The sequence below is a fragment of the Callorhinchus milii genome, unplaced genomic scaffold (genome assembly GCF_018977255.1).
Source record: "Callorhinchus milii isolate IMCB2004 unplaced genomic scaffold, IMCB_Cmil_1.0 Scaffold15, whole genome shotgun sequence".
In the NCBI taxonomy this organism is placed as follows: domain Eukaryota; kingdom Metazoa; phylum Chordata; class Chondrichthyes; order Chimaeriformes; family Callorhinchidae; genus Callorhinchus; species Callorhinchus milii.
The window spans coordinates 13660927-13732002 of NW_024704756.1; the positions used below are offsets into that span (position 1 = coordinate 13660927).

General features: G+C 42.7%; 7 protein-coding genes and 1 long non-coding RNA gene across 10 annotated transcripts in view; 3 read left to right on the forward strand and 5 right to left on the reverse strand.

Moving 5' to 3' along the window:
• Window positions 1-530: 530 nt before the first annotated feature.
• Window positions 531-3175, forward strand: zgc:110222 (endothelium and lymphocyte associated ASCH domain 2). Of its 2 annotated transcripts, none has more exon segments than NM_001292534.1 (4): window positions 531-578; window positions 1202-1296; window positions 2064-2380; window positions 2708-3145. In NM_001292534.1, coding segments are annotated over 2 exon segments (462 nt in total). In that variant the 5' UTR covers window positions 531-578; window positions 1202-1296; window positions 2064-2127; the 3' UTR covers window positions 2917-3145.
• Window positions 3176-7587: 4412 nt separating this feature from the next.
• Window positions 7588-11802, reverse strand: LOC103179463 (heat shock transcription factor, Y-linked-like). The gene is made up of 3 exons (XM_042340823.1): window positions 11224-11802; window positions 8129-8421; window positions 7588-8080 (listed from the first exon to the last, which is right to left on the reverse strand). The coding sequence occupies exons 1-3, from the start codon at window positions 11800-11802 to the stop codon at window positions 7588-7590; spliced, it is 1365 nt and encodes a 454-aa protein (XP_042196757.1).
• Window positions 11803-14994: 3192 nt separating this feature from the next.
• tmem185 (transmembrane protein 185) lies at window positions 14995-25036 on the reverse strand. Its single transcript, XM_042340786.1, has 7 exons — window positions 24967-25036; window positions 22352-22528; window positions 21042-21249; window positions 20374-20457; window positions 19628-19804; window positions 19332-19455; window positions 14995-18584 (listed from the first exon to the last, which is right to left on the reverse strand). Exons 1-7 carry the CDS (start codon window positions 25002-25004, stop codon window positions 18340-18342), a joined length of 1053 nt encoding a protein of 350 aa, XP_042196720.1. The 5' UTR covers window positions 25005-25036; the 3' UTR covers window positions 14995-18339.
• A 3883-nt stretch (window positions 25037-28919) lies between these two features.
• On the reverse strand, window positions 28920-34764 carry LOC103172619 (ankyrin repeat domain-containing protein 46). The gene is made up of 3 exons (XM_007885360.2): window positions 34368-34764; window positions 32173-32331; window positions 28920-31604 (listed from the first exon to the last, which is right to left on the reverse strand). The coding sequence occupies exons 1-3, from the start codon at window positions 34676-34678 to the stop codon at window positions 31388-31390; spliced, it is 687 nt and encodes a 228-aa protein (XP_007883551.1). The 5' UTR covers window positions 34679-34764; the 3' UTR covers window positions 28920-31387.
• A 5153-nt stretch (window positions 34765-39917) lies between these two features.
• On the reverse strand, window positions 39918-43168 carry LOC103178373. Its single transcript, XR_487837.1, has 2 exons — window positions 43059-43168; window positions 39918-40078 (listed from the first exon to the last, which is right to left on the reverse strand). It is a non-coding gene; the product is annotated as an uncharacterized LOC103178373 (long non-coding RNA).
• A 3022-nt stretch (window positions 43169-46190) lies between these two features.
• Window positions 46191-52443, forward strand: LOC103178378 (membrane-associated progesterone receptor component 1). The gene is made up of 3 exons (XM_007893078.2): window positions 46191-46543; window positions 50872-51027; window positions 51252-52443. Exons 1-3 carry the CDS (start codon window positions 46246-46248, stop codon window positions 51350-51352), a joined length of 555 nt encoding a protein of 184 aa, XP_007891269.1. The 5' UTR covers window positions 46191-46245; the 3' UTR covers window positions 51353-52443.
• Window positions 52444-53882: 1439 nt separating this feature from the next.
• On the reverse strand, window positions 53883-60753 carry LOC103178385 (A-kinase anchor protein 17A-like). The gene is given in 5 exon segments (XM_042340875.1): window positions 53883-56492; window positions 58058-58131; window positions 58134-58294; window positions 59401-59546; window positions 59995-60753. Coding segments are annotated over 5 exon segments (2118 nt in total). The 3' UTR covers window positions 53883-55514.
• A 6164-nt stretch (window positions 60754-66917) lies between these two features.
• slc25a43 (solute carrier family 25 member 43) overlaps window positions 66918-71076 on the forward strand; it is a 7021-nt gene continuing 2862 nt past the window's right edge. Inside the window, exons 1-4 of one of the 2 annotated variants that reach the window (XM_007893113.2) lie at window positions 66918-67271; window positions 69228-69469; window positions 70017-70189; window positions 70969-71076. The exon at window positions 70969-71076 is cut by the window's right edge and continues 27 nt beyond it. In XM_007893113.2, coding sequence (XP_007891304.2) covers window positions 67000-67271; window positions 69228-69469; window positions 70017-70189; window positions 70969-71076 — 795 coding nt within the window. In that variant the 5' untranslated portion in view covers window positions 66918-66999. The remainder of the gene's footprint in view (window positions 67272-69227; window positions 69470-70016; window positions 70190-70968) is intronic. The other variant, XM_007893120.2, reaches the window with a different exon arrangement.

Genomic DNA, 71076 nt, shown 5'->3' on the forward strand with positions numbered 1-71076 from the left:
GGGAGGACATCCCAAAGCGCTTCACAGAACACACTGTAAAGTGAATTGACTGTATATCTGTGGGCGAACGCGGCAGCCAATTGCGCACAGCAATGTCCCACAAAAAGTCTTGGATTGAATATGACCAGTTTATTATTATTTTTGGTTTTGGAGGGATTAAGTCAATGCTAAACAAAAGTTTCATCCCAAAGCTTTCAGAAACGGTTCATTGTGTGGCGTTCTGTCAGATTTATTAAGTGGTATTAAGCTCCTTTATTCTAATTTACACCTTGCAGTTTTAATATGAAACCAACAATAATAATAATATAATAATAATAATAATCCTTGCATTTGACATAGCGCCTCATCACGTGGTCGAGACGTCTCAAAGCGCTTCACAAAATATACCGTCACGTGTAGTGACTGCGTGTTTTGCGGGCCAAGACGGGAGGCACAAGATACAAGGCAGGAAACTCCAACATGGTCGATTTATTATGTCTGTGAAAGCTTAACTCTCAATGCAAGCTGGATTGGTTTGGGCTTGTACTTCCTGTTTAGGTTTCTGGGCTGGAGGTACCTGTTCGCTGGAGGAATGAGCAGTGAGTGTCCTAATCCACTAAGTGTTCATATCAACCAAACGTGCGCTCGGGGCTGCTCGTCTGCTTGGCCGTCTCGTGCCGATTTGGCCATTCCACGCAGCCACAGTCATGTTCCGCAGAGGGGTTTCGTGCAAGAAGCCTTTTTGAACGACACGCCGTAGTGGTTGGCAAACTTGGCTAAGAATAAGGTTATTCCAACTGCAGCCTGTACACACTTGTGCACAGTTCTCTTTGGCTAAGGCAACAACGTAAAGTGCAAGTATGCAGCTGCAGGTTATGATCCTTCGTTAGAATCCTGACCGATTGGCCTGGAGAAGCCTCTTCTGTCACATTTGAGGAGACTCAAGTAAGCAACAGCCCACATTATTACAAGGGGTCACAACCAAAACGTTAACATGCCCCAGTCTTTCAGATGATTGATCTGCTGTACATTTCCTGCATTTTCTCATTTTAATTCAGTTTAAAAATCGGCTTTGCAAATTTCCTGCATTTTCTCATTTTAATTCAGTTTAAAAATCTGCTTTGCAATTTGGTTGTTTCACTTTCTGCTGACCGCAAATGACTCCCAAATGCATTTGATTGTGTATTTTTTTATACAGTAAGTCTTTCTTCCTGCCTTACAGATACTGTACTTGATGACTAGCTCAAGTTGAGCATCACACCACGTGGGAAGAGGTGATTCTGTGTTCGACTCAGTGTTCGAGGCAATGCCCTGAAGGTTTGTGTCCTGATGAAATAAGAAAGTTGGAAAATCAAGCTCTCCTGCTTGAGCTATAACAGAAGGTCAATAATGAAAGTCTAAAAATATCCTCAAAGAAAATGAGAGGGAGAGGATAACCAAGATATTTGTGTTTCCAAAGAGAATACCAGACAGGTCTGTGCTGGTGCATGGCATTGTTGATAGTCCTGACGCATCTGTCTTCAGCGTCAGTAAGGAGATGTCAATGCCGTGAATCCCGAGAGCCAAATCTCCTAAGGTGGCCAGAATGGCCCTAGCTTAACAAGTCCTAGCCATCAGTACCCCAGATAAAATTTGTTTTCATTTCATGGCTGTCTGTGGGACATCGCTGTGCACAAATTGGCTGCTGCGTTCACCTGCAAATACACAGTAACTATACTCTACAGTAAATTCTGTAAAGTACTTTTGAGATGTTTCGGTGACACAATAAGGCACTATATCAAACAATAATAGTAATATGCAGTAGTGAGCTGGGTGTCCACAATTTATTTAATAGACTTTAATGTTCCCACTGCTTCCTTTCAGCTGTCACACTTTCTCCTTTACTCGAGAGTAGGATAGTTTGGACCTTCCAGGACTGTGCCAGCCCTGCTTCAATGCCATTGTACACATCAGAAGGAAATCAGCATCGTAGTTCTGCCACCGCGTGGGCGCTCTCCCTTCCTCCGACCATCTTTTAATATGTTTCATACGTTTACCAAAAAAAAAACACGTCCCTTGGCATCTTGTGTCTCTCTCTCTTCCAGATCGGGAATCGGAAATCGGTACGTCTATCGCTGACGCCCCATTAAGGGCATAACAAAATATCTGATGAAAGTCGGCTGCCTATCTTTCAGACAGCCTTATGCTGGTCTGATATTAAATGGCCTGAAGACGGTGGAGACTCGGTGGAGACCTCTCCTGACTGACTATCAGAATTGCAGCCTGGCCATTCATGTCGCACAAAGGGATTGGGAGGATCTCCAGTGGAGGGACGTCCTGACTCACTCACTGGGAATGAACGAACCCCAGGTACAGGCCTTACTGGAGGAAGGGGAGAAGTTTGGCAGAGGAGTGATTGTGGGTGAGTCGCAGGTTCCGAATAGGAATTTTACCTCAATTCAAGGCCGCTCTGTGGAAACGAATCTGTGCCATGCTCAGAAGGTCACTTGTTCACGTAGCCGTTCTCCCAGTTTTGTGAAGCACTTTATTTTCTCACTGTGTGAAAGACATTTTAGGCTGCAAGTCTGTACCACATTTCACCATGTTGGTAACTGGGCGCAAATCCATGTTTCACTATTCTATTCGTGTTGTAAGAACTATAACCTGAATGCAGAGTATCAAACTAATATCATCGTAGCAAATCTGTGTACTGACCTAATTAAAAAATCCAACCCTCTTTCCACTGCAGGTTTAGTGGATGTTGGAGACACATGGCAATGCCCTGAAAGTTTGTGTCCGGATGAAATGAGAAAGTTGGAAAATCAAGCTCTCCTGCGTGACCTAGAACAGAAATACCTCACCACCATGTCCAATCCTAGGTGGCTGCTTGAGCCAATTCAAGCTAGGGGACACAAAGATGTATGGATGGTAGATATCCCCGAAGAGCTGATTCCTTGAAGACCAGTTACAGAAGAGATGAACTCTTCCAATATTCAGAACTATTGGGAACACAGCAAAAGAAGAACATGCAAGCAACAGCATGCATCAAAAATAATACTTTAATTATTTTAGCAGTTTTGCTTGATGTGTATTCTTACTGTTTTAGTAGATGTATGCAACATAATAAAGTACCATTAGCTAGGTAGGGACTTTGCAAAAGTGCTCTCATGTTATTGAAATTAAATGCACAAAAAAATCTGTAGTTCAAGTGCAGTTATTTTCAAAAAGAATAATTGTTCGATTTCATTCAATGCTATAGTAATACAATCCATTTTAGAAAACTGTTATGTTTTAATACTCACTGATGTAGTCCACGATGAGCATTCTGAATAATATGCTGTTGCGGCAAGCCAAAAATTGGGCTCAGAGAATGGAAGCAAGGTTCAAAGTTTCAGAACAACTTGATATTTAGCAATGAATCATAGTTGTGGTGGCTGCCTGGTCTCGTTGATGTACCAGGTCAGCTAACACTGAGCCTGTGTATTAGTGAATTATCCTCAGTACGTCATTTTCAAAAACTGAGATCGAGAACTAAATGGAAATACTGAAGTATAGTAATTTCCATTTCCTGGTATCTATTAATTTCCAAAGACTTAACAATATTGCAAAATAAAGAGGAAAAAATATTAAATAACAAAGTAAATACACCACTCTCTGGACATAATTTAATCATAATCTTTGCATTTGATATAGTGCATTACCACATCAGGAAGGTGAAATGTCTAATACCGATGACTGTATGGCCAGCCCATCCACAGAGGTAAAATGTAAAGGTTCTAAGTGGCATAGTGAAATACTTACGAGTTAAAATGCTATGCTTTGCCATCTGAAACCTGGATTAGAATGCAGCTCAGATTGATGGGCTGATTCTCTTTTTCTGTTGAGATTCAGAGTGATGTGTGTTTGGAGGCATCTCTTTTCCATTACACTGGGTATGTCAACACCACAATAATTTGGTCGTACGGTATTCACAGGGATGGCTGATATGAGAAATAATGTCACGTTGGTGGAGTAAGGGAGCCTTTCTGAGTGTGGATGAGTTTTAAGGAGCCAAGCCTGGCCTCCTGCTTGTCCCTGGTCTCCTCCACCATCAACGGCCGCACTTTCATTCTCTACATCTGAAGCTTTGGAACGCTTGCCCCCAATCCCTCTGCCTTGCCCCCTCCTTCCTCTCTATTAGATCATGACCTTCCTTTTTGACCATGTATACAGTCGCCTCCTAACTCCCTCCAACTCGCCATCAGGCTCCGCCACTGTTAAGCGCTCCGAGATGCTGCCCCTTAGGGAAGGGCGCTAAATTAAATGCAAGTTGTTGCTGTTGTTGCATTACCCCGCACCTTCGTTTGAGACTATCCAATGATCACCAAAGCGCGGGAAAGCGTTCCGTACACCAGCGCTTGAGGCCGGTGTAATACTGTACAATCTTTCTTTTACTGCCAGTGACAAGCACGGTACTGTACTCGTTACTTCGCATCCCGGGCCTGGTGAACTTGCATTTGTACGATTGACTCATTGGCGCACGCAGCTGTTTTGGCTTATAAATAAAACATTTGTTAACTCCCAAAACTGCCAGCACAAGTCAGGCACAGTGGATTGCATTTGCATTGCACCAGACAGCAGAGGTGACCCCAAGTGGGCAAAACCACAATGGGAACCGATGGAATTCTTTTCACATACTGTCCCCAACAAAAGGTGTGAAAACTGTTGCCATTTAATAATGTGTGTGTGTGTTTTTTTCTCTCTCCTCCCACTGTTTAAATAACACTTAAGGATTGAAACAAAATACACAGTCACTATGGTTTTACAAACGTTCCCTGTGACCAGGGAAAACCAGTCAAAAATAAAAATCTAACTTTTGCCACAAAGGGTGCCAGCAGTTGTATAAAACCATCCCAGCAATGGTATAAAACCGTGGGCATCTCAATCACCAAAACGTTTCTGCCAAAATTAAATGGCCTTACCGAAAATGGCATACAAGTTCCTCGGTAGATACTGTTCCAAATCGCTGCAAATTAAACACCTTTTTTTTTAAAAAAAATCCTTTGTTGCAGAAGTGACATGGTTAAGCTTCACTGAAATCACTGAAAGCAAAGTGCAGGTAAAAAGAAATCTAAAGGATGTCTATTAATTAAGCGACTTGGTGTAGAATTGTGTTACCTTCACTGTCCTTTCACCTCTTCGGACCTGAGTTGGGATTGAACCCAGAGTTAGCTTTGTCTGCTGGTTGTAAGGGGAGCCTAAATCAAATTAATTTGGGTATCAACCCATTTCCTATTGACCATTGGCTCCCAGGACTGATTGCTCACAGGTGGGAAGTTGTCTGTGGGAGTGCGTGTCTAAAGTGTCCAATTTCGCACCATCAGATAAATCAGGTAAATACGGTTCTCCTACAAGAGCAACGTGAAGTTTAGTAATGAAAAATGCATTAAGATATTCTACCCTGGACTTTCATTAATGAAGGATTGCAGTTCATTCAATACTGCAGAATGAAAAGCAGAAATGGCAAAGAATTCGAATGCATTTGTTGATATGTGAGAAAAAACACAAAGGCACACACACACACACACACAAAGCAAGGTAGCATAATTAATCAGATGAATTAATTTGCTCCATAAAAGTACAAGGAAGCAACTGTTACACCAAAGCAATTATTGTGACAAAATATGCCAATCGTACAACATATACGTTTTTATCAGAGGTTGACAAACATTCATCGTAATCTATATTCCACACGAGCAGCAATTAAGTACAATACTGTAAATAGACACCAAAATCAGTACCTGAATTATCAGATCAGCAATATCTTTGAAACATATAAACAGGCTATCTAACAAATGCATTCAAAAACTGAAAACTGGGCTCTTGGTAAACACTTTTTTTTTAAAAAAAACGACAACATTATGCATTTTTTTCTCTTTCACAGATTTCCAATGTTCGCTTTCGTTGCAGATCAACTGACAAATATACAGTACTGAACGCCCTCACCAAGACCAAGAAATGAAATGAATCGCTTGCATTTTATAACTCATTTCGGTTTTATTGAAACTTTTGATAATGCTTTGCACGGTGGAGTTTGATGTCAATTTCTAACCTCTGATATTGATTTCACTTCCAACACCATTGTTTCTTTCGTTAACATAATTCACTACAGAGTTCTACAGAATACAAAGTGGACATGGAGTGAGGAAGGAGAGGGGGAAAAAAAAGGCACTGCATTCGTATCCCCCACCCCCATCCCACCCCCGCCTTGTACCACAATTTTTTTCAAAAAAATAATAATTAAAAGATAAGTTAATTCTGTGAACTGCCACGTAATCCTCAATCTCCTTGTTTAAGATGCTTCCACTCACTGCATTGATGTTCGTGAGAGTTCCCTACCCCATAGTTTCTGCTGCAAAACTGCTCGCTTCAGTTCTTTATCAGTAAATGTTTTGCAGATAAGTTTCTCTGCAGCAACGCTGTGGGTGGGTGGGGAATCCGGCACCGGGACGCTGAATTTCAACCCTAATTCTGAGTGTGATCAGGTTTAGCAACTGCTTCAAGCAATCCTTCGGCAAAATAGTTTTACAGCATAAACATGAGAATGAAAGAACACTGATGGACACCAGTCTGCAGTCACACAAACATCCCAATTACTCTACAGAAGAGAAGGGAGGCAGCAACAGTTGGACATTCTGTAAACATAACAATAAAAAAAAAGGTTGATTTTTGCTACTGGATCACATAATCGCATTTAGTAACCATTATTCTCACACATACTCTTTATTACACAGGCTGCACAGCACGGAATCAGGTCATATTTATAAATGATACACAGAAATAAAAGTGGAAGAGAACCACAGATCTCACACCACGTTTGCCTTCGTTTTGTTTGCATGATTGCAACATTTCGAATCTTTTTTTTTGAGTCAGAGTGTTTCTGGCTTCAATAATGTTCTTAACAATTCCTTAATAATCTTCCTTGGAGCAATCTAGGGATTATGTGGCAGTTCTAGAAATCTAACCTCTCCTTTAAAGATTGGTGAGTCAAGTGAAGTTCTGTAAAGATACTATTTTCAACTGAAACTTAAACCACGAGTGACTTTTTTTTAAAATCACTGCTCTATTTTATGCAGAGTCAACTGTCAAATCACTCCAGTAGCTTTTTCTGTCTTAGTATTTTATTGTTTGTTATTCTTACAGCTTGCAGACCCTACCAGAGGGACAACAGGTTGCAACAGATATACAAATCAGGAATTACAGTTTTAACATCATTTTTAACTGTTTCATAAAAAAAAATCTAAACCATAAGTTGTAGGTTATCTCAGTCTAAGAGCAGCCTTATTCTACTGTGTCAATTTTAATAATTTAAACAGTAATGCTTCTTTACAGTTATCATACTTCTATTTCACGACGCACCCATTTTGGTAGGAAAATAATCAAGACTTTGTTTTTAAATGACGAGTGACAACATTTAACGAAACGGTTTAAAAGCTAAACCTAGAGTGACAGCCAAAGGAAGGAAGAGAACAGAGAGAAAAAAAAATCACAGGCAAGTACACCAATATTGATAAGAACTTTTGTTCAGGAGTTTATTTTAACACGTTCTTTAGATAGCATTTCTGGATAAGATGTCGGGATTAATTCCTCTTATCTGTGTGGCCCTGTTATGTAATCACTGTTTCTGGGGCCACTTCTGGTGGAGGGTCCATTGCCTCCTTGACAGTTACAGTTGGGGCAGTGGTGATGGTGTGGAGGCCGGTGATGGTGCACTGAAGAACCTGAAGACATGGAAATAGCAGAGGCCGCCGCCATCATAGGCATGGAGAACCAGGGATTGCAAAAGGGCAACAAGCTGGCCAGGTGTGCTTGGGCTGCAGCTGTTGCCAGATCAGGGTACATCCCTTGAAAACCTGGCATTCCCATCATTGGTCCAAAACCAGCAGCCATGGGGGGCATGAGATGGTACACTGAGGTCGCCGAGGTGGTGCTGCTGGTCTCCACGCCATGATTACCGGCCCGCATCAGGCCCCCGTGTTGCGACGGGTGGAACTGGGTCATTTGGTTCACTTTAGCACTTTGCTCTGTCGCTATGTGGTCGGATGGTCGCACCGCCAGAGCAGGAGGAGCCGCGTTGCTGTTGCTGTTGCTGCTGCTGTTGCTGTTGCTATTGCTATTGCTATTGCTGGACCCATTCGTGTTCCCAGAATTGCTGACTCGTTGATTGCTGAGATTGTTTTCAAATACATATTTCTGCTCGTTCTCCCTCGAAGGTGGCATGAGGTTGTTCTGTGGCACAGATAGCGTCTGTATGAGCTGTCGTGGGGCTCCCTGTGTCCCCCCACTGACAGGGAAGTCGCAACTGGAATCCCCTTCTGCGCAGTTAAGACTGGGAATCGCACTTTTAATTCCAACTCTTCGCTTCATTCTTGGCAGCAGATGAGGGTAATCTCTTCTGAAATTCAGGTTATGGTAAAACTGAAACTGAAATAAAAACACCATGATTTGATTAATCACTGACTGGAATATCATCGACTTATCAATCCTGACTTGCACTGGACGGGTTCTGCCCCCCACAGAACTGTCTCTCAGGCTTTAGAGGGTTAACGCAGTGTGGTCATCCAGATTCGTATCATATTTTCAAGTACATATGCAATAGCCACTGCATGTGAGGAGTGTGGCCCCACTTACGTTTTGTCAGCCATTCTTTTCAATGGGGCTGCAATAGTTCCCACAGATATATTTGTTTTTCTCTTTTATTCCAAACAAAAGCTTTAAAATCATTTGTAATAAACTTAGCAAGAAGGGCAATGGGGATCCTCTCTCTTGACACGAAATATCTGTCTGTCAGATGGGGATCTACATCGAATTTCAGACCAGAGAGACACCATTCACAATTGATTCCTCCTCACCTCTGTTCACCGTTACAAAGTGTGTGATCAGTTTAACCTGGTGTGTGTGTGTGGGGGGGGGGTAGGGGGGGGGTTAAAGCTACACAATGAATTTGGAAGAGTCAGCCAGAACAATAGGGGGAAATTAATCAAATGCAGTAAGGAGAAATAATAAAGGATATGAATATCATATTGTGTCGAAGAAATGTATTTGTTTCTCTCTACCCACGATGAGGCATAATACGAAAACAGCGGAAAAGGTGTTATTGATTGCACGCTTTTGTTTTCCTGACATCCCGAGGAAAGCGAACCAGAACACAAGAGGAAATGTGCGTTTCAGGCATGATTGAAAGTCATAGCTGTGGAAGCACCATGTTGCTGTATAGTCACCTGAGGCGCTTTGAGACGTCCCACCGACGTGAAATGCGCCTCATGTTATATATGTTAGGACTATTATTATGTAATTTACCTTAATGAAGGATTAACATAAAAGGTGCATTGTTCTAGTGCCCCCTCCCACCCCCTGTGTTAATCCACTGGATTTTATTAATTCTCAGTTAAAAATATTTAATTGTTTTATTAGGTCGTAAAATCAGAGATCATTTTCCAACTGTAAACCTCACAGTGGAAATGGGTATTCATTCCACTATTCCTCAACCCATTTCCTCCATCAAGTCTACTGGGCGACTCCTCCATTTAGTTCTCTTCATTTTGTTCTTCCTCAAGACAAAAATCCAAGGTGTTCCATAGAGGTTTGCGGCTCTGCAGTACTTGAACTAATGGGCATTTTTAACCAGTTGAGTGTTGGCGCACTCCAGGGTCATGGTGTTTAATGGCAGTTGACCTAACTATCCTCATCCATTGTTTAACACGCCAACATGTTGGATCACGATAGTGATCCAATGGCCAACCTGTCAAACTATCATGTAGTCCATTACCCCATGGACACAGGCACCAGTGATAGTGTCTCCATCCCCACCCCGTTTAAGATCCCCCAAATAACTTGGGATCGGGTACAGAAACGCCGACCTCCCGGGTCTGTTTGGTTCAGAAACCCCTCACATGGCGCCTTTGACTGCCGATAAGATACGCGAACAGAAACTCTTTATCCTTAGGGTTTTTTTTAAAAATATATATATATATTGAAATGGTTTGGATGAGTTGGGAAATTTGCAGCCCTCAAACACCCATCTGACTGACACCTGGTTGTACAAGCAGGAAAGGTGCGATTACGTACCTATAAACGATATATACACAATATATCTATATATCCAACAGCGCCCTGTTGTGGGGTTGGTGTGATCAGGTCTGCTTGTTGCTTTAGTGGCCCAGCCTTAAAGGTGACATGAATTCTCTGTGTAATAATTTTTATTTTAAATCACAGAGATCCAATCTGTGACATCCCCACTGACAAATTTATCATAGCAACAGGGAATGACCTATTGTGGCGTCAATGCCTTAGTAACCAGACTACTCTCGTTGTAGACCAGTTTGGGTAAAAACGCACAGAGACTGTGTGTGTGTGCGTTGTGTATGTGTGTGTTGTGTGTCTGTGTGTTGGTGCCACACTCACATTATCCCCGACCCGTGACTCCACTCCACTCATAATCCCTGAGAATTGTAAGGGTCAAGGTTATGAGTCCAATAAATTGCGTGGGCCATTGACTTTCGGTGTTTAACCCATCGATACGACTCGAAAGGCTTCAATTATCAACGTTGTTGATTTTCCACACGTTTCCATCAGTTTGTGACAAGGGGTAGCTGGTCAGAAAGCCAGCTGGCTTGCTAATAGTTTGGAGGGCGTGAAACTCTTGTGTTGGTCAAAGCTCTAGGAAGCAGATCTTGGTGGCAATGTTAATTTGCGTCAATTAATGTGCTGCTGTAACATAGCTCCTCAAATCACACGCTTATTTACACATGCAATGGTTTCTACAGTAAATACTGCAAACCCCTGTGGATCTGTGAGCTTCTTATTAATAATGCACACGCATTATGTCATAATGTCATTGCCTCTGCTTACAGGCCGAAATAACCCTTCGAGTTGTTTACACACCAGCCAACCCACACGGTGGTATATTTTATAAACCTTTTAGCATCAATTGCATGTCAAAATCGTCGATATCAAAATGCAGATTTGACAACGCGATTCGTGTTCCCCGAACATTTCAGAGAAAACGAAACCATAAACTAAGGTAACTTTTCATGCCTCCTGTCTATCTGTCTGTCTCTCTCTCTCTCCTCCACCCACCTCCATCCCCAATAATTAGCTGCGAAGATGTGTGTCAAACAGAAGGAATGAGTTCACTTTGAGGGGGTTAATTTGCTTCAGGTTAAAAGAAAATAATAGTAATAATACCAACAACAATAATCGTTGCTACTCTACGTTGTGGTCTACCTTGGTCATCGAAACTGCTCCTTTTTCTTCAGCAATGAATTCGGAAAGAGAGGCAGATCGTTGAAAATCTTGGCGGATTTTGCTGAACCCGTACAGATTCAGCTGACGAATGAAACTTTTCATGCAGTCAGTCTCAAATATCCGAGAGGGACCTCTGCGCTCCAGCACCTCTTTCTTAAAGGACTCCTCGTCTATCACCACGCAGTTCCCACCATCGTCCCACCGGATGGATGCAAACTGGTCGCTCTCCACGATTTTCCAGAGTTTCTTGGGGAAGGTCAGCGACATAAGGTCAGCGTCACCCACCTCCTCGTAGTACACCAGTCTGGGTCTTTTCAAGACCGATTCCTCTGTCAAAGCTTGAAGAGCGTTCTCCTCCAACATTGTCCGCAATTCGGATTCTCCCGCTGAGATCTGGTCGCACGTTGATCCGACTGAAGACCTGGCGCTGGTCTTTTCCAAGGACTGAGTGTGGACCTCCTTGAGATCAGATGAACCGGAATCCGCGGCTGTCAGACTGAATTCGCCTTCATTGTCGCTGTCTTTTTCCACTTTTATAGTTTTTTCAAGTACAGACATTTTTGGGTTTCCCCCCCTATTTTTTTTTTTCTTCTTCTTCTTCCTCCTTCTTCTTCTTCTTCTGCTCCTGGTGTGTGGGTCAAGTAGGGTGAGTGGGTGGGTGGGTGGGTGGTGGTGGGGTGGGGGGGGGGTGCAATGGTATGTGTGTGTGTGTGTGGGTGTATGTTGTGTGTGTGTGTGTGTGTGTGAGTGTGAAAACTCTGTCCTGGAGTAATAATAACGAATCAAGGCCACCAAAAAGCCGACTGATCTGGATCTGACACAGAAGCTGGCGCTGAACAGAATAAGTTGGCTGAGATGTGCTCATCATATCCCGAGGAGTTCCAGACCGTCATAAAACAAAACGGCAACGCGTTCAGACCCGTCACAAAGGAGTTTACCACAATCCATGGCCCGTCACACAATGAGCAAACACTTCACACCCCCACCCACCCACCCACTCACTCACCCACCCACCCACTCACACACCCACTCACCCACCCACTCACACACCCACCCACCCACCCACCCACCACCCACCCCACTCCACCCACTCACACACCCACCCACCCACTCACCCACTCACACACCCACCCACCCACCCACTCACCCACCCAACCACCCACACACACACCCACCCACCCACCCACCACCCACTCACCCCACCCACCCAACCACCCACTCACACACCCACCCACCCAACCACCCACCACCACCCACCCACCCACCACTCACCCACCCACCCACCCACCCACTCACACACCCACCCACCCACCACCCACTCACCACACCCACCCACCCACCCACCCAACCACTCACACACCCACCCACCCAACCACCCACTCACACACCCACCCACCCACCCAACCACTCACCCACCCACCCACCCACCCACTCACACACCCACCCACTCACACACCCACCCACCACACCCACTCACACACCCACCCCACTCACACACCCACCCACTCACACACCCAACCACCCACTCACACACCCACACACCCAACCACCCACTCACACACCCACCCACCCACTCACACACCCACCCAACCACCCACTCACACACCCACCACCCACCCACTCACACACCCACCCACTCACACACCCACCCACTCACACACCCACCTCACCCACCCACTCACACACCCACCCACCCACCACCACCCACTCACACACCCACCCACCCACCCACCACCACCCACACCACCCACTCACACCACCACCACCACCACCCACCCAACCACCCACTCACACACCCACCCAACCACCCACTCACACACCCAACCACCCACCCAACCACCCACTCACACACAGACCCAACCACCCACTCACACACCCACCCAACCACCCACTCACACACCCACCCACCCAACCACTCACAACCACCCACTCACCCAACCACCCACTCACACACCCACCCAACCACCCACTCACACACCCACCCAACCACCCACTCACACACTCACCCACCTACCCACACACCTAACCACACACTCACCCACCCGCCCAACCACCCACTCACACGCTCACCCACTTACACACCCACCCACTCACACACTCACCCACCCACTCACATACTCACCCACCCACTCACACACCCACCCAACCACCCACTCACACACCCACCCACCCACACCGGCCAAATTATTACCATCAAAATCAGATAAGTCCAGATCAAATCCAAAAAAAAAATCCATAAACCCCCCACCCAAAAAAAAAGAAAACAGGATTTCTTTCCTCTTTGCTGTGTCAGTCAATGCCCTTCCAGAATACTGATCCAGGAGCCGACTGACTCCAGCTCCAGCCCATTCAGATGTGTCCCCACCACCAACCCCCATCTCCCCAACCCTGTGATCAGTTTGAAGGGTTTTCCCCCAAACTGGGCCAATTCGGTTGAAAGTGGGCCAAACGGGTTAGCAGGGAGCTGTGTGACATTAGACGGCTTTGACGTGCTTTGTTAAGGTATGGAAGTGTTATTGGCAAATAGCGACAGAATATCCACACTGAACCAGCTCTCGTTTTCTTTTGGAAACCAATTCTTTTTCTGTGTATTTTCACTGGAATATCATCTACCACCCTCCCCCACCACCCCCGACCACTTGGGATATGTGGTGACATAATGGCAATTTGTAAAATATCAAATCACCTTTAAGATCACGTTGAGGGTCACTCTAGGATCCTTCAGCGATGCTTTTTTTTTGGGGGGGGGGGCGGAAATCAAGGTGTTGGATATTTTGGTAAAAGATTTATTCACTCAAGAGTTCCAAAGTTGAACTAAATCATTCCATAAAGTCCCCGCTTAGAGTTCGGTAGCTATGTTTCAGCTGGCATCACAATAGCCCATCAGTCTTCAGCCTTGAGACATCCTCCTGATGTGAAAGGCACTCTATAAATGTAATTTTGTTTTTGTTGTTTAGTACAATTTCAGCAACCCCTGTAAACTGGGAAGGTTTGTCTTTTAGTGCTGCTTGAATGTCAAAGCCCACAGGGGTTGAATATCCTTGGATTCTAAAGAACAGAAGACTAATTTATCATTTGGCTTCTTAGGAGACACTGGATCAATTTGAGCTTGCTACTTGTGGCTTAGGATGTTTTCTAGATGTCTCAAGCAAACGACAGGCCTGTTTCTAACAGGTGAGTATTCCTAATTAAGTGTCAAAAGCCATAAGCAGAGAAGAGTGAGTATGTACAGATTTCCTCAATGATTAACTGAATGTCAAGTTTTATTTTGAAAATGGTAATGTGTTTTTTATTGTTCTTTTAGTGAATCTAATTTACTTCCTCAAAACTGCCATGTATCTAATAGACCACACGAAACACAACTAGAAATTTTGAACTACAGAACATGAAGTTTTAATTCAGCAACTTATTTTGATCCGTCTCATGGACCGACTAACAGTACAGTGAGTTCTACTATTTGCCTCCATGTATGTGGTTTTTAAGGTAAGCTATTGTGATAAGTGAATATATTTACACAAAGAAAGTCACATATCTTTATACTTAGTAGCTCGTTGCAGTACTTAAAACTTATGCTACAGAAAAACACATCATGTGTTCTGCCCAAACTATTATTGTTGGACAGTAAGCTATTGTTTTGTCTCTCAATAGGATCCACTTGAGCACAATGTATATCCAAGGTGGTAGCAGCTAAACCTGGCAAAGTGTGCATACAAATATGGTTTGCTCGTAATGAAAGAGAATACAATGTGGTATAGGTATTCAGTTTACTCAACAGAATGTAGCACTTACACAAAACACACATTTACAGATTTTACAACAGAGTTAATTCCACAACAAAACACAAAAGTTCAACCTCTGTTTGGTCCAAGAATAAGCATAGTACACAAAAATGATTGCACTTCTTCCTCTCAGACCTGCTGAGAGTTCCTACTTGGCTCTCCCCACCCATCATCAGCACATAAATATACAAATTTCTGCTCAGTGAGATTGAAATAGTTCACACAACACACCATTCCAGCTTTTACCTGTTGTATATGAAGCACCACTAAGGTGCAGCAAAATAAATTCCCCCCTCCACACACACATCAATTCATTTTTGGCAGAAACTATATGCAGAGCATTTGTTAAAAGTCATTCAGCAATACAATGCTAAGAGGACTACTAAATATTAATACTATCAGGACCATGGTATGGTATAACATGCTCAACATCTATAGTGCTCCAGAACAGTTCATGTGCACTAGGTCTGACTGGCAGGTGATCTAATGCCATAATCTAAACATTTTAAAAATTGCAATGAAATATTAGTTTACATATTTATAGAAATTAATGTTTATAGAGAAATAAAGCATAGTTGGTCTCATTACAATATCATTCATTCCAGGTAAAAAATATTAACATTTGCGAATGTTGATGTTTGTTTTTAAGAAACAGTTATTATTCAAAGAATTGTCACGGAAAATGTTACCACCACTTGGTTCTCAAAGTTAAACCCTGGCGCCCTTGTCCAGAAACAATAGTTCCACAGCATCATAAACTCTGAAACCATGTTTTGTTCTTTTGCTCAAAAATAGCATGTATAACAATGTCAATCTAGAAAGCTGACTGGAATTGGCAGCATAAAGTTATCAATGAACATAGAGGAGTGAATATTAAGTTCACTTACACCCTTTTCTTGTTTTTTTTTAGTAACAATTGTCTTACTGTTTTTAAAAAAAACCTCAAAGCTACAAAAAGAATTATAATGGGAAGCCACAACTTAACATCATTGCAATCAGTAAGATGTAACACTCAGAGGATAAGCTACAGTGAACATCCTTATAACACAATAGTAGCCCGTGTAAATCTCCTAGTGATCAGACTTGACATGAAACCAATTTCAGAAATTAAATATTCGTCCCTATTTTTGGACTATGTAGAAAGCAGCATCAGCCAATGGAATATTCTTGTACAGTTTACAAATCTTTTAAAATGGCAGAGATATTTCAAAAATTTAGATGTTGAAACTTTTCTCCCGCAAATTCACTATGGCGCTATAAACAGTTTTATTTGCCGACAAAATACACAGTCACTTTACGTATATCCGGTGAAGTGTTTTGACACTTCCTCCTGATGTGTACCGTGTTATATCAAACACAATATATTTTTTAAATGGGCACCGCAGCTTTAATCCTGTATCTGTGTACTTTAAGAAACAAAGTTCAAATTTATTTAAATTATATTTCTAAATTAGATGGAATTTACAACTTCTTTGCTTTAGAGTTATGACTAGAACGAAACAGAAGAAGAATTACAGGGCAAATATTTTACAATTTTATTTCTGTGTTAAATTGAAATCATCACTGCTGAATGAGTCACTCTACATTAAGTAACAGTGATTTAAAATGATTGAAACAGGAATCCATACTTGTGGACAGTTTTATGATCTTGGAAATTAATGCAAAAGGAATTAAACCGTTTTCCAAATGAAATGTCCTAGGGTTGTTTGTCTCTGGTATTTTCTGCAGCATCAGAAATATTTTTCTGTACAAACAAATCCCTATCCAGGGATAACATTCATCTCCTTAAACTCTAATCATTCATTCACTGTCTAGGAATCGAAGTGTGTATAAATATTTCAACCTCCAATAATAAAGGCATCTTCACTGACAATGCTTTAAAGCAGGTATAATCAGCTTTTTTAAATTATTTTTCATATCTGGGCAACTTTGTATATGTAAGGCCCAAAATTAAAAGCAAAAGAGTGTACTGTAAGCTTTGATATTTTACAGCAATACAGTTGTCATCTTACCAGCACAAAACCTTCTTTGACAGGCGTGTGTTAATGTATTAAAGTTAAGTCTGCTCAAAAAATGACATGTTTTTCACTGGGTTTTTAAGTGTCTCTCAAGAGCCAGAAATATTAAGCAATGCAATTTTCCATCAGTTACACAAGGAAATAGTTGATCAAATGTCTGTTTGTGCATTAAAAATAATTACACACGGAGTATAAATTAAATGCAGCATTGCCCTGCATGGTTTTGTTAGGAAGAGTGAAATAATGCAATGTTTGCAGTCACCAATACTGAAGAGTTTTTTAACCTTTGTTTCTAGATTAGCGGGAAGGATTCTTAAACATTTTTACCAAAATAGACTTTTGTTAACATTCCATTGAGAGAAGTTATTACATATGGTGAGTTGCAAACATGGAAGGATCCAAGCACAATCACTTTTTTTTAAAATATATTTATACACGTCCAGATCGATTCGATTTTTTTTTTTTACCTTTGGGGGTGGGAGGTATTAAATCATGTCCTGCAGCTGTCAGGCTGTGATGAATAGAACTGAATTTTATTTTCTGTGAGGTCAGCAAATAAAAAAAAACTCGCTGCAGCAATGTCCAAAAAAAATCTGCTTCTGTCAGTTTTCTATGAATCAATCTACACCAGAATTTTGTTCTAAAAGCAAATAGGTACAGCAACTCAAACAGAACATCAGCTAAAACTGTGACATCCACAGTCCACAAAGTGACTGCACCGGGGGGTAGCTAGTTTTTTTTTTAAAAAAAACTGCTGAAGTTCACTTTTAATGGACTAATCACACTACAGTTATGCCATTTTCTATTTTATGTTGGGGTGGGGGGGAACGCAAATTATTCCCTGTAATTTGGCTCTTAAGTAATTCCTACCCTTGTCTTTTCTAAATTATCAGTGTGGTGTACTGTCATTGCAATTCAAGGAGCTTCCATCACCCAATAGGTTTATATATACAATGCTGACTTTTCATATGTTTTGCATGTAAACTTGCATTTAAAGTGTTAATGTAAATGCAACGCACAATTTCAACATCCACGTATTGCCAATGGGAGGGGGGGGGGGAATACGATATCATCATTCTGATGCTTCTTCCCAATTCTAGGCAAAGGAACAATGTTACCGTTCAACAGAAAGAGTCAGAAGCAAACAAAACTTGAGTTGATGGATACTTGAAACACATCTGACATATTTGGCAGGAGTATCCCAAATGCCAGATAAAGGGCTAGTGCGTGTATGACAATGTACCATAGCCAGACAGTACTACTTCATTGACAAGTTCATTACCCTCTTCAGGCAGGTCTTAATCAGGCATGTCAATATTGAGTTTCTGAGGTGGGACAAAGTACTTGCCGGGGCTCTGGGTGATGACCACTCCTTCCTTTTTGAGGAACATAGGAGCTATTTTGGGAGCTTCTGATGTGGGTATCTCCTCACACTCCTCACTGTCCTCATGGTGGAGCTCGTAAGAAATGTTGCCATATTCCCTCAAGAAGGGGAAGATCTCCAGCAGGAATTGACAAAAGTCTTTGCGGATTCCAAACCACCCTATAAAAAGTCATTAGTTATTAGTTATTCCATGAGTAGGAAATAATCACTGCTACACAAGTGCTTCCACTGCCACTCTTGAATCTAGTGACTTAAATGTTTGTCAGACAATAAGTTATTGGAATGACCCAGGTCACCATCTAAGGCTCAAATTCACCTGTCAGGAAAATATTAGTTAACACATTTCTTTTGTTCTTTTGGTTTTGTTTTCCAACCAAAGAACAATTTATCCAGCAGAAATTCACAAAACCTGTGGACTCCACTTGTGGAGTCCTGTAGCTCAGTGGTTAGAGCACTCACTTTGCAAGCGAGAGACCTGAGTTCAATTCCAGGCAGAGGGCGAAACCTTGGGCAAGTTTCCTTACTCCACACAGAGCCTAATAATAATCCCTCCAAAAACAATAATAAAATTGGTCATTTTCAATCTACGACTGTTTGTGGGACATTGCTGTGCGCAATTGGCTGCCGCGTTCGCCCACAAATATACAGTCAATTCACTTTACAGTGTGTTCTGTGAAGCGCTTTGGAACGTCCTCCCGACGTGAAAATCGCTACATCAAATGCAAGGATTATTATTATTATTATTAAAACTATCATTTGAATTGGATTATCAGTATTTTACTATCGCAAGCTGGAAGTTAAACAACATTCATGGTTGTAAACGTTTCACCAAACCAAGCATTTTAGACAATAAATAGGCGCTAGAATGTTACAGCATGTCCAAAAACACAAACTACAGATACTTACAATGATTTCCTCCTTTCTGCCCGAAGGTTGTTGCCATTAATGTTATTAGAGAAAGCCACAAAGGGATGAAAATTGGAATAAACGAGAAATTGTTGTGACCGTCCAGTTTGTGAACCAAAAGAATCTGGGGAAAAAAAATCAGACTTTTGCATGAGACATTTACGAAATTATGTTCTACGTTGAGAAGAGTAAGGCAGAATGCGTGAAGGTAGGTCAGGGCCAGGTAATGGAGCTGAAATGAGCAGGTGTTGCTGTCAAATTACAGAAAACCAAATGACTGGACCAAATTTGCATACCTCAAAAGTCAGAAGTGGAACGACAATAATCATCCAACTGATAGCCATTGTAACATGTGTCCGTCGCTGTTCAGCAATTACATCCATCGACCGTAAGAAAAGCACTGACCACACAATGTAGTAGAGTACCACCAGACAGAGAAAAGACATCAGGATCCACAGAGGAACACAGACAACCTACAAAAAATACTCAAAATTAGCCACAAAAGTAATGTAGACCATGAGCCTGCGATTGCACACTACTATTTATTTAATGGTTTATATTGGCTGTGGCATATTTGATGTCCTGTTGTTAAAGGATACATCAGTCATATCGTAATACTATGTATGATTCACTGCAGAGAAACACAGACCACAGATCAAACGTGAGATAATAATAATAATCCTTGCATTTGATGTAGCACCTTATCGCCTCTTCGGGACGTCTCAAAGTGCTTCACAGAATATACTGTAAAGTGAATTAACTGTATATTTTGTGGGCAAAACAAGATCTTCCTGATCTGCATGGCTCAGTATCAGCTACTTGCATGAATAAGTTCACTGAGCTCCTCATTGGAGAAGGAAATACTGTTTCAATGTCATTAAAAGTTTGTGAAAACAAATGTAAACAAGACATGAATTGAGTACAAAGGGGTTTACAAATAGCACAAACAAAAAGCATTCTCGTACAAACAAAAATCCCCGTTTTACATAGGTGGAGAATCTTCTACAATCCTTCTACAAAGCAACAAATAAAAGAAAATTACCAGCCAAGGCCACTTGATGATTTCGTCCAGTCGTAGGGCGATAAATATAAACTGAAGAATGTTCACAGAACATAGGATTTCCAACTGGTAACCACAGCCCCAAAACAAAGAATACAAAAATCAATAATAATCCTTGCGTTGATATAGTGCCTTATCATATCATCAAAAAGTCTTATTGTTGTACTGTTGAACAGCTTCACTGAATTTTACTGGTAAAGTGTGGTGGCTGTGCATTTGCATTTGTATGTGAACATAGCATAGCAGTCAATTTGCCCACAAAAAGCCATGAGTGAATGACCAATTTTATCTGAAGGATTAACATTTAGGCCACTTGTTAGAAAATACAGTGATATAAAGGCATCCGGTGCAAAATAAGTGGTTCACAAATCATAGAAATAATGTGCATTAATATTATATGGGTCAACAAATTACACCTATCCTACTTTGTGAAGTAATTTGCAGGTTTCCCTGATAAGCAGTGAAAGAAATTACCAGTTATCCTGAAAAATTTATATTTTTTGTCTGTGTTACTTTTATAACTTGCAAGGCAACATCGTTCTGTAATTTGCAAAATACAGTACGGTAAAAAAGCTCTTTATTATCCTTTTAACATTATAAAGACTGTAGTAATCTGAAGTAACAATACTATTTGAATGAGTGCATCCTACCTCCAATGACCTATCGTGTCGGAATCCCCACACACACGCAGCCACCGATACCGGTGACACAAAGAAAAGCGGCATGAAGACCAGAAGCCAAAAGTGGTTTCCCCGCTCGATTCGGTCACACACCAGAACCTCAAACATCAACAACAGCAGGTTGATCCCAACTGCTATAAGCATTGCTTTAAATTCTACACAGGTTTCTCCTTCAGCCCTGCATAAAATACAAATGAACGCACGTCAGAAGACCGAGAGATAAATTATGAAGCATTTCCTTTTTGCGGAACTAAATTAAGTGCAACCTTGCAGTGCATTTTTCAAGATGATCTAGTGCTCTCAAAGCAATAGAGTCTGAAATCAGATAATGTAGTTAACTAAATCGTGACCACTGCTACAAATAGGGGAGTAAATAGGTTATTTTTGTAATTTACTTTTTTTAATTTGCCGCTGGGTACAAATAAACTTCCTAAATTTGATAATTCAAGTGGCAGTTAAATCTGAACTTGCTTTATTTTGCATTTTTAGAATCCTCAAGACACATTACCTTAATATAATAAATCACTTCAAGGCCTTCCGCTACAAGCTGATGGGGGACTGTATCCAAAAATGTCATGTTTCTACAAGCAACATCCAAAAGGATTGTTGCTATAGTTCAAAGATTAATTTTACAATCCTGTACAACACGCTGGTAGGGTGCAAAGCTATCATCAGCAATTCCCCAACCTCAATCAAGCAGAGGAGCAGATTAAAAGGATCAAAAAAAATACAAAGGGCAGGTAAACCTCTCCTCTAGTACTATACCAGGCTCCACACCCCCATTATGACAGTTCTTGCTACACTCAACCAGCTCCCTGTTACAGAACGGATCAATTTCAAGATCCTCACTCTCACTTTCAAATCTCTTAACGCACTGACACCTCCTTACTTCTCCGATCTGCTCACACCCCACTTCTTTACCCCTCGCTTTCATTCAGCTGGCTCAGATCTTCTGTACATCCCTCGTCCCCTCCACCATTGGAGGCCGTGCTTTCAACCACAATTCCCCGAATCTCTGGAACCCCTTGCCTCAATCCCTCCATCTTGCCCCTCTTTGCCCATCTTCAAGTCACACCTGAAGACTTTCCTCTTTGACCGTGCTGTAACATGTAATGATAGTTCTACACTGACCAATACAGTGATGCAAACAATTCTGGCTGGAAGTTTGTCATTTTCTCAAATAAACATTTAAACACATTATTATCTGGAATGATGGTTGATTTTTGTTTTCCAACACGCTCTGTGTAAGTCGAAGTGTTAGCTCTGCAGCTCCATCTCACCTGTACTGCGGGTTACGAGCCCACACTCCAGTTCCCACCAAGGCTCCTATGATGACCATCAGTTTCCACAACCAGACAGGTGTGAAGACAGCCCAGTAGCTCCACTGAATGACTCCATCCAGACGTAGAGAAAGCAAGACAGAGAACAACAATAGACAGGCGTAGATGAGGAATTTGCTGCAACAGAGAATAATAGAATGTTTGACATAACAATAGGTTGGAAACCAAATGGAGGACACACATTGCGCAGCCACCGAGTGGTACCAACCTCAGCAGGCAAATTTATTTTGTTGGTTGACCATGAAACTGCTCTAAATGTTACTTTTTCTTTCAATAAATCAGCATTCTGTAAGACTATCTGCATTCTGTGAAAAAGTAACATTTAGACCATTAAGAGTGATAATTTTAAATGGATTGTATGCAAGTACAGTGCAAGTGTGGGGTTTGGGTGTGCCTGTCTGTCACTAGTAGTTTTCCCTGGTGTCATGGAGACGGCCAGAGAGAATTGACTCGTTTCTGATATTCTGTTGTCAAGCACACCATCTTGGAGCCAAGTCAGCTCCAAGGATCCTGCTTATCTCCCCCCTAGGAGAATAGGCACTCAATGGTCATTTGACATTCGACAAGCGCAAGCTGAGCCCGGGGTACAAGAAATATAAGCATGCAGAACATGTGGTCCGAGCAGGTGGTTTAGAAACACTACACCATCCCATTCCAACAGCTTGAAAGAAAAAGTTTTGGCAGAGGCTCAGTGCACGCAGACAAGAAACAAGTTGTCGTATAAGAGACAACTTAACAGTCTTCATTTGATAATTAATAAACAAAACGAACTGTCAGAAATCCACTACTTGGTCCAATAGATTAATGTCTCCCCTCCTACAGACTTTTAAAAACTCAAGCTTGGAATCGCCAAACAATTTTGACTTATCTCATTTTCTCTGCCAATCTTTTAAGCCTTGGTGGTACGTTGCTGTACGAGCCTTGGCTCTTCACTTAGTGCTTCAAAGAAACAGACTTTCAGTGCTGACCTGATTGGCAGTATTTTAAAATATACGTTCAGAGTTTCTTTGCTTTCAGGTCTTTTTTGAGTGATGGTATGGTGAATGCCTCTGTGCCTGTGGTGGTGGTCTGGTTGACAGGGCATGTTGGACTATTCATTGTGTTTGGAAAGTTTATCAAAGTCTTTATCTTCTCGAGAGTGTTTGAGGAAAGTCTTGAGGAAAGTCAAGAGAGGATGGAAGAGGAGGTGAAAAGAAACTCAATGAAGTGGGACTGCTTCTTTAATGTCAGGCAGAAGAAGGCAGCAACATTTGTCAATCCTGCAATAACTAATTCGTTTTTTTTGTGTAAAACTGACCGTGGAATAAGATCACAGTCAAGAAATTAAATCAGGTTAAATTCAAGAAGCGAGGCGCACAGAAAAGGTCACGAAAGGAGCTTGAGGAGTGAACGAAAAGGTGCAGGGCTCGGGAGAGGGTGGATCACAAGTGTGTCCATCCAGGAAAGCACAAGAGTCTCTCCTTTTCGGGAGCAAGAATAAAAAGCCGGGAGGCTGTAAAGAGAAGCTGTCAGATCAAACCACCTGGAGGATCAACCGGAAACTGAGAGGTGATCACACAACCCAACCCCTCAACAGCCCCAAGCCATGGACACCCCCCCCCCCCCCCACCCACACATCTCAACAGCCCCAAGCCATGGACACCCCCCCCCCCACCCACACATCTCAACAGCCCCAAGCCATGGACACCCCCCACACACACATCTCAACAGCACCAAGCCATGGACCCCCCCCCCCCACACACACCTCAACAGCACCAAGCCATGGACACCCCCCCTCCCCCGCAACAGCCCAAGCCATGGACACCCCCACCCCCCACACCCCTCAACAGCCCCAAGCCATGGACAGCCCCACCCCCACACACATCTCAACAACCCCAAGCCATGGACAGCCCCCACCCCCCCACATCTCAACAACCCCAAGCCATGGACACCCCCCCCCCCACATCTCAACACCCAAGCCATGGACACCCCCCACACACATCTCAACAGCCCCAAGCCATGGACACCCCCCCCCCACACACCTCAACAGACCCAAGCCATGGACACCCCCCACCCCTCACCCCACCTCAACAGCCCCAAGCCATGGACACCCCCACACACATCTCAACAACCCCAAGCCATGGACACCCCCCCCCCACACACACACACCCCTCAACAGCCCCAAGCCATGGACACCCCCCATCCCTCACCCCCACCTCAACAGCCCCAAGCCATGGATGGATACCCTCCCCCACCCCCCCCCCGGGAGAGGCTGCGCTGGCCCCGGGCAGGGCCTCGGGAGAGACGCCGGCGCTTCAACCGCGACTCCCAGGGGCCTCGGTGCTCACAGGGGCTGTGGGCCCCGGTGGTTTGGCGTGAGGGAGGGGGAGGGGGGGAGGTGGCGGAGGATCGACGCCGAGTGAGCGCGCCACCGGCTCGGCCTGTGATAGAACCCAGCGCCGAGGCTTCCGTGCTGCGGCCCAGGCCTCGGCCTCGCTCTCTCTCTCTCTCTCCCCCACACACACACCCCCTCCACCTGGAGGAAGGTCCCCCCCCCCGGTCCTCAGGGCTTTTACCTCGGGTTAAAATCCTGAAAGAGGCCGCGGAGGTTCATGGCGACGCGAAGAGAGGAGGAGAGGAGAGGAGGTCGGAAGGGTCGGTCGGTCTGGCAGCCGAGGCCGAGGCCGAGGCCGACACCGCGAGCGACCCGGTCCCCCGGTCCCCGCTGCTTCCCGCCGACGACTGCGGCGAGGAAACGAGTGCGTCTCTCGGTCACCGACACGGACGCAGCCCCGACCGCAAACCTCCCTCCTCCCGTCACTCCCTCCCCCCTCTCACTCACTCTCTCCCTCCCCCTCACTCTCACTCACTCTCTCCCTCCCCCACTCTCACACTCACTCACTCTCTCCCTCCCCCACTCACTCACTCTCTCCCTCCCCCTCACCCACTCTCACTCTCTCCCTCCCACTCACTCACTCTCTCCCTCCCCCCACTCACTCACTCCCTCCCCCTCACCCACTCTCACTCTCTCCCTCCCACTCACTCACTCTCTCCCTCCCCTACTCACTCACTCTCTCCCTCCCACTCACTCACTCTCCTCCCCCCACTCACTCCCTCCCCCCACTCTCACTCTCTCCCTCCCACTCACTCACTCTCTCCTCCCCCTCTCACTCACTCTCTCCCTCCCACTCACTCACTCTCTCCCTCCCCCTCTCACTCACTCTCTCCCTCCCACTCACTCACTCTCTCTCTCCCCCACTCACTCACTCCCTCCCCCTCACCCACTCTCTCCCTCCCCCTCACTCTCACTCTCTCCCTCCCCCTCACCCACTCTCACTCTCCCCCTCACTCACTCTCTTCCTCCCTCCCCCTCACTCACTCTCCCTCCCCCTCACTCACTCTCCCTCCCCTCACTCACTCATTCCCTCTCACTCACTCACTGCTGCCTCTGCCGCCCCCCCCCCCGCACTGTTACTGCACATCCCAGCGCCTCACACTCAAGAAGATCACACATTACACACATCATCATAACAATAATATTATTAATAATAAGAAGAAATGGGAATAACTGGTCGATAATGCAGGCTTGGGACAATAAGGATATTNTAATAATAATAATAATAATAATAAGCGAATGACTGGGTTGATGATTGTAGGCTTGGATTAATAAGAATAATTAATAATAATCATCCTTGCGTTTGATACACAGCGCCTTATCACGTCCTCGAGACGCCTCAAAGCGCTACACGGGATACTGCTGTAAAGTGGTTCTGACGGTGTATTTTGTGGGCAAAAGCGGCAGCCACTTTGCACGCAGAGAGATGGTCCCGCAAACCATTGGTGGGTGGAGTGTCCAAATTGTTTTTATTTGTTTTTGAAGGGATTGTTGCCCCCAGAAAAGCGATCTTATGATCCGCCAATCGACTAACAACCATGAGTTATTTGGGGGCACTGTTGGCCAAGATACCGGGAGAAACTCGCTTCTCTTTAATAATAATGATAATCCTTGCATTCGATATAGCGCTTTTCACGTCTTCTAGACATCGCAAAACGCTTCACAGAATATGCTGTAAAGTGAATTGACTGTATATTTGTGGGCGAAACACGGCAGTCAATTGCGCACAGCAGTGTCCCACAAACAGTCGTGGATTGAAAATGACCAATTTATTATTGTTTTTGGTTTTGGAGGGATTATTATTAGGCTCTGTGTGGAGTAAGGAAACTTGCCCAAGGTTTCGCCCTCTGCCTGGAATTGAACCCAGGTCTATCACTTGCAAAGCGAGTGCTCTAACCACTGAGCTACAGGACTCCTTTTGCCATAACGCAAATCACTCTGCACAGAGGAGGTGGTTTCAGGAGGGATATATTGAACAGCTGCAGTATAAGTTCAGAAGGTGCAAGTGACACTGGATTCATTCTGGACCTTTCAGATCAGAACTCTCTCTCTCTCTCTAATGGCCTGGAAAGGTTGAACTAACATTAATAACAACAACAAGATTACATTTGTACAGCGCCTTCACGTCACGAGGACATCCCAAGGCGCTGGACGGTGTACAGCATTTCAAACCCGAGCTGGGGTCATAGGGGGAGGAGGGAATGGGAAGGGGGGTGACCAATGGCATGGTCGAAAAGGAGGGTCTTGAGGCGGCTAAAGAGGGGGCAAGGCAGAGTGACTGGGGGCTGGAACTCCAGAGGTTGGGGGCAGAGTGGCTGAAGTCTCTCCCACCAATGGTGGTGCCAATAAGCAGCTGATTTAAGCCACTCTCTCTAATAAATTGAACCAATAGCTGATAAATATATTTTTCTTAATTATCTCCTTTCCATTTTACTGTAGACACTGTGTTCCTCTCCGTCTCAATTGTGTCACAGCAGGGAAAGTCACAGCCAAGTGAGATTGTTTTGTTACAGATGAGCAGATTCCTTGTGGAGTGAAAGTTTAACTGCTGTCATTTCTTCGCAGTGAAATGACACTTTAAAATAGAGTGAATTGAATATTGTTTGTACCAAACCCTTTTTCTTTAATCAGAAGGGCAGGTGAACAAGCAACCCTGCCAGCTATCTTAACTGATCTTTAAGCGTGCAAGAGTAGCCTCAGACATCTACCAGTTTCCTTGGGAAGCACTTCATCTTCTAACTTCTTATTCAAGGCATAATCCCACATTTTACACAGCGCAGCTCACCCGTCAACAAAAATAAAGTTTCAGATCCTATGTTTGGGAGTGACCTAAGATAGTGTGGTTGTGGAGTGGGAGGAACATTAAAATGGGCTTCAATGAGCGACAGGCAGTAGGGGAGAAAAAAAGTGTCTGTGTTCCTTCTTGTAATCCAGATTTCTTATTGTTTTTGGAGGGATTTCCTTACTGTGAAGCATGTCCCAACGGCCGAATCTGGCTGGAATGCTGCACCACCACAGTGTTGACACTTATTGAACAGGCTCATTTATGGAGAATTTTTTGGGCAATGTACCAAATTGAAACCACATTCAGCTTGAGTCATTCACTTCATGAGAAAAAGGGGGAGTATAAAGAATATTGGGATGGAGAAAATACCAATATTTGATATAGAGGCATCATTACATTTTACTTGAAATACAAGATGAAAGTTACTGAAAAAAGTGAAATGGAGAAAATAATTTTTATTTTAGAATTAACAAAGTTTTTATACATATTTGTATATGTATTTATATATATATAGAAATGTGTACATATGTAGAAATTGTTTAATTATTAGTTCTTTTGCAAGCCAAATCTTTTTAGGTAGCACTAGAATGTATTATTCACTGTAATTACATCCGTAACATCACCTCTGTAACATCGCCCCACTCCGCCACTACCTCACCCCTCAGGCCACTCTTGTTCATGCCTTCATCACCTCCAGGCTCGACTATGCAAACGCCCTGCTTGTCGGCCTTCCCAACTCCTCCCTCCACAGACTGCAGATAATCCAGAACTCTGCAGCCCGTGTCCTCTCCCGCACCAAACTCCGTGACCCCATCTCCTCCATTCTCAGCCGACTCCATTGGCTCCCTATCCTTCAGAGGATCCAGTTCAAAATCCTGGTCCTCACCTAAAAAACACTCCATGGCCTCGCCCCACTATCTCTATTATTATTATTATCTCTGCGACCTCCTAACACCCCACCAACCTGCCCGCTCCCTCCACTCAGCCGGCTCCGGCCTACTCCAAGTCCCCCGACCCACCCGTCCCACCATTGGTGGGAGAGCCTTCAGCCACTCTGCACTCAACCTCTGGAACTCCATCCCCCGAACACTCCGCCTCGCGCCCTCCTTAGCCTCGTTCAAGTCCCACCTCAAAACCCTCCTCTTCGACCTGCCATTGGTCACGTCCCTTCCCCTCCCTTCTCCCCCGACTCCTGCTCGGGTCTGAAATGCTGTACACTGTTCAGCGCCTTGGGACGTCCTCCCGACGTGAAAGGCGCTATACAAATGTAATCTTGTTGTTGTAATTAATGTATGAACAATGTGCACTGTAGTTATTTAGCATTAAGTTATCACACAGGTCCAGTCAGATCCTACAAATTTCTGTTTATTCAGAAAGGCAAGTGTTAATGTCACAAAAACAAACGTACAATGTTGCAACGCAATTTACATACAAGTTAAATAATCTACTTCATATAAACAAGGCTAGAATTAAGTAGTGGATACATTCATAATGTTTTAAACAACAGCATAATACAAATCAAGAATACAAAAAGTAAATTACAGCAAACATGCATTTCAGCAAACTCCAGCCTTTAGGCTACATATTTATTTTGTTTTATTTAGAAATTGTATGAAATTTGCAACCTGCAACTCAGAATTGCTTTCTTGTAAGGTTGAAATAAGACAGATAGTTATGTATAGGCCATTAGTCAAGAGCCAACTTTCAGTCCTGTTAACATTTTCCTCAATTTACTTGTAAAGAAGTTTCCTCTTAAACAATTGAAATATTACGGAAGCAATAACAAAAATAACAGAAATTGCTAGTCACCTCATGTTAGTGTTTGCTTAAACGGTGTAAAAAGTTAACGGAATGTTACAGGAAATGGGAGACCGTCTTATCGGGGTTAACTGGTTTCTGAAATCTGAAGTCTACAAATACTCTTAAAATTGTGACATTTGATTTAATAGTCTGTGTAATCAGGATTACCCTTATCCATTCATTTTTTGAGAGACACCTTAGTTTCTAATTTGTTAGTATACTGCTATACTAGCACAAATATGTACGTCTCCACAGGGAGTTTGGGGTTTTCTGCTTTGTGGACACTGTCGTATACATATCAATATTTCATGGTGAATATGTGTTATCCTTTTTTTTTGGAGGGGTGGGGGCAAGCAAGGTAACGTTAATAATCATAAGGCCATCTGCTTGACAAAGCTTTTGCAGAAAATTCAGGCAATCTGTTCTTGCAATGCTCTTAATTAATCATGGATGTTTCAGCAAATGACCAGGTTAACTACATGGCTTAGTTACAAGGCACAGACTCAATTGTTGAGTTCTTATATCCGAAACTGTGGAAGCAACTTTGTGAGTTTCAGTAGAAAACTGAACACTCAATTTCTGCTTTGTAACTCCCCATCAGATTTATTTTGCAGGTGGGGAACTTTACATTAGCTCCTACCCTCACATGACTGCTACACAATAGCTTTATTCGAGTTAGCAAAGAGAAACAACCATCAAAAGAGAACAGTTACTCCAAGGTGCTGGGTCCTACATCTTCCTTTGGTTACTATATATTTATATTTTTAAATGAGTTATAGCCAAACATGTTGAACATCAGAAAGGCTCTCCAAATATATGACAGTGTAATAAACAGAGAGGAACCATGTGAACTAAAGGTACAGTATTTTCTAACAGCAAGCGATTAGTGTTTAAGTACAAATAGGGATTCCTCCCATTGCAGTGGATTAACTGGAAAATAAGCTATACCATACATTAACATAAGAAATAAAATTGGTAGTTTACCACATTGGTAATGCATACTGCCTCAAACTAAAGAACACTTACAGCACTTGCAACACATTAAGTACAGTTCCTATTTATAATGCTGCAATTAAAACTCGTGCTTTTGACTACCACTTACAAGCTAAATTGACTTAGGTCTGCATTTTTTTAAAAAAATCACAGCCCCCTCCCTCTCCTTACACAAATCAAAGCTATTTAACTGGCTTTTAAATATCCAGGCAAGTACAAGTTGTCAAAAATTAGTCAATTGCATCAGTGACTACTTTGCATCCAATTAACAGTCTGTCAGCACAGTCAGAAAATAACTTAATTACATAACTGGTAACCAATTGAGAGTGTTCCATACATCATCATACAAAGTTAACACAGTTAAATACCTATCTACATTTAGTATTTTTTTTAATAAAAAGAGTAACAAAGAAATTATTGTCATTCAATACTTCACACTATCAAGGCACCAAAAAGAATCAGGTTCATCAGTCAACTGTACCAAGCTCTACAAGTGCTGGAATTAAATCCACAGTAAAACCTATTTATGACACATTTTAACCTTTAACTGAAATTAAGCCACATTTAAACCATGATTTCTAATCTCTTCAGAGAATTATGGCTTACGAACACTGCTTCACAACACAGACCTATAAAAACACATTTTAGCAGATGCTTTTCCACATCTATACAATACAAATAAGGAATTGTGAGTAAAAGGTAAAAATGTGTACTCTGAAAATGTACAGATTGAAACTCCACTTTCTGCTTACTTTGGATTACAGGACTCAAATTGTTAATCACTTTCACACTAAATTACTTGACATTAGTGGCTATTACTTTCAAAAGCAATCATTGTTTACCACCAGTAAAACTGACTGGAACAAAGGAAAGACTGATTCAGATTTAGTTACACAAACTTAAAACACTAAGACAACAGGTTCTGAATCTCGTTAGCAAAACTTTGTTAGGGACTGAAATACTGACCAGCAAAGCCAGTATTCTGGTACTCAGTAACTCTGTGATGCTGAACTGTCATCAGATTTTAATGCACCAGTTCAGGTTGGTTTTCCACAAATGGGAGGACACCACTGACATAGTAGGCAATACCAAGAGACAACAATGCAATGACGACAATGAGGAGCAGAACCCTCCAGAAGCCCAAATCATCCACAAACTCTTGCCAGGTAGATCGGAAGCTGGAAAGAACACCTTCAGGGTTCTGCAGATTTGGATTCAGGAGAGAATGGTTCTCCATGGCACTTTAGGAAAAAGAAGTTGATACATTATCATCAATACAGCTTCACAATGCCATTAAACAACCAATAATTAACCTTAATGTTTTGCCTTTGTTCAGATTACCAAATGCAAAACATGCATGGGATCTTTACAATCCACCTGAACAAGCAGACAGATTGTCAGTTTTAACTCCTTATCAGCACTTTGGGATGTGCTCCCGACGTGAAAGGCGCTCTATAAATGTAATTTTGTTGTTGAAGGATAGCGCCTCTGACACACCTCCAGACCTGCATTGGGATGTCAGCCAAGATTGTGAGTTCAAAGTCCTGAGGGGATGCTTGAACCCACAACCTTGATGGTGAGTGGCTGACTGGGTAATTTCCAGTTCACATTATGGAAAACACACAAAAGAGAGTAGTTGATCTGTAAAATTAAATTAAAAATACCAGTACAGCATTGACTACTCTGGTTTCAGTAACCAATAAGGGACTCCACTCCCAACGAGTTGAGGAGATTTGCATTTAAAAATTCTGAACTCATGCACTGTAAAATTATCCATGTAGCTTTAGCTGAGCACATTACCAAACTTACCCTTCACTTTCCGCTGTCTGCATAATCTCCAGTTTAGAGTGAGTTCCACGATTGAATCCCTTCACCTCTTGTTCCTCCAGGGACTCCAACAATTTGATTGCATCTTTGTTTACTCCTCTGCGCTTTGCCAATGCAAGTGGCGTGGCACCATGGTGATTGCTGAGTTATAAAAGCCAAAACCAATGAGTTACATCCTCACAAGCGAATTCCAGCACTTTTATACTAGAACAAGTAAAACAGTTCCAAGTATTCCAAAACTCTATCAAACAATTACCAATTAATTTTCATTAAGAAATGTTTTGTTGAACAAGGTACCAGAAGTCTGTCCTGCTCTGGTCCCAGAATCACAGAGGATCAAATTTAGTGGATCAAAATGTTTAAAGGATCAAGACATTCACTCTTTATTAACAAAAAAGGAATTATTATATTCTGTAGTGAAGCAAAATACAGACAGGGATCATAGCAGAGTTTCCAGCAGCAAAGTTGCTATTTGTAAGTATGTGATTACAAACTACAAGATATTCTAAATCAAAATTTTAAAGACTAACCGATCTTTAATAGTTATTTTCAATGCATTTTATTTTTCTTTACAAAACTAGGCATAACTGTCTGATCCTAATCTGATATCATCATATCTTCTTCCATATAAATTCCTTAATTTGTATTTCAAAATCGGTTATGCAACTTCTTACAATTCAGAAACAAATACAATTACATGACTACACACCCATAGTACGGACAATCAGGTTTTGTATGAAAAATATCAGCTACTCAAATGGTAATTTTTACAATCATAATGATGAATACATTAACTACACAGTACTAATGAGGTTGCTAATACACTAGCAAAGTTTTGTCACAGGCCTTTCAATTCGTCTTCTAAACTCCTATCTTCCTCACTGTTCAAAATCAGATAACAATGAATAGAGAGGACCAGCTGTATTGAAATTTCAAAATATTTAAACATACAATTCCCTGCATTAGAATGTCAATTAAAAGTCTTAACCCATCTGAACTTTGCAAATAAGTGGCTTTTATATAGATATTCAGGATCCATTAAGATTCTGTTTCTAATACAATTTGTGTTGCAGCCCTTCCATTAACTTGAGCAGTCAGTTCAGTGGATGCTATTTCAAACAAAAGAGCTAAGCTGAATTCTCTGAGGAAATCACAACAATGCGTACGGAACAGCTTTACTGATTCTGATGTGGTTGTCAGCAGCTGCGGTGTATAATAGATTTGTTGCTGTATTTCTTGTAGATACAATAACAAAGTCAATTTTAGAATGTCATTGCAAAGTATATTTACTTGCTGATAAAAAAAAATGCCTTGTTAAATTAACTATCATCTAGACTGCATTAACTAGTTTATTCACAGTTGAAACTGCACAGATGTTCACAAAAATAATAATAGTTTAACAATGGCATTTATCTTGGATGTATAAATAAATCTAGTCATTCATGAAAGCAGATAAGTATTATTTATATTGTTAAAACTCTCTTCACAGCAATTAGTTATTTGGAAAGCCTTCTTATTTGAATACATTTACTTCAAAAAGCCCTGTAGTTAAATACTCGACATGAAACATCTATTGTGACACATTTTATTCTTCAAGAAAATAGAAATCAGATTCTGCCTTATTCCCTCTTTTTACACAGTAAGCTCTTGACCACTGAATGACCAAGATCATCAACTCTAAGTTGATTATCCAACTCAATGAGTTGGGAACCAGTAACAGTACGAACTTCAGCACCCACAAACAGTGACAGCTCAAAGACGAGACCCTGGTGGGGGGGTTATGTTACCTGACAGGTGTGCAGCTCACTCACCTGTGCAAAGTGACAAATCAATGAGTTTCAACCTGGCCTCTCGGTTTCTAAGCTTTAATTGTCATCTCCATGCAAGGGAAGCGGGAGAGATGCCCAAGGAGAGACTTCCCAGGAGAGACTTCCCAGGAGAGATGCCCCAGGAGAGATGCCCAAGGAGAGACTTCCCAAGGAGAAACTTCCCAGGAGAGATGCCCCAGGAGAGACTTCCCAAGGAGAGATGCCCAAGGAGAGACTTCCCAAGGAGAGACTTCCAAGGAGAGATGCCCCAGGAGAGACTTCCCAAGGAGAGATGCCCAAGGAGAGACTTCCCAAGGAGAGACTTCTCCAAGGAGAGATGCCCGGCCCTCCCTCCCTCCCTGCACTCACCAGATGTCAATCTTCAGGCCATTGGTGACCAGAAACTGGATGGTGTCCACGTGACCGCACAGGTGCAGCGCCGTGTTGCCCTGGTAGTCGGTGGCCAACAGGTCGGCGCCGAACTTGTGCAGCAGGCGGCAGATGTCCACGTTGCCCCGGGCGGCGGCCACGTGCAGGCCCGTGCGGCCCCGGTTGTCCCTGATGTTCGAGTCGAAGCCGCTCTCGAGCAGCTGCTTGGCGTACGTCACGTCGCCGTCGATGCAGGCCTGGAGCAGCGGCACGTTGATCTGGGCCGAGTCGTTGATGAAGATGTACGCCATGATGGCGGGCGGGGGAGCGGGCGGGGGAGGGCGGCTCACTCTCCTCCCTGACTCTCCTCCCACGCGGGGCCTCACCTCTTCCTACTCCTCCTCCTCCTCTTCTACCTCCTCCTCCTCCCTCCTCACCTCCACCTCCACCTCCCTCCTCACCTCGGCGACGCCGTAACGGAGCGCCGCCACCGACCAACAGCGTCTCTCCTCCCTCCCTCCCGCCCTCGCTCCCGCCCTCGGTCGCTCGCGCGCCGCTCGCGCTACGGCGAGAGCAGGAGGACAAAAAGAGCGACCGTAGAAATCGTTCCCTCGCTCGCTTATTTCGACCCGGCTCTGGGGCCTTCACCGGACTCTCACACGCACACACCCCCCCCCCCCCCCCGCACACACACACACACACACACCGCGAACTCCTCGACCGTGAGGTACAGCTCTCTCTCTCTCTCCCCCCTCACCCCCCACCCCACCCCACCCCCGGGTCAATGTCCAGGCGGCTTATTCGGTAGAAAGAAAAAAAAAGCGCGGCCGCAGTTTTTTCCAGAGGGCCATCATCCGCGACAAACAGCGCCACCCGCTGTAACCTGAACCCCCACCGCAGCAACACCAACAACTGCAGTCACAGCGGGGGGGCGACCCCACACACACACACACCAACACACACCCCAACACACACCCCCCAACACACACCCTAACACTGACACACCCCAACACCCCCCCCAACACACACACACCCCAACCCCTAACACACACACACCCCCAACACACCCCCTAACACTGACACACCCCAACACACACCCCCCAACACACACACCCCCCAACACACACACCCCCCAACACACCCCCCTAACACTGACACACCCCAACACCCCCCAACACACACACACCCCAACACACCCCCTAACACTGACACACCCCAACACACACACCCCCAACACACACACCCCCCAACACACCCCCCTAACACTGACACACCCCAACACCCCCCCCAACACACACACACCCCAACACACACACACCCCAACACACCCCAACACAGACACACCCCAACACACACACCCCCCAACACACACACCCCCCAACACACCCCCCTAACACTGACACACCCCAACACCCCCCCAACACACACACCCCCCAACACACCCCTAACACTGACACACCCCAACACCCCCCCCAACACACACACACCCCAACACACCCCCTAACACTGACACACCCCAACACCCCCCCAACACACCACCCCCAACACACCCCAACCCCTAACACACATACACCCCCCAACACACACCCTAACACTGACACACCCGAACACACACCCTAACCCCTAACACACACGCCAACACACACACCCTAACACAGACCCCCCCCAACACACCCCAACCCCTAACACACACCCACCCCAACACACCCCAACCCCTAACACACACCCCCCAACACACACACCCTAATACACACACACACCCCAACCCCTAACACACACACCCCAACACACACACCCTAATACACACACCCCAACACACACACCCTAACACAGACCCCCCCAACACACCCCAACCCCTAACACACACACCCCAACACACCCCAACCCCTAACACACCCCCCCCAACACACACACCCTAATACACACACCCCAACCCCTAACACACACACCCCAACACACACACCCTAATACACACACCCTAACCCCTAACACACACACCCTAATACACACACCCTAACACACACACCCTAATACACACACCCTAACACACACAGCCTAATACACACACCCCAACACACACACCCTAACCCCTAACACACACACTCTAACACACACACCTTAACCCCCAACACACACCCTAATACACACACCCTAACCCCTAACACAGACACCCTAATGCACACACCCTCACCCAGACACCCTAACCCCTAACACACACCCTAACCCACACAGGGCGGCAGATGGCACAGCGGACCTGGGTGGAATGACCCCCAGGACTACATAGGGATTTTACAATTTGGCTTTTTTATAATATCTGTACTGAACGATAATCCATTTAGAAATACTGCACAATTCATTTCACTATATCTTTATGATTCGATAAACACGACTTCTCTCTGACTTTGGTGTGGTTGACTGCGAAACGACAACAGTCAGAAATGTCACAAGCCATTACTTTTAGTATTTTGGGGCAATAAAATAGTTTTCCCTCATAAACTTTTGATATAAACTCGGTCATTGCACATATCGTTAACAAACACGGCCGTGAGAAAACATAAATTATGCAGTTTCCCTTTAGTGTAAGAGGTGATTTACAATCTGCAGTCAATATTTTGACAAATATTACAATATGTGGTGTAGTCATATGTGACTGTGATCCTGTGTGTTTGTTGAAAATAATGCAATGCATCAGGAAACCACGAGGGTGTGTAGCAAATACAAAAGCAAGGCAAGAAGGCAGAGACGTTCTTAGAACAATAAACAATAATAAATTGGTCATTTTCAATCTACGACTGTTCGTGGGACATTGCTGTGCGCAATTGGCTGCCGCATTTGCCCACAAATATGCAGTCAATTCACTTTACAGTGTGTTCTGTGAAGCGCTTTGGGACGTCCTCCCGACGTGAAAAGCGCTATATCAACTGCAAGGATTATTATTATTATTATAACAGTGTGACAGCTGCGGAAAAGGCTTTCTTTCCTGGAGTGAGGTGCTACCAAGGAAGAATTTGGGTCAAAAACGAAATTTTCATTTCACCAAGAAAATGCACAGTCAAACCACTATACTGTCAAACCACAGTGCTTTGAGACAATATTCACCAAGTAGCCTCTGAAACAGCAGAAAGTTATATTCGTAACATTGCCCGACTCCGCCACTACCTCACCCCTCAGACCACTGAAACGCGTGTTCATGCCTTCATCACCTCCAGGCTGGACTATGCAAACGCCCTACTTGTCGGCCTTCCCAACTCCTCCCTCCACAGGCTGCAGATAATCCAGAACTCTGCAGCTCGTGTCCTCTCCTGCACCAAACTCCATGACCCCATCTCCCCCATTCTCGCCCGACTCTATTGGCTCCCTATCCTTCAGAGGATCCAGTTCAAGATCCTGATCCTCACCTACAAAGCCCTCCACGGCCTCACCCTCTGTGACTTCCTAAACCCCTAACAACCTGCCCGCTCCCTCCGCTCAGCCGGCTCCACGTCCACCGACCCACCCGCCCCACCATTGGCGGGAGATCCTTCAGCCACTCTGTCGCCAACCTCTGGAATTCCATCCCCCAAACACTCTGCCTCGCCCCCTCCTTAGCCTCCTTCAAGTCCCGCCTCAAATCCCTCCTCTTCAACCATGCCATCAGTCACCCCCCTTCCCCTCCCTTCTCCCCTTTGACCCCAGCTTGGGTCAGAAATGCTGTACACTATCCAGCGCCTTGGGACGTCCTCCCGACGTGAAAGGCGCAATACAAATGTAATCTTGTTGTTGTTAATTAGCTATCTCTTAAGTGTTTTAATTGTTCTTTTCAATAATGCTGTGGCTACAATTTGTCACTTATACCACCAAGAAGAAATGTGCAACTTCTAGAAGCTATTTGTATAAGTAAGAGTCTGATTTGTTTCCTGTGATAATTCTTTTAGATCTAGTACCCAGCTATCTCTACCCCAGAAGGCTGTGGATGCTCATTCCTTGAACATATTCAAGACTGAGGTTGATAGCTTTCTAAAGGATAGAGGGATTAAGAAATATGGGGCTAGGGCGGGTAAATTAAATTAGGTTAGAAGATCCACCATGATCTTATTAAATGACGGGGCAGGCTTGAGGACCCAAATAGCCTACTCCTGCTCCTACATCTTATGGTCTTAAATGCTTGCCCACACGCCCTGAGTTGTAAACCAAGAGAATAGTAAGCAGCCTCTATTACTGGGAAGGCAGTTAGAGTAGACACTAATAAATAATAATAATCCTTGCATTTGATATAGCGCCTATCACATCGTTGAGACATCTCAAAGCGCTTCACGGGACATACAATAAAGTAAATTGACAGTTTATTGTGTGGGGTTTCTCACATTATATCCTGTTGCACTGTGCTTGCTGTGGGGGGGGGGGTACCTTTTAATGGTTTAATTGCCAGGTTCTGGAACAACAGGACTAAAAGAACTAAAAGGACTAAAAGAAGTGTAATTAACGTCATGGCATATTTTTGGAGTTTTAATTTTTAAAAAAATCAATGTCCTGGTTCTAATTCAAGTCTTTTGGGTTCTGAAATGTTCCCAGGAGAACTGAACTGAACTGAATAGAAGAAAAAGCGTGCGCTCGGCATACATTAAGCAAAGCAATAAGTTCTTTGCAGGAATGAAATGAGGACTCTATGGTAGGTCTTGGGACCATTTAAAGGTCAGTTGAATGAAATACTTCAGTGGAGAATCAGTCGGTGATGACGCCTGGTTAGATGTTCCCCTGGGCTCCAGATCTGCCTGTGCAGTGATTTCCAAGTTTGATGTCGGTGGAGGATGCCTGATGCTAAGGGAATGAATGTGTGGCGAACTGGTGCTCTTTCCCCATTCTAAGTCCATCGTGTTTGTGATCCAGTGCCATGCACTCTCCAGTATCTCCTGTCACTCAAGCCATTTTCGTGGCATTATTCCTTTTTGCAATCCTGCTTATCCTCTACGTGATTCTTTGGTACATTTGCAGAGATGTTGATGACCACGACTATGCCATTTGACTGCAATTGTCCTGAACACAATAAAGAAGGAACCTGCGCGGTAAGTGGTCTTATCGCAACGAGATCCACGTAATCAGATATTAATAGTATTTACTTGTCTGCTCACGTCTCTTCCCAGACACCCTGTTTCTGAGTAGGTCTTAGCGGGATATCGTCTGTTCAGTGATTGATTCACGTTGGTCATTGGTAGTAATGATTCCAACTTTACAACATGTGCATTCAACCACGAGGGCTGTTTTTTTTTCTCTCCAATTGTTGTCGCGAAGACATTTCTTGTACATTTTTGTGAAAAAAAATACACCGACTTTTTTGTATTCCATTATTAAAGTATTAATACTTTACCTATTAATATCTGATTACGTGGATCTCGTTGGGACCAGATTTGGGAGATGTTCCCCCAGTGTTATCATTCCAACTGTTAAATGGTTTGTAAATGAAACCCTTATTTTGTAAATGAAAAATGACTCGCCTCCACAACGTATTGTATTCATTTAATTAAAACTGCCCAATGTTCAACAAGTTGTGAGTTTTGCCTCTTCCTAAAATGATTTTTCAAAGTTTTGAGTCTATAAGTTGCTTCGCCATCCGCTATGTTCACCAGCACACACAGACTGTGTTGAGAAGGTGGGTTGATTTGGGTAGATTGCAAGATGCTTATTCAGTATATTGTAAAAAAAACATCCATGTGATGAATCATAAGTTCAGTTATCTATTAGATTTGATTAAAAGAAATGTCTGAGTTATTCAATTATTTGAAATAATGCGAAAATACTTATAAAGGTTCGAGTTATACAGAAAAAAGGTACCAAATGCGTCCTCGCAAACAGCGTTCAATGAAATATAATTCAAGGTTTGTGGCCGAATTTCTCACTACCATGACACACAAGTAGTATAGATACTCATTTCCGCACAAGCTACTCTCTGGACCGATTTTTATCTTGTAAATTGCACTAGAATTGTGCTGTCAGGTTGAATCTGGATATGTGGGAGTATTTATGATGCCTTTAGCAGCAAAATCTAATTTTCAGTGAAACTGCGACATTTAAATTAATGGGATTCTGCAGAGAGATGCCAGTGGGCAATATCTGTGAGCTGAATGCTACTAACCTTAAGATGTAGAAGTGACCACTGTAATTTGTCAGTTGCATTAAATGAAACACTTCATTTTCTTCGCAGCTCAATAAAATAAATGAATGTATTGATCCAGGCTGTTTGTTCTACTGTGTGTCAGAAACCGATAATTAATAATTGCTCAGTGTTGAGCTCCCAATGCCCGTAGTCTTTTTAAAAAAAACTGACAATATATACAGTATAATATAAGATATATAAGATATATTTGCCAATGCTTAAATTCAAAATATAAACATGGTAGGTAGATGTTTTTTCCAGATCAGTGTGACAATAATGCTGCTTAAATATACTGTCTGTTTGGTTTATTGTACGATTTTTGATGTGCTTCAAAATTAAATGATGCTATGATTATACAAATCACAAGTGAATATGTATCAACTGGCTGCAAACAAATTACAGAAAGGGTTTAAGAATGTGATTTGGGGAATTGGAAAACCTGGTTTAATTTGAACAGAGGAATAATAGGACTCAAGATGGTTGGTTTAATGGGAAGATATTGTAGAGATGTGATTTTAAGTTTGGAAAATATTTGTTTGTGATCTGAATTTTGAACTAACTCAAACGTTACAGATTTGCAATGATCAGTAGATTTCTTCCAGGATAAAAGTGCTAAATGATCATTTGTAACTACATTACTTTGGACAAATACACCCAAATTAACTTGTAATAAATCTGTAATAAATCACATTTCTTGTTCTGTTTTTACAGATGGAGCACAATGATTTGAAGTTAGAAGGTTAGACATAACACCTACCCCTGGCCTCCTAGGCTAAACTATATCAGTTGTGCCAGACCTGCTGCATTGTTCCAAGATTTGGAGCATGTCCCAGTACTGTGAGTCAACGAAGATCAAGATCAAGATTTGAGTAAATTGGTGGCCATTCTGCAGGATATCCCCAGAATTCACATTCAAGTCCTCTTTTGACTGGAGCATAATCAATGGTGCAATTTAATTTGTTGATAGATGTCAAATCTGATTCAGTGCAGGAGTCTGCTTATCAGAAAGCCACGTTAAGCTACATTAGCAACGCCATTATTTATTTGATGTCTGTTTCTCTTATTATTCCATATACTCCTTAGTGCTTATATTAGAGAGGTGAAGAAATGTTGGTACATACATTTTTTGTGTTAACATTCTGAAAATAGAAGAACACTCTTTAACCGATTTGCCACTTATTGAGACTTTGAAATATTGAATTTGCAGCCAGAACTATAATAAGAGCCCAAATCCTTAACTCAATACAAAGCACCCCCACAAACCAAATATATACCATTCCAAAGGTGGGAAAAACAGAACTGCACTGAGGTAGATGTTTGCTTCTTGTATACAGTTAGCTTTCATAATCAGTCCTAATTCTATCTTCCTGAGTTCACTGTCACAAAAAGTTTACGTCACAACAGAATCTATTACTTAAATGCTTTAACTCTAATGATACTTTTTTAATATTTGATGTTAGGGCATGTTTTTATGTTTTAATGTGCAATTTGAAACAGAATGTGATGGTAAATGTAATTTACCTCCCAATGTAATGACACAAAAGGATGCGATTTACTTTGTACAAGGAGAAAGAAATTGTGTTTTATTTCTATTATAAATACGTGTTACTTGTGCAATACAATGTTCTAAAAGCTTGCAAAGAATTTTTTCTAAGATTTCTGAGTTAAAAACTGGATCTACTTATTGTGCGATTTAACTTGTGAAAATTAACAATATGTATGGAAGAAAAATCAGCCTTTGGCAAGTAATGCTAAGCGCTTGATATATATCTGAAACTTGATATATATCTATATACTGTGACCAATACATGTCAGAGGAATACAACACAGACACATTATCCTTTGTATGCCTATTTTGAAACCCATGAAAAATAAATGATGGTAGTGTTATGTGAGTGTATTAAGGTGTTGTGCATGGAATGGTAGCCTTGACTCTCATTTCCCCTCATAGCTATTTGCTCATCTAAATTTAACTCTTTGAGGAAAGGTATAGAATGGGAGTGTTAGTTATGAAATGAACCTGCAATTGATAGGTAAACCATTGAAGCTCTGTTACTTGTCAGATGCCACATAATGTATAACCTTTCAAGTATCACTTACATTAAGAATGAGCATTCAAAGACATTGCAAGTACATGGGATAATGTTGTCATTTTCAGGTTGTCAGCTGAGAAAGTGCCTGCAACGTGTCACTGCAGCACGACCTGATTGTCCTCGCAGAAATGTGGGAGATGAAACGTTTTGCAATTTTTGCAGTATCTGCTGCTGGAATTTCATGTAACTGAGGTTTCCTCAACGTTATCAGCAATGAACAAGTTGAGGAAAAGGACTGTTTTGATGCCATTGACTCTATATCTACACACACAGTATTCCGTACACTGGAATTCTATTTGGATAGATGTTAACTTGCAGGCCAACCTGATCATCCATCTATGTTGCAATAATGTTGAACGTACCTACATATTAAAGGGTGAAATAAAATGCAATATGGACCAATTAAAATTCTGCTCTTCATAGGAATCACAATGTCTTGGGAGGTATTTCTGCTTTCTCAGTTCTTACCTGTAAACTGCTTTGCCCTTGTGTTCAGTCTAACATTGAAAAGTGCTGTAATAACATTGTAACATCCTTAGAGAATGTCAGCTTGGTAGGTCACGTCCTTGTAATAAATAACCAAAAGATGGGATTATTTTAGTTGAAAGGGCAACTCGTTTCAGAACTGTGGCAAATGTGGCCTATCACCATGACTTGCATGAGGTATTCTTTGCATACTGATCATCTCCCTGTTGTGTGCCAACTTCAAATAGTGTGTGTCAACAGGCACTTGTTATTCATTAACATTTAGCAATAGTCTGGAATGCACAGGAAAGCTAGATTTGCATGAATCTTTAAATGGGTTACTATTACATTCTTCCAAAAAAGTGTTGAAGCGGAAAATGTAGCATTTATTTGGAACTTTCAGGTCTAGAGATCTCTTGAAGCATACTGCAAAGTCTCAACATTTTTAGAAATATCCATTCCTTACGGTTAATTGACCTTGGACGCAATCCTTGTGTCAGATACTTCAATCATTTGAAAAAGTTATAATGCAGTCACTATACTTACCAAAAAACAATTTCAATTTCAATTTGGAGGACACATTGTAATAAAGAGTGTTTGTTTCACTTATGTATTTTCCCTTCCAATATTCTACTATTTTGACTCCTTTTCTTTTCATTGTTACGAGTACGTGGGTGCCAGGTGCCCTCCAGTGATTCATGTAAGTGGTCATTATTCATGTGTGAGCCTTGACCGTGAGCATTGGCAGGTTACGTAATTGTGTGCGGCATTGCAGCTGAGTCCTATCCTACCCTCACCTGCTACCCAAACATCTTCCAGCAAGGGTTTCTGGAGTGTGAGAAGGTTATTTATTCACTCTCTAATCTAACCCAGAGGTCCTGAGGTCAATTGGAATGATTCAAACGTTAAAAAAAAAGGCTAAAGTGTATGTTATTTTTTTATATTTTCACCCGCAAAACCTTTGATTCTTTGAATAAGATTTACTTACAACCAATTGACATCTCACATTTGCAAACATCTACAGTTATCATGCCCTTAAGAAACATCACCAATGATATTACAACAGCTTGGCCAACATACTATTGCACATAATGCCAGCAATAATTCTCTGGAGGCTGAAACCCCTTTGTCTACAACCATTCAAGTTACTGGGTACTGCAGTCAGGAGGAAGGGTATGTAAGACAACAATGTAGGATTGTAGAAGGAACAAGAGAATTTTAAAAACATGGATGAAAGAAATACATTTTGAAAAATATTTTCTAGGCTTCAAGGCCAGATCCAACCTTCTCCTTGTCATAAATCTAAAATGTTAATAACTGTATAATCGTGGCCTTGCCAGGGTGAGTTATCAAGGTGCTGGAAGTGTTCCAGTTGCTTACTCTGGGAACTTGGTTGCTGCCAATTTCTCAGTGCTGTCTCATTGCAGACATGATTAAGCTGCAACTTATAGTTTCCCATCCCTTGCGACCTAGGAGATCACATTGATTTTGTCTATCATCTTCCATTGGCTTTCTTCCTCTTTGGGTCAGAGAATGGGGAATGAATCTCTGGGTCATTTTGCATTTTAAAATGTTTTTCAACAACAACAAAATTACATTTGTATAGTGCCTGTCACGTTGGGAGGACGTCCCAAGGCACAAAACAGTTGCCGTTTTATCTGGGTCTCAACTGTGCTACTTCTGCAATTCCTCTCCAGCACAGGCAAATAACTCACATTTATAAACATTGGCATATTTTTCTCATTTATTTATATAAATGTAATCTGGATCAATTTAAATACAACAACAACTTGCATCTATACAAATGTAATCTTGTTGTTATATAATGCCTCTCACCCAGGGTAGCATCCTAGAAATCATGAGGGCCAGTTTCTATTGGTAACAACATAGATAAATCAGCAATGGGGTATTTACAGAGGTTGACAAACAACTGGAGGAAAATGTATTTATCTTACATATCAAATGAGAGGAGGACTGTATTGCATAGGAGGACTGTATAACAACATGCCAGTCACATGGTATAAAGCTGAGTTAATATACTTCAATGCAGATTAAAATGTGGATTTTTTCCAGCACTTTAATCAGAATAAATTGACTACAATCTTAAAGCGAGATTAGAGGATGGTGTAAAGCACTCAAAACACACAATTCGTTTTTTCCCCCCTTTAAATATTGTCTTCTTGGTTTCTCTCTCNTTTTTTTGCTGGGATTGAAATGGTCCCAAGCCTCCACCAATGTTATTCTTCTGGGGGCCATCTTCTCAGCCTTCGTGACCTCAATGGTGGTACTAGAAGCCTCAAATTTAAGTACATGGTATTAAAATGTACAATCTTGGAAAACTATTAAATGTAGTCCTAAAATGAAAGTTGCATTCCCACAGTTCTTAAACAGAAAAATTAAAAATCAAGACTTCAGGAGACTCGGGAATTTGGCAATTAGCCTGTGAGCAGGAGCCCTGGCGGGGATTGGTGGCAGAAACTGGTGGCGGAAAAAAGGTTTTGTAGGTTTCGATTTTAAAAAAAAATTACAAAATAAGGCACCCGGCCAAAGGCGCTCTTTAACACACAAAAACATTTTTTGGGGGGTCAGCCGGGTGTCTGACACACGTGGAAACCCATCACCACGCTCAAGAGCATCCAAACCAGAGGATCCCAACCACGCATGAACATCCCAGAGATAAATTGTTAATAATAATTAATTATTAATGTTAATAATAATTAATAATATTATTATTATTATTAGGGTCAAAAAAAAATCCCACCCCCAATCCCCTCTCCCACCCACACCAACCCCCCCAATCCCCTCTCCCCACCCACACCACCCCTCACCCCCCCCCATCCCCTCACCCCCCCCCCATCCCCTCACACCCCCCCATCCCCTCACACCCCCCCCATCCCCTCACACCCCCACATCCCCTCACCCCCCCCCCCCCACAATCCCCTCACCCCCCCCCCCACAATCCCCTCACCCCCCCACAATCCCCTCACCCCCCCCCCACAATCCCCTCCCCCCCCCCACAATCCCCTCACCCCCCCCCGCCCCCACCAATCCGGGGGCCACACCACACACTGTCTTGTCCGCAAGTCACATTGAACAGCGGCGAGGGTGCAGTACCCGATCCTCCAACCCAGGGGGCGCCGCTCCCGCCGTCGCGGGCACTCGGGGAGGCGCTGAAGCGAGGGGCTGGAAGATGGCGGCGGTGGAGGAGGAAGATGGCGCGTCTGGTTTGCTGCAGGAGATCTTCAGCAGCCCACTCAACATCAGCCTGCTCTTCCTCTGCCTCTTCCTCCTGTACAAGATCGTGCGGGGCGACCGGCCGTCGGGGGGCGGCGACAAGGGGGAGGGCGAGCAGGAGCTGCCCCGCCTGAAGAGGGACTTCACGGCGGCCGAGATGCGCCCGTTCGACGGGGAGAACGAGCCCCGGATCCTGATCGCCGTCAACGGCAAAGTTTTCGACGTGACCAAAGGGAGGAAGTTCTACGGACGCGGTGAGGCCGCGCGGGTCGAGGGTGTGGGGGGGAGTGGGAGGAGGTGGGGGGGGGGGTTCCTCTGCCGCCTGTCTCTTCAACTCCCCCCCCCACCCCACACACACACACACACCGTTAACCTCTCACTCTCCCCCCACACCGGGTTCGCCAGAAATTGAAACGAAATAATAATAATAATAATCATCATCATCATCATCGTCGTCGTGATCGTTGCATTTTGATACAGCGCCTTCTCACGTGCCTTTGGGACGTCTCAAAGCGCTTGACGGGGTATCCTGCAAAGTGGGCGTCACTGCTGTGTTTTATAGGGCCAAACAAAAGGCAGCCGATCTGCACCCGGCGCTGTCTGTCTGTCTGTCGGTCTGTCTGTGTCTGTCTGTCTGTGTCTGTCTCTGCCCCACACACAGCCCACCCGGTCAGCAGAGCGAATGACCCCTATTGTTTATAGTAACTGTTTTTTTTAAGTAAATTTCTGGCTATGGTTTTAAATGGCTTGGGGGTGGGGGGGTGGGGGGGGCAACCTCTGTTAGTTATGCCGGATATTAAAATACAACAACAATAACAACAACAACAAACCATTGCATTTGTACGACGCCTTTCACGCCAGGAAGACGTCCCAAGGCGCTTCTGGGCTACATGCAAACAAACACACACGTACGTCACCCAAAGTCAACCGAATACTAAACCCGTAAAGGTAATTATTATTACTGTGGGCAGCAGAGCGAACGATTTATGTAGGTTCAGTGCTTTTGAAACCGTGGTCAGCTCTTCGGGGGGCGGTGGGCGGTGGGAAAGATGTGCATATTTACATTTAAATTTTAAAAATTAGGCACCTGCCCAAAGCTGTTATTCACGCACAGTACTTTCTGTCCAATACCAAAAAAAATCACGCCCCAATTAAAAATGAGTAAAAACCCACCCAATCTGGGCACACTGCCCTCAACCTCCAGGGTCGCCACACTCTCGTCTGTTCGGCCAGTTTTTTTTTTTGTTTTGTATTTTTTAAATGGATTTGTAATTTTTTTTAACATTTTTAATGTAGATTTTTTTTAAATGGAGGTTGGGTGTTTTTTTATACGGAGACAGGCGCAGCTCTGCTCCCTCTCTTCCCTCTGCGGATGAGAAACCGCGACACATTTGCCTGCAAAATGCACGGTCGCTAACCCCTGGACTACGATTTGTTTTTGAAGGTGCTCTGTTAAATGGGAGGATTATTATTCACCGATGCTTGTCTCAAATCTGAGCAGCTCGCACGTACACTTCTGTAACTGGGTGTGGCACAGAGACATTCCCTCACCCTGTACATGGAGTTTCTTTATAAACATCAAAGCTGCGGTTTGCGCTAGTTTTATTTTACTCCTATACTCGATTTTAGTAGCTTATTTTTCTCTGCTGGACAGGCTGTAGTTCCAGATTGTCTGTGGGCAGGCTTTGTTACGTTGTGACCTCCACAATCCCACGCCTACGCATGCATTTGTAAAAGCTGGCTTCTCACATGGTACAGCCTGCCATGTTATCACTGTGCTGGCAGCTGTATCCTTGACCAAGTTCACGTTATCTTGCCTTGTGTTCAAGGGTTGTTTTGAAGGAGTAAGATTCTGTACACAATTAGAGGCATAATATCAGTCCCATGAGACATGTTCAAGGTTTGTCAATGCTGTGTGATGTTATCAGTCACCTTATGGTTGGTGGTTCACATTTTTTAAAACAAACGCAGAAGATTACAGAGAAATTTTAATTTCTGCTTTTTTGTCTTTTTTCTCCCTCTTTTTCTCTTCCCCCCCCCCTCCCCCGACACTGTATTAGGAAAGGCTGCATTGTATCTGGATGTGGGGTCAAAAAATTGAGTGCAGTTCTCTTCAGAACACTACTTGAGTGTTGGTTTTAATTCATACATGGCCCTGGACGGTGAGGTTGGTCAGGTTAATTTACAATGAGGAACCATCACGGCCAATCCAGTTGTCACCTGCATCCACACATGCAGGCTTTTTGAAGTGGAGGGATCTGTTGGATAGAGAGCAGGAACATTGACTGATCTATTTGTTCCCTCTTCCTGATCCTTGGTGTTTTAAGGGCCATTGTGTGTCTTACTGATAGCAAAAAGTGAAGCAGCAAGATTAGATATCTTGTTTCATGGTAACAGCTCACATTATTTTAAAAATTTAACAGGGACTAGTACACAACTGTAATAATTGCATTTTGTCTTGGAGGCATCGTGGGTACGAGATCCACTATCCAAGGAATTATAAGTAATATTTCAACTGTTTACATGCATCTATCTTAGTATTCAATATGTGAAACGTTAAACAACAGGGTATGTGCCACTCTCCATGGTAATACAATATAGTTCTCACAACTACATTGTGCCCTTGGCAATTGTATGTCTTATCTACAGGCCCTGAGGGTAATGACATTTTTAGAGAAGAACACAACAGATGTACACAGTTGTGGCAGGATTAACTAGCTGGAGGCAAAATAGGAATGTGAGTTGCAAACCAAAGTTGTTAAATGGTGAGCTATTTTTTCATCTGATGACTGGAGAGAAATAAATCCAATCTTTTACTGAATTTACTGAATACTTGCCATTCAGTCTGCAGAAACATATGTGAAAAGATTAATTTGATCATCATTGGGGATGGTATCAGTAATATTCAAAACTGTTCAGATTAGCACCATCTCCTGTAATCTAATAAAACAACTACTCCCTCAGGTCATATAACATTGAAAGCTGAGAGATCAAGCTGAGATGGGGGCAAGTAAGAAGTCTGAGGTATCAAGGGATGGGACAGCGATCCTCTCCTTTCTGTTGAAGATGTGCTGCAGCCTCTATCGGGAACATTTTATGGTTTGGTGCTCCCCAAAGCTCTGCCACCTTGGTGATACTGCCAAACCCTTTGACATTTCCGCTGCTGCCTTTGATCAGATAACCTGTTAATTTTCATGGGCTGGAATATCTCAAATTGAAATACCAAAATTCTCAATAATAGAAATTCTGCCATGCCTTTCTTTCTGGTGCTCTAAAAGAAATTACAAGAAATCTGCAATCCTTCACATGCTTTTCAGATGCTCTTATACAAATACAAAGTCACTACAGTTTATAGTAACTCCCGTGAATCACTTTGGGCGCTGTATCAAGCGCATTTTTTAAAATTATTGTTAACCAGAAATGTTTATTATATTGTCATCCAAACTAGATCTAATTTTGTTAACTGTACTGAGAATAAAACCCAAACGCAAAATACTCCAGATGCTGGAAATCTGAAAACAATTTGTTCTCTTGAATTCAGAAAGAGAGAGACAACAAAGGGAGTGCAGTACTAAAATAGGAGCAGAGTAGCAGCAAACTTGCAAAACTGATCTTCATAATCACAAGGAAAATCTGAACTTGCCAGTATTGATACGGTATCTGGGCCTTTAATCATATACATCGTAATCGTGGCCCATTAACTGAGATTTCATCATGCTGTTACATGCACTCTGGACTAACATTTCAACAGGCTCATTAAAATGGGTCTTGTTTTGAATAAACGTCCCTGATAAGGGAGCTGGAAGCTGCATAATGCCTAGCCAGTCAGCGTTCAGTAGAAATGGACCAAAGCTTAGCTAGAATTTGATTGAATTCTTTCACCTGTATGGTATTCTGATTCAGTAATGGTATATTAACAACTGTATATTGAATATCCAATTTTAGTAAAAAGGGCTGTATTTGATCAAACTTACAAACCGTATTGAGAGTTGCACTTTCATTAGTAACTTGTGTCTTTTTAAATTCTTGGCCAAGACTAAAAAAATACATTTACTGAGAAATTTACACAGGATAGACTCTGCAGTTGTGATCAAATTTATTGAGTTTTAACTAGTAATTGGTCTACCAGTGCTGCCATTGTTTAACGATCTTTTGCTTTGCAAGCTACTTGACAACTGGTTCAGACAGTTTTGAAGTTTGGTAGCCTGTGACAGCTGGTGTCTGTTTATGGCAAAGGAAGATTTTTTTGATTGGGAGAGGGAAAAGAACGATCGTATCATTTCTTTCAGGCTTTACATTGTTTCTTGGTTGTTTCATTCTTTGTTGATGATTTTCTAAATAAAAAAAATGACATCAAACTAGGCAGAACAATCCAACAGCTCCCAATTAGTACAATTAATACTTGCATTAATGGGTACATTGTTAAGCTAAGTCCTGTACCATTTCCATAAGCACTAAAGTCTTGAACCCTTTGAGCAAAGACCTTGTCCCATCCCACTATAAGGATTGTTGTCAAGTTAGGGGAATGTCATTTGGAAAGCAAATTACACTATTGTTGATAACTTAATTTTCTTTTGACCAGATGGTCCTTACGGCGTTTTTGCTGGAAGAGATGCATCAAGGGGCCTCGCTACATTCTGCCTGGACGAAGAGGCGCTGAAGGATGAATATGACGACTTGTCTGATCTCAACGCCATGCAGCAGGAAAGTCTTCAAGAGTGGGAGATGCAGTTCACTCGTAAGTATCGTTGTTGTTTGATGATGGCCGGCTGAAGGGCAGGTGCTTTATCAAGGATTTTCATAAAAATATTGTAGTTTCAAGTCCCGTACTTTGCCTTGCGAGTAATGAGATGCAGCCCAGTAGAGAGGGAACCTTACAGTGAAGGAAGATGTTTTTCAGAGGAACCCTAGCCCTCTGATGGTAAAGTTTATATTCTTATCTTTGTTTCTGATCTTTTCCAGAGAAATATTATTATGTTGGGAAGCTGTTGAAACCCGGAGAAGAGCCGACAGAATACACAGACGAAGAGGATACAAAAGAGGCTAAAGAATTAAAGGAATAAAGTTCTGCAGTTTGGAGAGATCTATTTTTGTACAATTATCCAACACAAAAGCAAAACTATTCCAATTTTTTTGAGTGAGCTTCTGGTAATAATGGGGGGAATGGTATAATTGTTCAGTCAATATTTCAGTGTTAAACGACTGGTTAAGTTGCTAATGGGGTGGGTGGGGTCGGGGGGGGGGCTACAGATTGAAATTTGGCTTTGGATGAGGGGAAGCATCTTGTACAACTTAATCTGTAAATATTTTAACTAAAATACACGCATCAATCCCAGCCAGGCCAGGGCAACGAGTTCTGCCAGACCACAAGTCTTTTATAACCACGGTAACAAATTCAACCCAAGTTACTGGAGGCATTTTAACCAAACTACTTTCTGGTTTCATTATTAATGGGCGGGTGGGGAAAAGCCCTGTATGAAACAATAATACATTTGTTTATCTTCCTACAAAAACTAATGTTTTATTTAGCCATAGTTGGATATCTAGAAATATTTTTACCAGAGATATGGGAGTGGGTGTAAACCAGGTTGAACACCAAACTGATATGATCTGGAGTCACTGTAGGGAGAGCTGTTTATTACTGCTGGAAGCATGTTGCTGTTCTTGGGGAAAGTGTGCTTGCCAGGAGCAGAGCCTCTGTGCTAGCATGGAGCAATACCTTAAGCGGGTTAAATTGGCCAATGCTTGAGACTTTACAGGGAGCGTTATGTGGGCATGCTTAGCCAAAAACCAAGTTCCCTTAAATGTAATTTACAACTTGGTCCATTTTAAAATAAATACAAAGAAACATTCCGCTATTTATAAAGAAAGCAGAATAGTTAGTTTCAGTACATTTTCTAAAATGGAGGAGATAATGTAGCCGTTTGTGCTCTGTATTGTGAAGTACTGCAGCTGTCTGTATGAATTAAGAATTTCTGTGGTTTCCTCTTGAATTCAAAAGAATTGACTTAATTTGGAAGCCTGTGTCTTAATTGGACCTCTTCTAACTGGGTCTGTTGGATAACAAAATATGATTAACTGTATATCAAATATTGCAAACTGTTGTGTTTAAATCTTTGTTGAAATAAAGACTGAATAACTACTTGGAATTTAATCAAACTTTCGTTTTTCTGAAGCCTTCGAACCATGTTTGTGTTTTCATAAACTAGCTGTCTGAGTCAGGTTCCTCTTGCCGACAAAATATACAGTAAATTCACTTTACAGTATATTCTGTGAAGCGCTTTGAGATGTCTCGAAGGCCAGGCACTATATCAAATGCAAGGATTATTATTAATATAAAGCAACCTTTTTTCCCCTTGTGAAAGCTGATAATGTCTGGGTAGTTACCTGGGTGCCAGCAACTTACATATCTCTCCGAAGTATTCATTTTCAATGTTTGGATCTAGACTCAGTATCAACAAGGACTTTGACCAACCAAGGCCAACATATCCTTACTCAATCTCCAGGCATGTTCTTTCATAGTTAAAAAAAACAAGTGACCATCTGAAGAGCAAAGGCACTTTATTTGCATTACACGTTTCACCAGTACAGCAAAATATCATGTACATCAATTCTGGCCAAACCTTATCAAAGCCTCGAACCTAATGGCCAGCTTTGATGAAGGCCACTGGATAATATCAATTGTGCAATATACCAGGATCATATTAAATATTTGCACAGGAAACAATCGATCAATTCTTTAGCATAAAGTGGTGGAATGTTCTGATCTGAGCAGCAACCCTGACCTGTGCAAGAAAGGAAAGATCATCTAAGTACCTATGTGGACCCTGGCATTATTCACAGTATAAACTCACAATAATTCTTGAAAGGATTCTAAAAGGATTATTTTGTGGGCGTTTCGCCTTTAAGATGTGGTAGAGAAACGGTTCAAATCTATTATATACAGCAAGAAAGACACTGAAGTATTTGTGATGTGAGAAAAAGTTGATTTTCATATTACCACAACTGGGCTAGTTTGTAAGTGGAATTTGCGCCAGTTTTTCTTTAAAAAAAACTTATAAATTAAATTTAGTTTTCCATAATTTGTTCCCAGACAGTCCAAACATCTACAGTAAACTCCTGATAACTTGACCCTGACTTAACTTGTCACTACCACTTAAGTCATCATGCTGTCAATATCATGGCTGCATTTATTTATGTATGTATACATATGCCTAACTCACAATGCAGGATAACTTTCTCCTTGGAGTGACGAGTTATCAGGAGCTGATATTCGTATCAACAAATGCATTCTTAAAGCAAATTTATAAAAAAACGTCAGATTTTTCTTGGTAGAAATGAAGTGAGAACTGACTTAACCCTTTGTCTGTATTCTAGAAAAAGTAAAAGCATTTACACAGAAATGCTATTTTAAAAATTGATTAACTATTGTAATAAAGTTCTTTTGTAAAACTATTGGAGTGATTGTAATTCCAATGGTTTCACTTCCATGCATATTATGACTTTTGCACCCACATTTCACCCACAAAACATAGTCAATTCACTTTACTGTATATTCGGTGAAGCGCTTTGAGACGTCTAAAAGACATGATAAGGCCAAATGAAAGGATTATTATTTATTATTTTCTGCAAACTAACCATCAAATCCCTTGTAATGGCTGGCAGCGCGCACAATCCTGCTGTACCTGTGTCTAATACACAGACTGAACAATATGGTAGATCCCAATGTGGATGATACTGACATTCCACTGCAAAGTGGATGAGGCTATCTTCATGGATTATTAAAAACAACAGATCATTTGTTTTTTCCAGCTGAGTCTGGGTATGAAGGGTCGCAAGACAAGACTCATTCTGTTATTTACCACCCTCCCCCATGCCTTTACAGAGGAATGAATGATCGCTAGCCAGTCAATCCATTACACTCACTTGACCATATATTGGAACAAGTGGCTTGGTGTCTGGGCCATGTATTCACATAGTTTGGTGTGAAATACATTCAGATTAATTGATTTTATTTTGTCCTTAAATAATAGGCAATAACCTTAAATTTTGACCTTAAATAATAGGCTTTAAAAACTCAATTGATCCTTTAGGTAGTCTCTGAAATTCAGGCAAATGTTAAATACATGTTCGGACCCCATTTTGAATTGTATAGATTAGCTTTTTAAATGATGCGCTGTAGTTTAACCTATTTAATTGCAGATGAACTTTGTTTCCATCAGTATCTGTGATTAGCTTTGGGCTCGTATCTATTGCTATCATAAAGGCCGTGATCATCAACATAGCGCTGGGGGAAATACATCTGTCTTCCGTTCGATCCTGTTTTGTAACGGTAGTGATTGTACCCAAATACCATCTGTTGATAATCAAGATCTTGCCAAAAATAATCGTCACAGAAATCACGCTGGACATCAAACTCTTTTTTATAAGAGCTATAATTCCCTGGATGTTGATTTTTCGTGGGTTGGGGCTGAGTGAACCTGTTTGATTTCATATCTCTGATATCATCCTTCAGATCACATTGGCGCTTACCAGGTTTGTCTTTGGGATGAATATTTTTCTCCTTCTTTCTTCCTTTCTTTCGGTGTTTCACCTTGCTGATGGACATTTTAGATTTATTATAGTGTGGATCATCCAAAACCAAGTCCTGATTCACATTCTTCTCTGACCCTTCAGGGATCCACAAGTAATCCTTCTGATGCCCAACACTCTCCTGAGGACAATTGTTAAATTCCTGTCTATATTTCCTTTTGTTTTCCTCCCAAAAGTGACTTGCTTCACTCGTGGACTTGCCTGGGGTTGGTTTGATGTCACGGCTAGATTTTCTAAATTTTTTGATGGTCGGGGGTTTCCAGGCCTCTTGTTGACAATAATCAGATCCGCAGTCACCATTGCTCAACTCACAAGAGTCACCTTGTCGAGTTCTCTTTACTCTTTTGCTCAATCGTTTCAGTGGCTGTTGTGACTGTTGTGTGTCCTCCTTTGTGAAGCCAACTGGTTCAAGCTTGGCTACTTTGCACTGGGCTTTAGGCTGAGTTCTGGGACATTTGCTCCTAACCCTAGTCCGAGTCTTGCCCACCTGATCAGGCTGTCCAGGGTCATTTCCAGAGCTTTTATTTGAAGCCTCACAGCGGCCACTGGCCTTTACCCAGCCTGGGTTGGATGCTTTGCTGGGCGACACCCACCCTGCTTTAGCGCTGGAGATGGGAATCCCAGGATCAGTACTCAAGTGCTGGATTGGTCATGAACAGGGACAGCACAACTTTTCTTTGAGTTTCTGGTTCCACCTTTAAACTGGAGCTCGTATTCACCCTCAGATTCTGGTCTATATTTGAGCTGGCTGCATGAATCCTTCCATGGCAGGTGGAACTCTCGTTCATAACCATTGATTGGGTGCTTCTCCTCAGTGCTACATGCTCTCCTCTTAGCCCCAGTCTCACTGACAGTAATTGTCCATCTGTAGCCCCTACCATTGTCGTAGTCTTTCAATTTGTTACCTTCGGTGATATTGAATTTAGTATAAAGATGGTCAGGATTGTTCTTTAGGTCTATCTGGAAGCTGTTTCCATTGTTTGACACTATCCTCCGCCACTCTGAGTTTTCGCCAAGATTATTGAGGCTATGGAAACGATTTGCACGTTTGGAGTCCAAGGGCCAAATAGTCTGACGGTAATTTAGCAAACAACTGACAAAATCCTCGTACTTGTAAAGGTGGTGGCGAATCTGGTGATTTACAGCAGTAACCTTTCGGGAATGTCCCTGACACGAACAATTGTGCCTGTCACCATCACCATCCTGTCGCTTGTGAACAAATGCAGCACAATCCTGCCTCACAGTAATCTGTAAGGATTCAGATCGGCGATAACTTGCAGCCTTTTCCTGGTTAGGGGGCAAATCTACAAAGGTGTGTCTTCCTTCACTATCAGCAGGCATTACGTTTGACAGGGAAGTAGTGAGTGGAAATTGAGCAGTTCCTGGAGATAATGAATGCTCCATTGTTTCAATCATTCCCCTGGGTTTCCCCACATTAGTATCTCTCAGCACCCCAACCCATTGCCATTCTTTGACCTTGGGTTTTCCCGATCCACTCACTCCTGCTTCATTTTGTCTAACTTCTTCCAATTGGCCAAGTTTTCTTTCCATCCGGGGACACTTTTCAGAAAACCGATTCTTCTGAAACTCAGTTTCCTTTTGAACCAGGCACTAAGAATAAACAGCGGAAAGAAATGGGAATGAATTAGACAGCCTGAACTGGAGGAAGGGAACAAGGGCACAATGGATCGAATGTTCTCATTCTGTTATATAACGGAGTTCAGTTATCTGCTGTTCATGCTGCTGTGCGATTGGAATCAGAATATATGGGACAACCAAGCAGCATAAGAACATAAGGATTTGCCCTAAGGTCCATCCAGTTCACCTTCCACAGTCGCTGACATGTCATGAACCAAACTATATATAACTAAGAGCTGCTCAGGTGCATTCCAACTGACAGACCAACCAAATTTTATTCTCTTAAGGGGATTTCTGGGCGTGGGGGGGGGTGGCAGGGGGTTAAGGTATGCTCGTATCTGTTTGCGAATTGATCTCTTGAATTAACTAACAATTCAATCAGTAATTAAAGCGTGCTGGGACCTTAAACACAACAAATATTTTAGTAAAACTAAATTACAGTTAGTGCTGTAAGTGACAGATAAAAAGCAACAAAGAAAACAACCAATCCAATGGTAGATTGAGAATATTACAAGATCCTCTCCCTGTCATGAGACCGTTTAAGTGCCTATTTCTCTTACCCTTGCCTTCCCACATCCTCCTTTTAGTTCACAACCACCTATCTCTGGGAATCATTTCTTGGCTACAAGCAAAGGCAGATAGGTCAGATGTTCCTCCTTAATGACACTTCACAGCTCAGCTGTGAGATTGCAAGGCGGAGAGAGCCAGATAGCCTTGCATCCACAAGGGGAATGTTGCCATCTGGTGCCCTCACTGGGAACTGATGAAGTGAATCAAATCTGCTTGGTCATATTGAAATAATGGCACCCGACAAACATGTAATTAAGTAGTGATCAGATAACAATTGTTCCTGATCCCACCAATACTGAACACCTACCCTGTCTTGCATTGAGAAGTGTCCCAGTCATATTACCCACCCGGTGTTTTTTTTCCCACTTGAACATGTTGAAGGTCTCATAACCAACTAGTTAGTAACTATATTGGGGCTGGAGGGGATCAGAGTCTCCTCAGGTTGGGTTGACTTACGTGATGGGCAATGGAATATCTGAATTGATTTTCTGTGGAGAAGCAGACAGTATTCCAAGACAAGACAGTGTTGGCAATGGCAAGCTCTGCTGTTTTAGCTGGTTAGACTCCAATAATTACTCAGTTTTAGTGAACTGCAGACTGATTATGTTTAGGAGCTGTGCTCTTTTGTTGTAGTCTTGAACCCAATTGATGTGCCAACGCCACCGCCCTTCGGAAATCACACAAACGTTTAAAACATATAATCATTTAAAAGTAAAAATTACAAAATGACTCCCCTCCCCCCAACAGAAAACATGTTCTGAAGTCACTGTGTTCTACAGTATTCATTAGCTTCAACAAGTTTTATTGATAGCAAATATATTCCTACAGAAAAGTAATGCTTCATGTAACATTTTAGTAAGCTGTGGTTGTCGCACTGAAATAAAATAACACTGACATAAAATAACCATCTACAAACAAATTGGAGTGTTAACACTTTTGGGTGAAAAGCATCATGAGACTGTACTTACTTCTGCCCTGTTCAGCAGCACTGTGAGCAGCTTGTATGATTCCAGCTTCCTCTCTGCTAACACCAGTTTCCTTACTTCCACGCGTTATCATCATTGGGCTCCTTTTCTGTTTCCATTTGCGCCATCCACAACGTCTGTAAGTGAAGTCTTTCCTCTCGCTCTCTCTGCCTCAGTTCTTTTCTCCTCAGCTTCTCTCTCTGTCCCTTCTCTCTTTCCCGTTCCTCATCCCTGCGTTTTCTAGAGGAACAGTTCAAAATATTGGTGTGAAATCATATACACTCTAACCAGCTGGCTCAGGCTGGCTGTTTCTTTCTGACAGTACATTACATTTCATTCAATTCATTTTGCTAAAATTCACCAAAAGATGGCTTTTTTTAAATAAAAGTCAGATAGAAATTTTAGTATAGATTCCCCCTTTTTTTTCTTTGAAAAATATGCTGAAGTATTTTCCTATCATTCATATTTAGTACTTTGAAAATTCAAATGCATGACACAATCACTATTTAGGGTGTTAAAACTGATCAGGCTCAATCCCTGGGATTATGGTGCATTACCTGATACCAGGTAGGGCATTGAAACTGGCTTCTGTGCATCTGGACTGGGAAGAGGCGGAAATTTTTCAGACAGAATTCCCATTCCCAAATAATCATTACTGAAAAATACATGTTGGACGGGAAGTAACGCAGATGTGATGGTCCTTGTGGTTAACATAGACTGTCGATACTCTTAGATTAGGCTCACATTTGAAGAATGGCCATTTGAATGAGAACTGCAGAGAATCACCTTCAAAATTAAGATTAACATTTTCTACAATTCTACACTGTGAAATTTCAAGGCAATGAAATCTGCAGGCAGAATGTCTGCTACACCTAAATTGGTTGATCAACAAGTTCCTTCCATTTGCTGACGTGCAGACAATTTTCTGTTGACAAATCTGAATTATTTTTTAGAGAATTTGAAAGTCGCTGATCAATGCCATAATTTTGTCAACTAAGTATCGAATAAAGTTCCCTCTGTCACTGTGCAGACAACATGTTCAAAGACCAAGATTAACTTGGCAAACCAGTCAATGACACATTCGCTCGTTGAATAAAGACTTCCAGTGAAAATAGGATCAGCCTGACATTGGAATCTTTTGAAACATTTCTTCACTTTTAATTGATACCTTGTTCAATCCCACATTGATTACAAGGCAACCAATTCTTCATAGAACATAATAATACTTGAATTTGGTATAGCGCCTTACGAGAGGTTTCAAACCGTTTCACATAATATATTGTGAAGTGGATTGACTGTAGTTTGCAGTTCTTTGTAAACAGGCTCACAAACAGGCTCTACCTTACCGTTCAGCCTCCTTGGATTGCTCCTCTTCCTCGTCTCTCTGTTTCTGTGCCTCTCGCTGCTTCTCCAGTTCTTGCAGCTTCAACCTTTCCAAGTCTCGTTTTCGAATGGCTGCTTCACTGAGGTGTTTAGTTGTGTCAAAGGACACCTGCAGAGATGATACAAGATTGGCCTCGCAAGCACGATAACATCATCTAAAACCCAACACACCTTACATATTCAGAGACCATTCAAGATCGACTGGAAGGTGGCACTAAAATGTGCTGAAGTCAAATTGCTAAAGTCCCTGAATACACAAGACACAAAGACAGTGACATTCAGAGATGATTAAGGAAACATGGGACACTCCACAGGGAATGAAAGCTTACAAAAGTGTTCCTTTCCTCAGGCTAGTTAGGTCTTTTTTTGTTTTTGTGTTCCATTCTATAGTCTGTCTATAAATTTGTCGTGTAGAATCCTAGAACGTCATTCTAATCAATAATTCAAGTTACAAATATCTATTCTATTTAGACAGTGTTAGCATGAGTGAGTGGATACTCACAAAGAGGGAATCGGGTGCAAGGCATTTGAAAATTACATGCATTTCCAAATCATACCTTGATCATACATGTCAGTGCTTTTCCATCCTCCCCTTTGTTCATTAATTTCATTCCACGTAAACACTCCATAGCCTTCAGAAAGCCCTCACATTCCTGGTACTGGATAAAGGCTTCAAAGGTAGGGAGCCCACCAAAGCTAAATGTGCTGAACTTCTTTCCTGTCATTTCCTCTCTGTAGGGATCCAGCATAGGAATGTCAACGCTTCGAATTTCTCCAAATGTCCCAAACACTTTTCGGAGGATTTCTTCCCTCGGCTTTTCGCCATTCATCTCTTTTGCAGCAAACCACTTGCAAGGCAGTCCTTCGATCTGAATAGTATCAGCCCTTTCACCAGGAGACGTTTCGGTCATGCTTTCAGTGTTCTTAAAGAAAGACTCCCAGTCACACTGGCTGGGAAAGGCGACTTGAGTTTCAACTGCAATTACTCTCAAGGGATCTTGGATACCATTTACTCTGAGGGTCCTGCTGTTAAACTTTTCCCGCACGCCGTTTACCAAGTTCTTGTTCTCAACTTCGCCTTCAAAGCGGATAAAGTCCAATGTGCTCCTTGAGACTCGGAGTGACATGATCTGATCGGGGCAGACCATTTTCCTCAGACTCTCCATCACTTCCCAGTTTGAGATGGGTTTTGGGCACAGTTTGGAGTCCGGGAGCATGACATTAATTGTAAGTCTTGCAATTGGTTTTAAGAACAGGCGCTGTGGGGCAAAGAGCACCACTGTATCCGAAGTGTCGAACACTCTTGCGGCTGCCATAACCGCAGTTAAGCTCTGGAGGGGAGAAAGGGGTGAAGCAATAAATTGGAGAAATTAGACTTACAAAACTTTCTATACATGCAAATTACAGTTAGTGCCAGGAACAGCATTGGTGTTCCAGTGGTAGAGACTACAGACTATTAATAATTTTGTCTGAATCAACGTTTTAAAATTGAATACAAGTCACGTTTAAAAATGTCCAGTTGCTAAAGATGCTGCCCACTGTGTATGTCAGGCAGTATATACGTTTTCCTGTAATGGTCCAGCAGTTAAAGGCACCATCTGATACAGCACCAGGGCAGCGAAGGCCACAGGTTTGATGCCAGATTTGCAGTGCTGAGGTGTCTTAACCTCAACATCAGATGTTACAATTGGCCTGAGTGCCTCTTGGCTGTAGTGTAGGGCTGGACCTGGGGAGGGGTGAAATGCCAGTGTTTCCACTCCTGGCAGCTATACTGCGAAATGTACATGTGTAGATGGCATGTGAGGACCAGATTAGGCTTGACTGTGCAATTCCCTTCCCCAAATCAACCATCTGGTCATCTTTCACTGTCTAGACTCAAACATGAAGGATAAGAATTCGGGCAGAGTACCAGGGACACCTGATACTTGTGGAGTCACAATGACCCTCCAAAAATCAGTGCCGGGGATCGAGGGAAATCATTTAAAAAAAAAAAAAATTACTGTAAAGAAAATAAATCAGAAATAAAAACACTGGTTTGAGAAAATAAATTGGAAAATAGGGTAACTGAAATGCCGTATTATATAATAAAACATCTATTTCCAGGACTGGCAGCTGCTCTGTGCTAATAAAAATCACATTTGTTGGCACTGCTTTTCCCCCTGGACATTGCCTTTCTCTCCACTTGCCGATTAACCTGTATTGTAAATGGGTTTCCATTGTCCCAGCTGAGAGGCTTGAGTTATTCCAATTGCAAAAAGCAGTTCAAAAACTCAACACTCCAGGCAATGGATCCCACCTGGGAACCGCTTTCACAGCAAAACTCACTGCAATCCAGTCAGCAGCGAGCGATAGAGGTTAAAAGTCACCGTCTTGATGTTGGGGAAAAACATGCAATGATAATGATTTGATTTGCACCATATAATATAGCCTGTGCAATGTCTTCACCCCCATTCTTGCCCAACTATCACCCCCATCCTTGCCCAACTCCACTGGCTTCCCATCACACAGAGGATACAGTTCAAGATCCTGGTCCTCACCTTCAAAGACCCCCACGGTCTTGGTCCTCACCAAAGATCCCCACGGTCTTGCTCCCCCTACCTCTCTGACCTCCTAACCACCCTGTTTGCTCTCTCCACTCAGCTGGCCCGGCCTGCTTCACGTCCCCCACCTGCTTGCCCCACTATCGGCGGACGGGCCTTCTGCCACTCTGCACCCACCCTCTGGAGCTCCATCCCGCAGTCCCTCCATCTCGCCCCCTCCCTCGCCACCTTCAAGACCCACTTCAAGTCCCTCCTCTTTGACCATGCTTTCGACGCCTGACTTCCCCCCTGCCCTCCACCCTCCCCCACCCCAACCCTCAGCTCGGGTCCATAACTCTGTCTGTCCAGCACCTTGGGACATCCTCCCAACTTGAAAGGCGCCATACAAATGTAATTTTGTTGTTGTTGTTGTCCTGATAACTGGGCACAGGGTTCTATCTGTGAGAAAACTGGTGAACTTCATTATATTAATAATAATCCTTGCATTTGATATGGCGCCTTATGACATCTTCGAGAGGTCTTAAAGCATTAAGTGGCTTCAGGAATTTCCTTTGCTACCCACTAATCATCAGCGAAACCCTTAATATTTAGCTAGTTACTAATGTTCCTAACTAGTTACTGCCCCATTTACACAGCATTTTCATAGAAACTCAATGCTAAAGATCCAACGAGTCCTGCAGTGGTTAGAGCACTCACCTCACAAGCGAGAGACCTGGGTTCGATTCCCGACAAGGCAAAACTTTGCGCAAGTTTCCTTGCTCCACAGGCCTGATAATAATCCCTCAAGAAAAAAAAACAATAATAATTTGGCCACTCAATCCACGACTGTTTGTGGGACGCTGCTGTGCGCAATTGGCTACTGCGTTTCACCCACAAAGCACTTCATAGAATACACTGTAAAGTGAATTGACTGGATATTTTGTGGTCGAAACATGGCAGCCAATTGCCAACAGCAATGTCCCACAAGCAGTCATGGATTGAGTGATCAAATTATTATTATTTTTGGTATGGATTACTACCCCCAGAAAAGTGATCTATCAATCAACTAACAACTGACTAGCACATTTGCATTTGGTCTTCATATTTTGCCACTGGGATGTTGGAGGTTGGGAGGGGGGATTAAATCTGAATTTAACTCTGCAGTGTCCACATATATACACTTAAAAATAAAATAACTAATCCTTGCATTTGATGTAGCGCCTTATCACGTCATTGAGACATCTCAAACCACTTCACAGGATATACTGTAAAATGCAGTGATTGTGTATTTTGTGGTTCCATCACAAAGCATTGGAATGGGAATCCACATTGATTTCTCCCCCTAAAGCAGGGGCACTGAAGAGAATTTTAACATTTCAACTGCTTCCCCAGCTAAAAGGCATCTAACTCACACAGATCAAACTTACACATAGAAACGTTACATACTACTTTTCCCAATTTTTATTGACAAGGATCGAACCTCAAAAAAATAGTTGGTACGCAGAGCTCCAAGATTTCTATTTCTGAACTCCGAGAACGGAAATAAAAAGTTAGCAACTTCTTATCTCCTGCAGTGAAGCAACTTTTCAAAAATCGATGAATATACAATAGGATACAGAGCAGGAAGTTAGATTTGCTTGTAGCAGTTTTCATATCAATGGACCCCGGATGTAAAGGTAACATCCAAGTGTGAGGTATGGGCTGCTGCAATTGATCTCAGCAGTGCCGAATCAGGGAAAGGGAAAACCATGGAGTTTCTGCTCCGCATTACTATTCATCGACTACTGCTGAAACCCTAATGGGGTGTGGGATATGCTCTTCTATCCATTCAGTATTAAATAGCGTGCCTATGTTCAGTATTCAAATTTATACATGAAGAACGACTACATGTGCAAAATAATAATATTATAATACACGTGCAAAACCATAGAGAAGCTGGTATCCAGTGAACCATAAAGAGTCAGTACAGCATTATTATTTGTCTACACGGTAATCCTTACTTAAAAGTTACATGTCATTGCTAAGCTTTGTCACGCCTTCAGCCATGTCTGATCCAGTCTTCTGTAAAAATTCCTTTACAATTATCTGCTCCAAAATTATACGATTGGGATATATTTTGAGATACCTTAGATCATACATGGTTCAAACGTTCTGGTGGCCTTCCATATCTTTTTTTTGCCCAATTTACATTAGTCCATTTAAATTTTTTTATATAAATAATGTCCCACAAATTCAGGGGGCTCACTTACGGATGCTACAAGATCCTCATTGCTAAATGGAATAATAATAAATAATAATAATCCTTGCATTTGATACAGCACCTTATCTGGCTGCCTATCCCTGAGAGGATCAATTTCTAGATCCTCACGCTTGTATTCAAGTCCCTGCACTTCTCTGCACCCCCCTACCTCTCTGACCTCCTCTCTCCTCAAAACACTACCCATTGCCTTCGTTGCTCCGGGTCTGGCCTCCTCCTCATCCCCCGAGTCCTCCGCTCTACCCTCGGTGGCCGTGCCTTCAGCCACTATGCCCCGAAGCTCTGGAACTCCCTTGCTCACTCCCTTCGTCTCGCTCCCTCCCTTCCCATTTTCAGGTCTCTGCTGAAGACCTTTCTTTTCGACCGCGCCTTTGGTCACCTTCCCCCCCCCCCACCCCCATTCCCATCTCCCTGGCTCGGTCCCGGGATCCGATACTGTAAAGCGCTCTGAGACGCCGTCCGGCGTGGAGGGTGCTATATAAATCCAAGTCGTTGTTGTTGTCATCACGTCATCGAGACGTCTCAAAGCACAGGATTGTACCGTAAAGTGCGTTTTGTGATTGCAACACGCCAGCCAATTGCACACACCCATGTACATTTACAGGATATACAGTACTGTAAAGTGGATTGGCTGTGCATGATGTGGGTGAAATGTGATACCAACTCAGCAGTCAGCAAATGGAACAGCCTACAAAGACTTCGAATCCATTGAATGATCGTCATTTTCAAATCGCTCTCGTTTTGCAAAATTCCCTTTGCAAACTGCACGTAAATCACCAGCAAAGCATCCAAGACAAAGAACTGCACACAGACAGGATCAAATCTGATCTAACCACACAGAACTGCCATAATTATTTAGATTTACACATCCACTGCATGTACATTGGTTCAACTTGCCTGAGACTTAAAGCAGGCCTGTTCATTCCATGAAGAAGCATTGCTCTCCGCCTCTATCTCCTTTTAATCAACATCTAAAAGCGATTCTAAATGTGCAACTCGGGGAAGATCGATTGGTTGACATTGCAGACACCAAAACGACCTCGTACAGCGGAGTTTTTTTTAAAAAAAAACAGATGAATTTTTAGTAATGCACCGGTTTAAAAGTCAATCACTGTCTGCAGGGCAAACACACTCCAGATTGGGTTCGCTTTTTTTTTTTGTTTTGTTTTGCAAACGAACCCTATTGAAAAGCAGCCCCTCCACTGCAAATGACGTTGAATGATTCGCTTCTCTCTCCTGCGAAAAAAAATACTCCCCACTTTTTCGAAGACGATTCATAACATCAAGTGCCACTGGTCAGGAAATCCTGCAACACACTGGGCTTTAAAAGTGAGCGGACTGAGGCTGCGCAGCTGCTTCTCTTCCTGCCCCCCCCCCCCCCCACCACCCCCCCTTCTTGTGGGGGGGGGGGGGGGACACAGCCCCAGAGTTGCTGCTACATTTACCACATGTCCATTTCTCGGGCCCTCCCTGCGATTTTGCAGAACCATTAATACAACACATTGAATTTTTTTGCATTTTTTTTTTGGGGGGGGGGTTGGCAAAAAAAAACAACCCCCTCCCCCCCCACCCCCAAAAAAAAAATCAAACATACCAAGAATGTGGAAATGCTAATCACTGTATCTGCAGAAACCCAGTCTTTTTTTTTCCTCCTCGGGGTGAGGGGCACTGTTTCTCCAAAGCAACTGTGGGGAAATGAGTGAGGCCACTGATTTTACCACCGACTTCCAACTTGTCGGGTCCGCATTGGGAGCAATATTATCAATATTGTGCCCAAGAATAGCCCCACAGTTACCCCCCCCCCCCACCTCCCCCCTGTGATAAGCTTTTGATCTAAAGAGTGAACATTTGCACTTCGCCTGGAGATCAGGAATTCACTAAGTGTGTGTGAACTCGGCCGCTCTCTCTCTCTCATATTATTGTTATGATTATTAATATTATCTCAGTCAACCAACCGACTCCCCAGCACCTTTGGCTCTTCAGAAGCTTGGGAGCAGCTAACTACCCTCCCTTCCCCTCCCCCAACCCATCTCGGGGCCTGAGCGGAGGGAGAAATATGTATTTACAATAACATTTATTTAAAAAAAACAAACCAAAGGCTATTTTGATACAAACTCAAAACATTAAATGTAACACTTACATTTATTCTATGGGGTTACTTGTGTCAAACTGTTATACGTGTTGTTAAAACAATGCTAAAGTGTACACAGTACCACACCTGCAATGTTTTGACAGCTTACTCGGGCGTTTCATAATATGGTATTCGGGTGTATCGCCCGCAGGGTACACCGTCAATTCACTTTACAGTATATTCTGCGAAGCGCTTTGAGACGCCTCGAAGACCACGATAAGGCCGTCTATCATGCAGTGCGCTGGACGGAAAGAATGCTGGAACGATCATTATTATCATCGCGAACAGGGGCGGGCGGGCGGGGGAGCATTTTCGGTCTGTGGACAATAATTGGTAGCCTGACAATATTTTTAACACCGTGTCCGAGAAGAAGAAGAAGAAGAAGAGGAAGAGGAGGAGGTTGAGGTGGGTGGGGGGGGGTGAGTGAGGTGAGCACAGAAAGCCCCACAGTTTGCTCGATGACAAACAAAACGATAACCACATTGACGGTGTGTAGTTGCTGGAAAGCTTTAAGTGTGTGACTCTGTGCTGCGCAGCCTCCCCCCCCCAGTCTGTGTGTGTGTGTGTGTGGGGGTGTGGGGGGGAGTTGGTGTGTCAGTCACTGCCTCTCACCGCCCAATGCCCCGCAGTTGGTGCAGAGCCGCAGCCCTGGGGGATGGCGGTGGGGAGACGCGACGTGAGGATGACCTGCTGGCAGGGCCTGGTGTGCGGGGGGCTGGCCGGCCTCTCCAGCCGCTCGGCCACCTGTCCGCTGGACGTGGTCAAGGTGCTCAGCCAAGTGGGCACTTTTCACACCAAAAGGGGCTTCCTGAGAACTTTCCAACTGCTCTACGAGGCCGAGGGTCTGCGGGCGTTCTGGAAAGGCAATTGCATCGCTTGCGCCCGACTCTTCCCTTACAGCACAGTGCAGCTCTCAGCGTATAACAAGTAAGTTCTCTCTTTCTCTTTCTCTCTCTCTCCATCTTTCTCTCTCCATCTCTCTCTCTCTCTCTCTCCATCTCTCTCTCTCTCTCTCTCCATCTCTCCATCTCTCTCTCTCTCTCTCCAGCAGAAAGATCGTTTTATTGCAAAAAAAACTAAAGGAAAGCGACTGACTGCGTTTTTCACTTCTTTTTTAAATTAAAAAAAATTGGGAAGAGAGAGAGAGAGAGAGAGAGAGAGAAAAAAAACAAGTCCAGGTTTTGTGCTGTTTATGGTGACGGTGGTGGTGTTGGAGCTCAGGTTCAAGTTCGTTCGTTGACTTTATGGGAATGTGATGGCGTTTGGTGGTGAGGCTCATCACGTCTTTGCTTCTGTCCAATCCCAGGCAGGATGTCCATCGACAGAAACCCGGACAGGACCTCCCTGTGTCATAATACTTAATAATAATAATGATAGTAATAAACCTTGCATTTGATTTAACGCCTTAAAGCGCAAGAATTATTATTACTGTTATCACTTCACGCCGTTCAGACATCTCAAAGCGCTCCGCAGAATATACTGTGCACTGTGCGTTTTGTGGGTGAAACGTATACGATAACAACTTAACACTCAACGTTCAGTGAGTGTGTCCCGAGAGCTTTCTTCAAATGTAACCCCCGATTGTCCAAGAAAGCAACGGAGTCTTTTCTTTACAAATGCTGCTACGGTCACTTGCTTCGGGGGATTTCTGCTCCAGATGCTCCTGTGCGGTCTCGGAGAGCTGCTGTGTCGCAAATACAGAATGTGCAACTGCACCGCAACATCATCAAGGAGAATTTGCGGTGCGAGTGTCACATCTAAGTAACACGTCCCATTTCCCCCTTCAATGTGTCCGTCTCGAAATCTAATAACTGATTCATTTTAGTTGACTGGAATGCTGTTTGGTTGATTTTTTTTTAAAGAAAACATTTGCGATTGGCATTCTGTGGGGTTTATTTTATTGCTTTTTTTTAATGTAAATGATTCCTTCTGAATTTGTTCTTCTAAATCAGAATTATGGCCTGGATTCACTAGTTCAGTGTATCGGCTGTTTGTGGGGCAACTGTGTGCAGATTAGTGAGCCTGTGATCTGGGTAGATCGCTGCATCTGCCCATCTGTTCATAACTAGTAACAGGAACCCTTAGAAAGCAGAAGAAGTGAACCAGTACTGTTTTGTTTAAACTATTTACCTTTCACTTCTGGCAGATTGTAAGCAGTCATTTCTCTCAGTTCCACTATTTTCTAATACTTTTGCTCTGGAATCCGGTTTGGAATCCAACATATTTTTAAAAATCTTTTTTTTAAAACAACATTTATCTATGTTTTCCTACCAATGTGATGCAAACTCGTAATTATAATCATTTTAATGGTTTTAATGGTTTCCTTCTCTCAAAGGGAGAATTCTCTAACTGAGAACAGAAGTGACATCTTTCACTGTTATTTTTTCCTCTCTTAAAGATAGTAATGCTCCCTTTGCTGCGTTCATTGAGATCAGTCTGGCTTGTAGTAGTTGTAATAATAATAATCTTTGCATTTGATAAAGCGCTTTATCATATCGTTCAGACGTCACAAAGCACTTTGCAGGAAATTCTGTGAAGTTGATTGACTGTGTGGCAGCCGGTTGCGCACAACAATGACCCACAAACAGTCATGAAGTGAATGACCAATTTTAATTGGGGGCTTGTTGACCAGACCACCAGAAGAAACTCCCTTCTCTTTTTGAATAGTGTCATGGGATCTTTAATGTCCACCTGAACAGCCAGACAGGACCTTGTAGTATTCTCCATGTACCATATGAAGTGATAACTGGGAATAGAGTAGTAGTTGTGAAGCACGACAACAAATTGTCACTGTATTTTATTAGTGTCAAAGGCAATTATTTTTCTAGCTTTTCAGAGTTTTGACACGTTAAGTGCCCAGGAATATTTCAATGTGTTTTCTAGGTTTGTGGATCTGTTCATGGATGACTTTGGGCGAATCTCCCATTGTAGTGCCATCGTAGCAGGTAGTCTTGCTGGCATTGTGGCAGCCATCCTGACTTACCCAACCGAAGTGATCGAGACCCGTTTAATCATTCAAGACAGCACGGATCCCACCTACAGAGGAATCACTCACACTTTCCATACAATCTACTCAAAAGAGGGATTCTCAGCACTTTACCGAGGGGCTTCACTGACTATATTGGGTAAGTTAATCAAAGCTTGATTGATCGCAGATATAACTTTTTTGAGGGTTTTATTTGCGAGGAGAGGGGGTTGCAAGAGAGTTAATGCAGAGACTATTTGGGTACGACCATTTATAGTATAAATATCGGTTGAAATTTGGATTTCAATGGGCAAAGAGTTTTGTCCGGAAGTTGGGTTAAAAATAGCAAAGGACGCCACAAATTGTGTTGTTATCTCGTTACCAGCAGATGGTGCTGTGCGGATGCGAAAAAGGTTTCATTTTCTTCCTCTTCCTGTACCTCTTCCAATAGCATTTGAAAAAGAAAGCATAGGAAGTGATGGTCGAACTAACGTCTGCGAATTGGGCAATCAAGTACGCACACTGTTTATTGCAGCAGAAAATATAGGACTTAGGCTACACCAGAGATTGTAGGACTCTGCCTCACCATTTCCTGACACGAGAACCCCTTGTTTAAATCTATAACCACATCAATTCAAATAAGAAATACAACTATTATATTACATTATTATTTCAGATCTCAATCCCCCGCTTCTTTTCTTTTCCAGGAGCAATTCCCTTTTCTGCAGGTTCGTTTCTAGTTTACATTAACCTGGATAATCTCTGGAGAAAGCCCAGTGTGAAATTCACTGCACTGCAGAACTTTGCCAATGGCTGTTTGGCAGCAGGTGTTGCCCAGACACTCTCCTTCCCCTTTGAAACTGTAAAGAGAAAGATGCAGGTATACATCTCGCTAACTGATCAATCCTCCTGTAGTGAAAGGCGCTGTGCAAACGTCAATTTGTTGTTGTTGATCGAAGTGTGCTTGTAAAAGAAGTGGGTTATGGGTTGAATGGAAACAATATTTAAAAAGAAAAAAAATACATGGAAAGGATTCAGAATCCTACACGGTTGTTCAGTATTCCAGGCATTATGTCGAGTGCAAGGATTTTATTTTGCTGCCACTTTGCTTTCTTTGCGTTCCCAGCTCTGACCACCAGTCGACGCTGTGGGTATTGTTCTGTCAGAGAATGTCAGCATCTGTGAGATGCTCATTTTGTGATAAATTGACTGTGTTTCACCCCGAAAATACACAGTCAATCCCCTTTACAATATACTCTGTGAAGCGCTGTGAGACATCTCAACGACGTGATAAGGTACTGTAATCCAATGCAAGGATTATTATTATAAATGACATTCAGGACATTAGAGAAAAGTAGCCAAAGGGTTCAATTCACAGGACTGTGGCTCCTGTTTACCGCTGTAAGTGAGGTTTCATTCAACTTTAATTTCTTGAACCCCAGGATTTAGAATAATTCCTGTCTGAGTTGCTTTTTGAGCTGTTTGGTAAGTTGTTAAATAATCCAGTCACTCACGTCATTCAAGTCAAGTAGTGGCTCATCGAACATTGAAGTTTGATGATGCTTAATCTCTGTAGAGCGAATGGAGTGCACTGATGAATATTAAATACTCTCTGCGCACTTTATTTTCAGTCTACGAGTATCTTTTCTCTGTTTGCAGGCTCAAAGTCCATTGCTTCCACATTATGGGGGTGTCGATGTCCATTTTACAGGAATTGTGGAGTGTTTTAAGCAGATTATCAAGACAAAAGGTATTCTCAGCCTATGG

Coding starts and splice junctions, on each gene's coding strand:
- zgc:110222 (XM_007893059.2), top strand. CDS start 2,128: ATGAAAGTCGGCTGCCTATCTTTCAGACAGCCTTATGCTGGTCTGATA. Junction 2,381..2,707: donor TGGCAGAGGAGTGATTGTGG/GTGAGTCGCAGG, acceptor TTTCCACTGCAG/GTTTAGTGGATGTTGGAGAC.
- LOC103179463 (XM_042340823.1), bottom strand. CDS start 11,802: ATGTCTGTACTTGAAAAAACTATAAAAGTGGAAAAAGACAGCGACAAT. Junction 8,422..11,223: donor GAGCAGTTTCGATGACCAAG/GTAGACCACAAC, acceptor TTTTTATTTCAG/TTTCAGTTTTACCATAACCT. Junction 8,081..8,128: donor AATTCTGGGAACACGAATGG/GTCCAGCAATAG, acceptor CAGCAGCAACAG/CAACAGCAACGCGGCTCCTC.
- tmem185 (XM_042340786.1), bottom strand. CDS start 25,004: ATGAACCTCCGCGGCCTCTTTCAGGATTTTAACCCGAG. Junction 20,458..21,041: donor GACACGATAGGTCATTGGAG/GTAGGATGCACT, acceptor TGTGGTTACCAG/TTGGAAATCCTATGTTCTGT. Junction 18,585..19,331: donor GCAGAAAGGAGGAAATCATT/GTAAGTATCTGT, acceptor GACTTTTTATAG/GGTGGTTTGGAATCCGCAAA.
- LOC103172619 (XM_007885360.2), bottom strand. CDS start 34,678: ATGGCGTACATCTTCATCAACGACTCGGCCCAGATCAACGTGCCGCTG. Junction 32,332..34,367: donor GGCCTGAAGATTGACATCTG/GTGAGTGCAGGG, acceptor TTTATAACTCAG/CAATCACCATGGTGCCACGC. Junction 31,605..32,172: donor CAGACAGCGGAAAGTGAAGG/GTAAGTTTGGTA, acceptor TTTTTCCTAAAG/TGCCATGGAGAACCATTCTC.
- LOC103178378 (XM_007893078.2), top strand. CDS start 46,246: ATGGCGGCGGTGGAGGAGGAAGATGGCGCGTCTGGTTTGCTGCAGGAG. Junction 46,544..50,871: donor GAGGAAGTTCTACGGACGCG/GTGAGGCCGCGC, acceptor TCTTTTGACCAG/ATGGTCCTTACGGCGTTTTT. Junction 51,028..51,251: donor GTGGGAGATGCAGTTCACTC/GTAAGTATCGTT, acceptor GATCTTTTCCAG/AGAAATATTATTATGTTGGG.